General features: G+C 36.4%; 1 protein-coding gene, 1 long non-coding RNA gene and 1 other non-coding gene across 7 annotated transcripts; all 3 read right to left on the reverse strand.

The window, feature by feature from the left end:
• Nucleotides 1-29,837: 29,837 nt before the first annotated feature.
• Nucleotides 29,838-33,085, reverse strand: LOC127092950 (uncharacterized). Its single transcript, XR_007792352.1, has 2 exons — nt 30,709-33,085; nt 29,838-30,600 (listed from the first exon to the last, which is right to left on the reverse strand). It is a non-coding gene; the product is annotated as an uncharacterized LOC127092950 (long non-coding RNA).
• Nucleotides 32,810-32,895, reverse strand: LOC127099476 (small nucleolar RNA Z161/Z228). Its single transcript, XR_007793972.1, has one exon. It is a non-coding gene; the product is annotated as a small nucleolar RNA Z161/Z228 (small nucleolar RNA).
• Nucleotides 33,086-47,399: 14,314 nt separating the features above from the next.
• LOC127091093 (phosphatidylinositol 4-phosphate 5-kinase 9) lies at nt 47,400-54,300 on the reverse strand. Of its 5 annotated transcripts, none has more exons than XM_051029635.1 (9): nt 53,957-54,300; nt 51,711-53,080; nt 50,899-51,066; nt 50,140-50,305; nt 48,982-49,092; nt 48,588-48,775; nt 48,188-48,345; nt 47,871-48,036; nt 47,400-47,789 (listed from the first exon to the last, which is right to left on the reverse strand). In XM_051029635.1, exons 2-9 carry the CDS (start codon nt 52,952-52,954, stop codon nt 47,510-47,512), a joined length of 2,481 nt encoding a protein of 826 aa, XP_050885592.1. In that variant the 5' UTR covers nt 52,955-53,080; nt 53,957-54,300; the 3' UTR covers nt 47,400-47,509. The 5 variants fall into 5 exon arrangements, with proteins under 5 accessions (XP_050885592.1, XP_050885589.1, XP_050885591.1 ...); XM_051029632.1 differs by having other exon boundaries at nt 51,711-53,084; XM_051029634.1 differs by lacking the exon at nt 53,957-54,300 and adding an exon at nt 53,695-53,888 and having other exon boundaries at nt 51,711-53,084.
• Nucleotides 54,301-72,089: the final 17,789 nt, after the last annotated feature.

A 72,089-nucleotide genomic window follows, 5' to 3' on the forward strand; every position in this document is an offset into this window, starting at 1 on the left:
TTGGGTGCTGGTGAAAATCCTCTTGCTGAGGTAACTGACTCTCACCAAATAGAAGGTTATGAGTTTAAAAATGCTTTGAACGCTATGCTGAAACGACCATACCCAGACAACATTGTGAACAGTGACGCGTTCCCACGAACTGTCACTGCCGGTAAGTTGAAGACAAGTGAGCGCATTCTCCAGTGGATTGTGTCACGCATCCTGCGGCCTAAGAAGGGTGGTCTTTCCCGAGTTGAACAAGCTGAGGTTCATCTCATATACATTCTGAAGAATCAACACAAAATAAACTGGCCCTACTACATTGCTAGTAGAATGTTCGGTTTACGAGACTCCGGACGAGGAACGGCTCTTGCCTACAGATCTTTTATTCAAGACGTTCTTACTGCAGCCGACGTGGATTATCCGTCCTTTCCGTATACTTCCATTTCCTCAGACAAAGAATTCAGCCCAAAAACTTTGTCTATGATGGGATATTTTTGGTGTGATGAGCGGAGAATATACAAATTTGTTCGCAAAGGGTATGTTCCTACGACTGTTGAAGAAGATGATGAAAGTGATGAAAGTGAAGAAGAAGACCAAGAGGAAAATGAAGAAGAGGGAGCAGGACAAGCATTTGAGCAGCATGGTGGAGATGATAGTCCTCCACAAGTTGTCACTCACGACTACACAAACTCAGCTTGGGTTCAGAACACCTATTCAACTGCAGAAGATGCCCCCAACCAGGGTGGCTGGGGTGAATGGCAACATACAGGCTGGTCAACACAACGCCAATTCTATCAGCCGTATCAATATGGTGATGAAGAATCTCCTCCGTCTCCTCCGCAGCACGCAAACTCTTCTGAACTCTTGGATATGATGTGAAATATGCAGCTGGCTCAACAATCCTTCATGCAAACTCAGGATGAGCGCTATGCTCATATTAGCAGCCAACTTCAAGCACAAAATGATAGGCTCGATAACCTCTCTACAAGCATGAATGAACGGTATGCAGCATTTACCGAAACATTTGAACGCCAGGAGCGGTCGGTCGACGTGGGTCTCAAGTATCTAGGTGGTGTTGCTGACCAAATATCGTCTTTGGCAGACCCCTACAGAAACCCGAATATCTATTACCATCGAGGACGAGACCATTAGGACATAAAACTGCATATGCATCTGTACTTTTTTGTTGTTTGACTGAATTAATTTTCTGTTGTGCTCGTTTGTGCAAATCCAATTTAATGTTATCTTCCTTTTAATTTGTTCAGTAATAATATTTGGTGTGATATTGTTATATGATTCCCTATCTCCTGTTGAACATTATGTTACGTTGAATAATCGTTCCTTTTCTCTTTTTGATGTTGTCAAAGGGGGAGAAGAGCATGTACCAAAGCCAAGCCAAAATATTCACAACAATTAACAGTTGGTTTTGCAGATAACCTTAGATTACAAAAGAAAGGGGGAGTGTGCATAATGTGTGTAAATATTACATGTTGTTTTTCTCTTTGGTTTTACACAGGTTGTCATCATCAAAAAAGGGGAGTATGTAAGGGCAAATTGTCATACAACATACGATCATAGGTTTCGATGATGACAAATGACCACCATGGATGAATCGGCATTGTCGATTCCACCTCTATAAAACAAATGCAACATATCACCTATCATATCCTTTCCTATGCTCATCTAAACTGCTATATTTCATACAACATATGTGGATAAAATATGGTCATGACAAAATGCATGAAAACCACAAAAATATGAATTTTTGCAGATTTGTAGGGTTTGAGTCGACCGCAAGGGTCAGCGCATGAACCACGGGTCAGCGCATAACATAGTGCAGTTGGTCACGGGTCAGCGCATGGAGGCTTGAGTCGACCACAGGTCGGTGCATAACATAGTGCAGTTGGTCACGGGTCAGCGCATGGAGACTTGAGTCGACCACAGGGTCGGCGCATGAAGCTTTCACTTTCCCACGGGTCAGCGCACGCCGACCTATGGTCGATGCATACTGATGCATTCTTCAGTCTGTCCAAAACTGCAGGCCATGCATCGACGCATAGACCTGCTATGGTCGACCGCTCGTGCGCAAATTCAGTTTTTGAGCACTTCCCACTCCTTTTGAAAAGCTGTTAAGTTTGGTTGGTAGGTTGGTTACTATATATAGAAGTTTAGTTACTTGTATCAACCAAAATTTGTCAAATTGATTCAAGTGTTCAAAGAAACAAGAAAAAGTGAAATAGGTGTCCAAGATTCATCATCTTCATCTTCAACATCTCACAACACATCAACTACACACAACCATTTTTGAAGTGCTTTGTGATTGGTTAAAGGTGATAAGGTTCGAAGCCGAGATTGGGGAATCCGGTTCGGGTTGAAGCTTGTGACAAGTTTTTCTTGAATAAAACCGTTAGGGTTTAGTCCTCCAAGACTGGTTTGTGTTTGGGGGTTTTTGGACGAATTCTTCATCAATTTTCAGCTGAGCGAAGGTGATTGAGAAGAGGAAGTCTTCATCAATCTAGTAGCGGATTCAGTGATATTGAAGGGAAGATTTCGGGTTCGATTTGTTGTAGTTGAGATCAGCCGGGCCGAGGGTTTGAATAACAGAGGGTTATTCAACAAAGGGGCTGGAATCGGAGGTCTATCAACAACAATCGAAGGACTTGATTCATCTTGAATCAAGGAACAAGGAGTGGAAGCAACATTCAACGTCTTGAAAGTTCTATTGTATATTTGCTTTGCAATCCTTGTATAAACGGTTAAATTCAACAAGTCATATCTATTAAATCATCTCAATTCTAGTTTTAGAATTGAGGGCAGACGTACCCCGAAGCGAGGACGACGGGGGAACTGCCTCATCAAATCTTTGCCTTCTCTAATTTTCTGCATATTTGTTTTTAGCTTAAAAATTAAGTGATTTTTGTATAAGCACTTTTATCAAACCTTGATATTAATTGAGTAAGAAATTAAAACTCTATTTTTGAATCCAAAGTACAATAGGATATTGTGCTAGATTAATTGGAATCACTTACTCAACATAAATATCACTTGGAGTGTTTTTACACACCAAGTGTTTGATAATTTGCCTAAACCAAAATTATCTTAGTTGTGTATCTTGTTTGGTTTGCTCTTTGAATCATTGGAACTAGGAATCCTAGCTAGTGAAACAAATCTTTGATTGTGTGACGAGTGTAGTGATTCGTATTTTACATTATCAGTAATCCATAGGCTTGACGCATATCCGGTTTTCTAATAACAGTTTGTTTTAGACTATATTTTCCTCGGCCGCTTCCGCACTTAAAACAAATTTTCAAAACCAATTTTTAAATTGGTAGCTCCGACTCAAACTTTAATTGGGATCTATTCAACCCCCCCCCCCCCTCTTCTAGATCAGTGCCATAGTCTAACAGTGCCAAGATGTCACACAACATGTGTTGAACGTCTTGTTCGGCAAGTTTCTTGTGGAAATTAGCCAATTACTTGGAACAACAAAACACAATATGAGTAGTATGAACAATGTCTAGGACATGATGTCATAAAGCATGTCAAGACATCTCGCTCAACACATTGCATACAAAAATAAGCCAATCAAAGGAACAAAAATCTCCATATTTGGCTATTTTTTAGGCAAAGCACAAATAACACGTATTACTGAAGTGTGCCCTTTTCTTTTTCTCCCCCTATTTGACTTAAAAGAGACAAAGAACATAGGACCACCATCAAACAATAAGCAACAACTTATAAAATCCAAAGTCATATATAACATTAAAAAAATCTGAAGACACCAACAAACCAACAGTAGATCCCACAATCAGGCAAGATATTATGCAAATTCTTCCAAACATTCTTCAGCACAGTGAAACCAAAAGTAGTCTATAAGCATGAGCTTAGAGATAACATCACCCCACAACTTATGAAAACCAGATAGAAACAACATCCTTTATTGAATTCCATCATATCCTCATCTCCCCCACAAAAATGCAGTAGCGACAACAACATGTTGAAGTGAAAAAGCACCAAAAATTCTCCATCAAAAACAGGTGCACATATGTGTATCATAATATCAGTCACATTTTTCCCAACATTCAGTATGTAAATCAAAGTCAAAACACTTGGGGTAGTACCAATCTCATCATCACAAATAACACTGTATTTCTTTTGAATACTCAAAATATCATAGATTAGATAGGGAACACCAATAAATGGTTGGATGTCATGAGACTTAACATGTTTAACCAATTTACAAAGATAATAGTAGATTGCTTATCCATATTCCAATGTAGCATGAGTTCCTACCTGGTACAAAAAACCAATGATGCAATAGTAGATTTCTTCTGATTGCAGACTTAACATATTACTAAAACCATATTCATCAATAACAAGAACATTGGGAAGATTAATGTGTAAGACATATTTCCCAACAAATAGCTTGTAATTGAAATTCATCAACCCATGAGGAATACCATTATTCTTAACCACAAATTCTTTTACCAACTCAGGATAACAAGCTCCAGCATTCAATATTGTCTTCAACAACTGAGCATCACTAGGAAGCTCCACAATATCATTGTACTTAAGTGCTTTAACATAAAGTTTATCAAAAGACATTCTCCTATAGTAACCAAAATTCCATTTGATTGTACTTTCTTCAAAATGAAAAGGAACAGATGAAGAGTTCTTGGGAAGCTTATTTCCTTTTTTAGGGAGTTTCTTAATAATAAGAATCTCATCAGTAAGGTCATTAATTTTGTTACTCACCTTATTCATAATATCATTCACTTCAAAATCATTAGGGGCAACTTGCTCATCCTTCTTCTAAGTTAGAAACTCACTCACTAACATGTCATACAGGTTGTCTGGCACATCCTGGTTGACATCTTCATTACCATCTTTGTCATTGACGTAATTACTAACATCTTGTTTGACTTCCACATTCAAGTACCTATTGAGGAAAACATTTTTCACATTCGTATGATAAAGTGTCAACATAATGCTACAAGACAAACATAGAAACATTCTGATGGCCTCAATATGAGCAATAGGAGTAGAAGCTTCATCAAAGTCAATCCTTTGATTTAAGCATATTATTATGATATAAGTTATGCCTTCTTTCTAAAAACAATCTTATTACTTTTCTTATTCAGAGGCACTTCTATGTCATTCGAGTTGTCATTAACATATTCCTCCACATCTCCATGAGCATGATCATCATCACTCACAAAAGTATTCTTAGTGGTTACATCACCATTCTCCCATGAATTTGAGACTATGTCTCCAACATGTCGGACAAGATGTCCAACATATCTTTATCAACATCTTTATTTCCTAGATTGGTTTCTTGGGTCTTATTAGCAATAATCTTTTGAATGAGGGGATGGATTTTTACAGGCTCATGCATGAGTAGGACATCAAAAATGTTTTCACCAGTAGCCAGATCAGACTTTTCAAAATGTGGAAAATTATGGGGAACAATGTCTGGGACATGTTTCTTGTCATACATCTTATAATTTAACACACTAAGAGGAACACTGATTTCAGCTTCACCAAACATAATATCATGTTTTTGAATGGTGAAATTCCAAAAATATGAGAAGGATCCCCAATAGTAACAATTATGCCATAATCACTAATCTTATTTAGATTCTTCTTCCGAACCACTGTTGGTTGTTCAATGTAGGGAGGACCTCCGGTCAAACCTTTAACCTTCCCTTCAATGATAACTCCTTGCGTGAATCTCATAAAGTCCATAAGTGGTAATTCATAAACATGAGTAATATATTGAAACATCTTATATGACATCTTGGGTTGCTTCCCAACTTGACACATGTCATAAATTTTATATTCTTCGATTTTGAGATCAGACATACATAAGACAATTTTCTTTACAATGAATTTATTCGTACTCTCATGTTTTTTGTGCCATTGCTTAGTTTATGTATCTAAAATGCCATTGATGAAGATACTTCATTGCATATATTTAGTCAAAGAATCAGAGCAAAACAAGTGAAAGTCGAGCAAATATGAAAAGGAGTGACCAAAGAATAAGGGGAAAATAGCTAAGTGTGCAAATTATGAACTTAGTGAAAATTTGAGTGAAAAGGGAGTAAAAAAGAGTGAAGCTTCGAAAATAATCACATCCATCATCACGCAGCATGGGGCACGCGATAAGGCATTAAAAGTTGCATCACGCGCAATGCAGGGTATCACACGCACGATGGTCACTTTTCTGGGCATTTTCTAACGTGTTTTGGGAACATTTTGACACCTTTAAGAGGGGAAAATTTTCACTTTCATAGGGGTTACAAAATTTGGCACTAGGAGCACAATTTTATAGCATCAAAGGTTGATTTTGAGAGCACTTGAAGCTATTGAAGGCCAATCCTTCAAGGGAAATCATATGTTATTATTCTTTATTCAATTGGTATTGTAATTTTGACTATGAGTAGCTAAGCTTCTCTAAGTTATGTTGTGTGATGATGAACCTTATTCGATATTGTTGGCATTATATTTTGGTTTGACTTTGTATGAATCCTTTGAATTATAATCTTATTTAGTTGTTTCTTAATCTTAATGCTTTTTATTTGAGATACTATGTTAATCTGATATTAGACACATATGCATTACTGACCCTTAGCCTATGTGTTAGACCTATGGCAATTGTTCTACTTATGTTGGTTGAATAGGGATAGGACACCTCGAGTAATGGCCTAGGTAATTAACATTCATGTACATCGCCTAACCCTGCTTGCGTTAGCAGACTAGAGATAGAAAGCTCCGACTAGTGATTAGTGAGCTATTTCGTGAGGGATCGGCTATAATGGTTTTGTTAGTTCATCATGAGATTATAAGGATTAAACCATTCATACAAGGCATCATTTATACACAAGAGAGGATAAGGGGATTCTAATACACAACCTAACTGTCTTAAAACTTAGGTTTTAAACTCGTAATTTATTTTTCATTATAAAACCTGACCCCCCCCCCCCCCCTCATTTACTATTTTTCCTTTATATTGCACAATTGTTGGCTTGTTCGAACAGTCCTTGTGGATTCCATATTTTATTACTGCGACACTATCGGTACACTTATCGAGATGTCATCAAGTTTTTGGCATCGTTGTCGGATACTGTTGATTGCAAGATGGCAAGCTTTGTGTAACGTTTTTTTCTTCTTCTTAGTTTTCATTGCCTTTTATTTATTTTCTTATTTATCATAATGCTATTGAGGTATTTTCTATTTGTGTATATGCAGTTCAGGATCATCATTACTACCATTTAATCCAAAATTTGAAAGAACTGCACGTGCTCTAAGAAAAGTAGTTAGATAAGTGAGTCTGGCTGAAGGGGGGACAAACTAGAAGTAAACCCACCAATACTTTCTTCAGATTCTGAAGAGGAAGATAGCATGGCAGCACCAACACCTCTCACTATGAGGGATTATTGTAAACACAATGATGAATGATAGGTTTCTAGAGGATTTGTACTGGCAGACCCTACTAACTTTGAAATTAAGAATTATGTGTTTTCAGGTCTAAGAGACAATCCGTTTGACGGGAAAGCTATTAGAGATCCATGGGATCATCTTGCACGCTTCTACGAAACCACTTCGATGTACAAACTTGATGATGTCACAGATGACCAGGTAAAGTTATGATTGTTTGGTTTCTCACTCATTGGAAGGGAAAAATATTGGTTACTATGTCTTCCAAATGGAACCATTTGAACATGGAGGGAGCTAGAGGATAAGTTCTTGGAAATATTTTTCATCACCAGCCAGTTTACTGAGAGGAGAGCTGAGATTGTCAATTTCGAACAATAAGACACAGAGTCAATGTATAATTATTGGGAGATATTCAAGTTACTATTACACATATGCCACAATCATAATATGAACAATATGGAGCAAATGCAAGAATTCACTAAAGGCTTTAAGAGTCAGAGACATGTGTTGCTAGATCCTTCTACGGGAGGCACGATTAGACAAATGACCGAACCACAGGTAAAGTACCTCATTGAGAAGATGTGTATGAATGATTATCTTTCTAAAAGTGAAAGGTTTGCCAAGCTTGAAAGTAATGGCATGCCTACAGGAATTTTACCTCTTGACACTCATACTGCATTATTAGCTCAAATTGAATTGTTAAATAAGCAGCTAGCTAAAAAAGCTAACGTGAGACAAGTACAATCACTTAAGTGTGAATTTTGTGGAGGGGGAATTGAATATGGAAGGTGTTCTTTGGAAGGGGTAAGTGAACAGGCCCAATTTTCAAATTTATAGAAGAACAACCCCAATCCCAATACCTACAATTCGGGATGGAAGGATCATCCAAATTTTCGTTGGAGCAACAACCAAAATCAAAGTAGTACCCAAGCTATGCAACAAAACCAACAAGTTTCTAACTTTTAAACAAAGAAATCATAGTTGGAAGAAACATTGCAAAATTTCATTAAAGTCACTCAAAGTAGTTTTGACCAGATAAATAAGAACCATGAGGAAATGGGTAGAAACCAGAACGAGTCTATAAAAAATATGGAGATGGAGATTGGTCAGATATCTAGACAAATAACAGTTTTGCCTAACACGAGTGGAGGATTAACAAGTAACATTGTAGACAATCCTAAGAATGAAACATGAAAAGTTGTTGATGCAAGTTCAAGGATAATTATTGAACAAGATAACAAAAAAAACAGTTCAAGAAGGTGTGATTGAAAGAGAAGAGAATGGGAAGCAAGGTGATGAAAAAGAAAGAGGAGTCACCCTTGATCACTTTATTGGTAAAAATTCTCCTTGCACAAGAACGAAGAAGCAAATCTTGACTAAACCAAATCCTCATCTTTTGGATTACATTAAACCACCATTCCCTATAATTAAAAAGAAACCGGTTCAAGAGGATGAAGCAGTGATGTTTGCAAAGTTCAAGGAAATGCTAGCTAATTTCCAGGTAAGTATTTTGTTCCATGAAATTTTAGAACCGATACCTAAATTTGTTAAATTTAAGAAGGTATTATTAAAAGGGACGAATGGGAAAATAGGCAAGGAACACGTAAACATGACTGAAAAGGAGGAAGTGGTAAGATCTCAAGTGTTGCCACCAAAATTATAAGATCCAAGTAAGTTTACTATTCCTTGCAATATCGGTGAGGTGAATATTATGCACGCTCTGTGTGATATTGGATCTAACATAAATGTCATGCCAGTGAAAACGGTAAGAGAATTGAATGTGGGTGTGATAGCACCAAGTAATATGACTCTCACTCTAGCTGACTTATTTGTTAATTAACCGATTGGTCTTTTACGTAACATGTTAGTGCATGTTGACAAACTGGTATTTCCTATAGATTTTATAGAGTTGGATACAAAGGGAACTTTAGGAGGATCTGTTATTCTCGAACGACCATTCCTAGAAATCGGGAAAGCCAAGATTGATGTAGAAACGAGTAAACTTATATTAAAGGTCAATAAAAAGAAAGTAGTTTTTAAGGTGTAAGACTGGGCACCGAGTAAAGAAAAGTTAGATACTTTTTACCATATGGAGGAAAGAGGTAGTAGGATAGACATAGGACAAAGAAAAAGTGAATTGACCGGCGTGAGGGTATCCTTTGTGCCTAACGTAACTTAGAACTAAGCATCAAGCTATTGACGTAAAAGAAGTGTTGGATGGGAGGCAACCCATCAATTTTTAATCAGTTTTTGTTTTGCATAATTTATTTTATTTCTATTCAAGACCGTCCTAAAGAGAAACTAGCTACTCAAGAATAATCTTGTCATGAAGATCTATATTGTTCTTAATAAATTTGTTTGTAATTGTTTAAGTTTTTTTTTTCAGATTGCAAGTTCTAACTTTAGCATGGAGCAAATGATCCAAAAGAGACTTGATCATCAAAATAGCAACTAGCAACTTGAAGGCAAAGGATGAGAAAAGAATCAACGAACTTGTACTCAACCTACAGATACCTCATCTCGTAAGGTTTGAGAAAAATATGTTTGTTGTTCACTTTTCTTTTTGTATGAGTGCATCTATGCATTATTCTTTTATTTTGTTTAATTTATTTCCGATTAAGTTATCAAGTTTGATCAACACGCGCTGAGGCAATTTTTTTTTTGTTTATAACTTTGAGCCTTTGTAAACCACCCTTTAGTAGTAGGATTATCCTTTTTTAAACACTTTGAGCCTAAGTCTTTATTTCGGTGACATAGCCTTAAATTCTTAGCCATATTACTTGAAAGATCTTTTATTTTCACCCTCTCTTTGGAGTTAGGTAGAAAGATTGTTCTTAGAATTTATGAAAAAGATTAAGTTTAAGGTTGCTCTTGGATGTGAGAAACGTTTTAAGTTTTGGGGTACTAGAGAATATGATCCAAAATTTTAAAAAATTATTGTGAAAAAGAAGTGAAAAAAGTCATTTTAAAAAAAGAATGGATAAGAAAAGAAAAGGAATGACATTGGAAGAAGGATCACAAATCTCTAGTACTAACAAAAAGGTATGATGAATGAAAGAGAACTAGGAACCTTACTCCAAAGGTTTTACCCAACTTTCATAAATATATCATACCCTAACATAAGACAAGTTACAACATGGAAATCCCTCTAATGTGTGTGTTGTGATCTTTTTGATGAACTTTTTAAAAAAGTAATCAAGCTAAGTTTAATTGATTTTGCATGTTGATTGAGTGATCACCTTATCCATTTAGTGAGTTATAGTGAGCAAAGAGAAAAGTTGAGTACTCATTAATGTTGAGGATGTTTTCCGAATTTGTCGGATAGTAGTTGGAAGCTAGAACTTGGTCAGGTAAAAGAAAATTTTAATTTGGTGATGTTCGATTGTTATTCTGCGACTTGTTGTCTATTGAAATATGCAGTTACATATGAGTTACTTGAGGACAAGCAACGATTCAAGTTTGGGATTATGATAACAATCCGTCATTAAATATATTTGGTCGAAGAATCAGAGCAAAATAAGTGAAAGTCAAGCAAATATGAGAAATAATGACCAAAGAATGAGGGGAAATAACTAAGTGTGAAAATTGTGGATTGGAGAAAATTTGAGTGAAAAAGGAGCAAAAAAGAGTGAAGCTTTGGAAATAATCACATCCACTATCGCGCAGTATCGCGCACACGATAGAGCATTAAAAGTTGTATCGCGTGCGCGATGCAGGGTATCACGCGCTCGATGTTCATTTTTTGGATCCCTTTTTCTGACGCATTCTGGTCCATTATGACACCTTTAAGAGGGGAAATTATGCACTTTCACAAGGGTTACGAAATTTGGCCCTGGGAGCATGATTTTACAACACCCAATGGTGATTTTGAGAGCATTGGAAGCCATTGGAGGCCAATCCTTCAAGGGAACTTATATGATATTATTCTTTATTCAATTGGTATTATAATTTTGACTATGAGTAGTTAAGCTTCTCTAGGTTAGGTTGTGTGATGATGAACCTTATTCAATCTTGTCGACATTATATGTTGGTTTGACTTTGTATGAATCCTTTGAATTACAATCTTATTAAGTTATTTCTTAATCTTAATGCTTTTTATTTGAGACACTTTGTTAATATGATATTAGACACATAGGGATTACTGATCCTTAGCCTATGTGTTAGACCTAGGGCAACTGTTCTACTTACGCTGGTTGAATCGGGATAGGAGATCCTGAGTAGTGGCATAGGGAATTAACGTTATATACATCGCCTAACACTACTTACATGGAGGACTTGGGGTAGAAATTTATGAGTAATGGTTAGTGAGTTATTTCGTGAGTAATTGGCTATAACAAATTTGTTAGTTCACCGTCAAATTATAAGGATTAAACCATTCATACAAGGCATTATACACCAATAAGAGAGGATAAGGTGATTCTAATACACTACCTAACTGAGTTAATAATTCTGTTTTAAACTCGTAATTTGTTTTCCGTTCTAAAACACAACCTAACCTGAGGGGGTCGGGTTTTAAAGCGAAAAACCAATTATGAGTTTAAAACATAATTATTAACTCAATTAGGTTGTGTGTAAAGGAAAATAATAAATGAGGGAATTGGTTTAAACAAGCCAACAATTATGCATTCTAATACATAACCTAACCTGAGTTAATAATTCTGTTTTAAACTCGTAATTTGTTACCTGACATTGTGCATTCTGTTTTATGATAGGCGTAACACACATTCTTTGAATTTGATGGATCACCAGTATATATAACACATTTTATATCTTTGATGTGTGTAGTGAAAGTCACACCACTATTTGCTTGATTAAATTAACTTTCCTTATCATAAGTGACGTTGTAGTATTTTCTTTGTTTCCTTGGAAAACTTCAACATTCGGTTTGAATATGTCCAAAATATTTGCATTTAAGACATTGGATCCAGTTGAGATTCTCACCACCAATTCCTTTATGCTGAAAGTTACACCTCTTAAAATTGTGTTGTCGATTATCTTGAACATTTCTAGAGACATTATTCTCAGATCTCATATCTAAATTTTTCATGACTTTACTAAAGATCTTAGCAAGCCAGAGATTTTCTTCAGTATCATAATCTATTTGGTCTTTACAATATTCATAATTTTCTTCAGTTATATTCTTTGGAGGATTCTTGAAATCATAAAGAATTTTCGATCGACGAACTTCTCCTCCTTTTTTTGAAATTCTCCATCTTGAATAGAATAAAAAGCATGCACACACCTAAACAGAATAGGGTGTCTGCTCTAATGCCAATTGAAATTATATTCTATGTTGGATAGATGTTAGACACATTGTTTAAGATAATGTGTATTTTCTTACAATATATTAACATATTACATGAACTAAATCATAAAGTAGTAAAGAACACACAAGAATGGTAACCCAATTCGGTGCAACGCCACCTACGTCTAGGAGGCTTCTAACCCAAGAAAGGAAATATACTCTCAATAATATTAATACAAATATTCTTAGATGAAAAAAACTTGTTAAATGTCTCCCTTCCTAATACCACTCGTGAATTTCTATTCAGAACTTCCTATAGAATGACCCCACTCTCAATAATCAGAAGAACAAAAGAGCTTACTCTGAGCTCTCCCAATTCAAGGCCAATTTCCTAATACTACCCCTGAAGATTTAGTCAGGCTCCCCCTGAATATGAGATCCCTCTCACTTTTACTCAAACACTCTCTAGGTATTTGGACAATTATAACAATAAAATGGATGGTATAACAACTTTTAAAACTCAATATTATATTTGGCTAAATTAGATTTGATGTACATGAATAGAGTGTACAAAACACAAACACAAACAAAGACTAACTAAAACAAAATTCTCATAAAGAGTATATATTTTCTCTTGAGGTCCTAGTCTTCATAAAGAGATGAACTCCTTATATAGACAGAAAAGTCCAGCTCCAAAAGCCCATAAGGATTTAGGTCATGAATTCAGTTGGACTTCTAAAAAAACACATGAGATTAATATTCAATAATGATGATTGTCAATCTTGATTGATCTCCTAGATTAAATCTTAATCTCTTGATTATTCTTGTTGTATTCGATTCAAATCACATCCTATAAAAACTCACAGAATCAATCAAATCTTTATTAGAAAGAATGAGATCCTTGATTAATACAAATTAAGCATTCTACATGCAATCTTGATAAAATAAGATATTTTCCAAATTCCAACTCAAGCTAGCACACTTATATATTTGATGTATCAGAAAAGGAAACAAATCATAAAAGGACAAGATACTTCAATTTATCTTACTCAGCAAATAATAATCCAAGACAAATGTCTCACAAATTGTGGAACATTTTGCCTAACATCTGTCCACGTAACTGTATACGTGCGTTTTCGACGCCATGAGATTTGGTGTACAGAGTGACTGTTTCGACAAATGATGGCATGGGATAAAAAAGATTTGGTTGATAAGTGTGGCTCGACACTTCGATAAAATGGAAGCTTTGATATTTCGACATGATATTTGCAGCTAGAAAAGTACTGTTGACAGACATGGAAAACATTGCAGTATATTGATAATTCGACAAAAAGCCTGAAGGAAGACGTCATTTCGACTTAAAGTATAAATTTGAATTTAAAAAGTTGTGACGTTTGACAGAAGACGCGTGGAAGCATCTGGCGAAAAGATGAAAGCCGTTCGTCACAGTTTTAGGATTTAACCGTTAGTGACAGTTATGTTATTTGTATATAAATAGGGTAGTTGTTATCAGAAAAAGGGTGAAGAATTACTTATACAAATTTCCTGAAGACACTCAAAGTACCCGTGTGAGAGAAAAGAGTCATATTTGGAAAATGTATGTGTAAACAAACACCAATTCCTTCAAAGTTTATTTTATAAAGTTTAAAGTTCTTTACGAATCTCTTTTATGTTTTCCAGTCATTTATCTTTCTGCACTTTCTCTTTTTCGACACTTTACATTTCGTCAGTTATTTTCCGCCATTTACTTTGTCTTGTTAAATTTACATCTACTTAACGTTTTAATCAACATATTTCGACGTAAAACACTTAGAGAACAAAAATGAAATATATGAAAGTGATTCTAGACATCTTCAAGACCATCTAGATCTGCACATGTCCTAGGATTTGTGTGGTTGATCCTGCAAGTAACCCAATTCTACAAGTTTTGGTAAACCAGAGGTTGTTCGCCAAAATTCACAGCGAACAAATTGGCACGCCCAGTGGGACAGTGCAAGAAATCTAGAAATTTAGATAATCACTAATCAAAATTTGTTCTTCATTGTATGAGACTGAGAAGCGGTAAATTAGCCGTATCTGAAGTAGAAATACCTAAAAGAACAAGAGTAAGGAAAATGGCGAACCAGCCAAATAATCCAAACGAATCCATCCCAGTATCCAACCCTGCCCCTTCGACAGAAGGCAATATAGGATCGGTCCCTGTGTCAGAGGCTGTACCTTCGTCAACAGTGTCGATACCAGCGGTTTCGATGTCGCAAAACGCGCCTAGTTCGTCCTTCAGGGCACAACAAATCCCCGTTGGGACACCCCCTCCTGTGGGAAACACTCCTAGGCCTTTTGTAACAAATTTCACCTTGCCTCCACCTGGTAGGGAACAACCCTTTGGAATGCCAACTTCGGTGATGGCAAATTTACACAACTCCCCGTTAATATATTCAGATTCGATGGCCAACGTGTCTTCACCCTTACAAGGGTCAGGATATGGTGGAAACATGAGTAGACTAAATCAACAACCACTTTACGTGCCGCCGATAACGAATAATTCGGCGCAAGTAATTAGACAGCAGATGGACGAGAGTAATCATGATATGGTCCAAATGTTGACGCAACAAATGGGAGCGGTGTTTAACCCACTAATACAAAACACCACTCAAACAAACCAAGTGTTGGCAGCGCAGATGACGCGCATTGCTGATTTCTTTGGGGTCCCTCAAACTCGACACAGAGAACAAGTGATTCATAACCCAGTGGTAGCGGTCCAGGAAGAGCCTACGATAAACCAGATACCATTGGACAATCCTCAAACAAATGTCAGAAACCAAGAGGATGTAGTCGAACAGCCTCGTGTCGAAATCCCCATTCCACAAGAGCCTAGAAGGATAGTAATCCAGAGAGGCCAGGACGCGGATGCTGTATTACAACAACGGATACGGTATAATAATCCTCCTGTCGAAAACAATTTGGCAGCCATGGTCGAAACGATAATGGCACAAAATGGGATGAACATGGGTTTACAAAGGCCTAGTTACGCATCCCCACTATCGGAATATATTCTGCGAGAAGAACTGCCACCAAGGTGGAAAGTCCCTAAGTTCACAAAGTTCTCAGGGGACACTAGTGAATCCACTATAGAACATGTGGCACGTTATCTGATCGAGGCAGGGGAGATAGCCCGAAATGAAAATTTGAAAATAAAATATTTCCCTAGTTCCTTAACAAAAAACGCGTTTACTTGGTTTACATCTTTGCCTGCAAACTCAGTATACACGTGGACCCAATTAGAAAGGCTGTTCCATGAACAATTCTACATGGGACAAACAAAAATAAGTCTGAAAGAATTAGCCAGTGTCAAGAGAAAACACTCCGAACCGATAGATGATTATTTAAATAGGTTCAGATTGCTAAAAGCTAGATGTTTCACCCCAGTGCCAGAACATGAGTTGGTCGAAATGGCCGCAGGGGGACTAGACTATTCTATAAGGAAGAAACTAGATACCCAGTATTTGAGGGATATGGCACAATTAGCGGATAGAGTGAGACAGGTCGAAAGGTTAAGGGACGAAAAATTCAGGGCAAATAAGAATAAAAAAGAAAGGGTAGCCTACGTAGGGGTTCGCCAAGATGATGAGTTCGACGAAAACGAACCAAGTAGCTTCGACGAACAAGAGATTGACCTAGCAGAACTAAAGCAAGGGCCACCTTATTCGTGCAAAGTACTAACTCCGTCGAACGGAAACCCAGTCGAAACCAACGATAAGTTCCCCAAAAGGACTTATACGTTTGACATCACCAAATGTGACGAAATCTTCGATCTGTTGGTTAAAGATGGTCAATTAATAAAACCACCAGGCGCTAAAGAACCGCCTATGGAACAACAGAAAAAGAGAGGTTTTTGTAAATACCATAATTTTCTGGGCCATAAGACGTCTCGTTGTTTCCTTTTCAGGGATCTCGTTCAAAATGCTATCCGTGACGGAAGGCTGAAGTTTGGTGACAAACCAAAACAACAAATGAAGATCGATTCGAATCCTATGCAAGCAGTCGAAGCCCACTACGTTGAACCATCCATCGTGAACATGGTGGAGGCCGAAGTTGCTCCTGATGGCAATTTGGAAATGGTGGAAGCCCCTGGAAGTTTCGACGCAAATGTCAACATGGTCGAGATTGCTGATGATCTCGCAAGCCAGAAAAGGATAGAAACTACTGAAGGTTTCGATAAGAAGGACGGTGACGACGCTGTCGAGAATGTGGAGTTTCGACAAGAGGAGAATTGGGACCGCTTGGGTCAGCCAAGTGGGAAATACGATTATCTTGTGAAGTACGACGCGCCGGCAAGCTCCCAGATCGACATCAACACAATCCGACCAAGCGGTTGGGGAGATGCTTCTTCAGACAACGATGAAGAAACAGTCGACGAAATTAACCATTCCCCTAATACGAAAGAGAGGGTCACTGAAGACCTCGTGATTGAAAACAAGGCTGCTGAAGGCCTTGATTCTAACAAAAAAGGTGATATCGCCACCTGCGTTAACACTATGGGGCCTTTCAGTAAAGAAGTCACAAAAATCAAAGCGGAAGCCGCTAACGGTCCTTCGAAGCCCGTGATCAGTGGGATTCTGCGTAGGACAATGGAAGACCCCAGAAGAAATTGGAACAAATGCTGTTGCAAACATGGTCCCAGGACCATATCTTGGTGCTGCTGCCCAGAGAAAGAGTTCGACCAGACACCAAAAGGCGTCGAAGGCGAAGAAGAGAGGCTCATTAGAAAGATGAACGAATTAAGCATCGCCGACGAACGAAATGTTGGGGTAAATATGGTGGAAATATCTCAGAAGGACCAGGTCGAAGAGGGCGAAGATCGTCGTAGGAAAGAACACCAAAGGCTGGCGTATCCTGGAGAGGAGGAAAACTTAATGGAATTCATCAAGAGATGCCAAAGGATGAAAACCGAAGTGATGTTGTGCCCACGCTGCAGCGCAGTCTTCGACAGGAAGGCAGCAACCAACCTGGAAGCGGTGGATAAGACCAAGAGGAAAGAGAATTGGGGAACAGTGAGATATGACCCAAGGAGAAGTGATCACCACCAGTGAAGGCACGGAGAGAGACGCCAGAACACCTATAAACCATCTGACAAAGCAACGGACGACAAATGGGTTCAACCCATTAGGGACGCCCAGGGGCAAAAGAAATGGGGAAGGTTTGAGGTTCAGAGAGGCGCGTCGATGGAGGGCAAGAAGGAAATGGAAAAACACAGGCCAAGACCATACCCTTCAGAGAATTACAAAGGCAAAAATCCCATGTCCAGATCCCAATGGAGGAGGTTCCAAAGGCAGAAGAGGGCAAAAATAGAGATGGCAAAAAAGAACATGAACGGTCCAGACGAAGCAGAATCTAGCAACAATCGTCAGACAAGGAGCAGGAAAGAGACTCCCCTCCAGATCAATCCTAGCAGAGTTGTCGAGTCGGTGGCGTCGAAGGAGAAGATGCAGGAAGATGATGAAGTAACCGACAGTTTTAACTCTGACTCAGAAGCATCCTTCAACGTAATTTGCAATGTGGTCTCTGTGCTCCCTAGAGACTATGATAGAGTCATGGAGATCGAGGATGAAGGAGACGAAATGGAAGAAGAAACAATGGCACACAAGCCCGTCTGCTACTACGTGATGAACAACGGATGCGTCGAAGAGCAGAACGCTTTCTTCGAAAGACCAGACGACTCCATGAAAGCGCATTTGAAACCTCTGTTTATAAAAGGAAAGGTGGAAAATATCGGTGTGAATAAGATACTGGTGGATGGGGGAGCGGCAGTGAACTTGATGCCCCACTACATGCTGAAGAGGATTAGAAAAGACGATTCGGATGCGAAGCCTCACAACATGGTGCTGTCGAATTACGAAGGGAAGATAGGAACAACTATGGGAGTCATCCAAGTGAACTTGACTGTAGGAACCATAACAAGGCCTACAATGTTCATAGTCATCGCTTCAAAAGCCAACTACAACCTACTGCTTGGTAGGGAGTGGATTCACGGTGTGGGAGCCGTACCCTCTTCGATGCACCAGCGGATAGCAATATGGAGGCCAGATGGAATCGTCGAAAACATCGAGGCTGACCAAAGCTACTTCATGACTGAGGTGAACACTGTCAACAGCCAAAGCTTCGACAAAAACCTGGCTCATATACCTCCCTGCAGCCCGGCAGAATTCGACTTGAAGACGACAGACAATGCCTATTGCTCCATGTACCTGCATCCAACGCATGGTTTCCAGTGGGATAAAGAAGTGATTGGCGAAACTTACATATGGGGAACCACTCATATAGCGCCGACGGGATGGGGTAGTGAATTTGACGATGACGAGTGAACAATCAGCGATCGAAAAGATTACGGCTTACATAGCCGAAAACAAAGTAAAAGAGGCCCTTGAGGCTGAAGCAAAAAATATGGCTGTCGAAGCCAACCAAGAGAACTCCAACAAGCAATGTCCCCAAGAAGACGTTGCGGAAGATCATGTCACCAACCAAATGGGCGATTGGCAACACCAAAAGCTTGACGCCATTTACGACGACGAACCTCTGGGGTTCGAAAGAGATCCAGTGTCAACTAACGAGAAGATGGTGGCGCAGGATCCTTTAGAAGAAATAAACTTGGGGGTGGGGATAGAGAATAGACCAACCTACATAAGTGCGAAAATGGACCCCCAGTTTAAGGTCGAAATAGTCCAGTTGCTGAAAGAGTTCAAAGACTGCTTTGCATGGGATTATGACGAAATGCCTGGTCTTGACAGAAGTCTGGTCGAAATGCAGTTGCCAATAGTGGAAGGAAAGAAGCCAGTGAAGCAGACTCCGAGACGCTTCGCACCAGAAATCCTGTCGAAAATAAAAGAAGAGGTCGAAAGACTTCTAAGATGCAAGTTCATCCGCACAACCAGGTATGTCGAATGGATTGCAAATATTGTTCCAGTAATTAAGAAAAATGGCAAACTTAGGGTATGTATTGATTTTCGAGACTTAAACTCGGCTACCCCAAAGGATGAATATCCTATGCCAGTGGCAGAAATGCTCATAGATTCTGCAGCCGACCATGAGTACTTAAGTATGCTAGACGGATACTCTGGTTATAACCAAATTTTTATCACGGAAGAAGATGTTCCTAAAACGGCTTTCCGTTGTCCTGGAGCCATAGGAACGTACGAATGGGTAGTAATGCCTTTTGGTTTAAAGAACGCTGGAGCGACTTACCAACGTGCCATGAATTCCATCTTTCATGACTTTATCGAAACTTTCATGCAAGTGTATATTGACGACATTGTGATTAAGTCTGTTTTAGGGAGAAGTCATATAGATCATCTTCGACAATCCTTTGAAAGGATGAGGAAGTTTGGTTTGAAAATGAACCCACTTAAATGTGCTTTTGGTGTGCAGGCGGGTGATTTCTTAGGCTTTGTGGTCCATAAGAAGGGGATCGAAATAAACGAAAATAAAGCCAAGGCCATAATGGAAGCGAAAGCGCCATCAACCAAAAAGGGGTTGCAGTCTCTGTTAGGGAAAATCAACTTTCTCAGAAGATTCATCTCCAACCTCAGTGGGAAGACACAAGCTTTCTCTCCGCTACTTCGACTAAAGAAGGAAGACTTCGCATGGGGGCAAGAACAGCAAGCGGCTTTCGACAAAATCAAGGAGTACCTGGCTAGTCCCCCAATCCTGATGTCTCCTTGTAGAAAAAGAAATATGAGATTGTATATCTCGGCGTCAGACAAAACATTAGGAAGCATGTTGTGTCAAGAAGACGAGAATGGCGTCGAAAGAGCCATCTATTATCTCAGTAGAGTCCTAAATGATGCCGAAACTAGATATAGCATTATAGAAAAGCTATGCCTATGTGTATATTTCTCTTGTATGAAATTGAAGCATTATATAAAACCTGTCGATGTATATATTTCTTCCCATTTCGACGTAATAAAGTATATGTTATCTAAATCTATTTTACATAGTCGAATTGGAAAGTGGGCTTTAGCTTTAACAGAATACTCTTTGAAATATCTGCCGTTAAAAGCGGTGAAAGGACAAGTGGTCGCTGATTTCATAGCCGACCATTCTATAAACGAAGATGTGGAGTACGTCGAATTAGAACCTTGGAAACTGTACTTCGACGGTTCCAGTCATAAAAATGGAACTGGCGTTGGGATGTTGATTATTTCTCCCGACAGAATTCCAACAAAATTCAAGTACAAAGTGGAAAGTCTGTGTTCAAACAATGAAGCAGAATATGAAGCTTTGATCGCTGGACTTGAAATCTTGTTGAAATTGGGGGCAACGAGAGTCGAAATAATGGGTGATTCCGAACTGGTGATAAAGCAGTTGACGAAAGAGTATAAGTGCGTGAAAGAAAATTTAATCATGTACTTTGTAATAGCCAATAGACTTCTCAAAGAGTTCGACAATGTCGTCTTCAGGCACATTCCCAGGTCGGAGAATCAAGAAGCAAACGATCTTGCTCAACTAGCATCCGGATACAAAGTGTCGAAGGAAAAGTTAGAAGAAGCCATTGAAGTCAGAAGGAGAGTCGTATCTACCAAGTTGTCTCCATCAGATCTAGAGTCAATAAGATTAGGATACGGTGACGAAGAAAACTTTGAGATATTCAACATAGATGATTCAGGAATAACAGACTGGAGAAAGCCTGTCAAGGATTATCTACAAGACCCAAATCAGAAAGCAGAAAGAAAGATAAAATACAGAGCTTTGAGTTACGTACTTTTGGGAAATGAATTATTCAAAAAGACTGCAGAAGGAGTTTTGTTGAAATGCCTGAGTGAAGACGAAGCCTACATAGCCTTGTCGAATGTACACAGTGGAGCGTGTGGCGCACACCAAGCAGGTCACAAAATGAAGTGGTTATTATTTCGACAAGGAATGTATTGGCCAACAATGCTGAAAGATTGTGTCGAATTCGCAAAAGGTTGTCAGGAATGTCAAGTACATGCAGGCATACCCCACGTCCCTGCAAGTGAGTTGCACTCAATTATAAAACCTTGGCCATTCAGAGGATGGGCGTTGGACTTAATCGGGGAGATTCGACCAGCTTCCTCAAAAGGACAAAGGTACATTTTGGTTGGGATAGACTATTTCACAAAATGGACTGAAGCTATACCATTGGCGAATGTGGATCAAGAAGCAGTCATAGACTTTATCCAAAAATACATAATTTACAGATTTGGGATACCTGAGACAATAACAACAGATCAAGGATCTGTGTTCACCGGTAAAAACATGCAGAAATTTGCACAAGAAACAGGTTTTAAGCTCCTTACTTCGACACCTTACTACGCTCAAGCAAATGGGCAAGTTGAAGCAGCCAACAAGGTAGTGATAAACTTGATTAAGAAGCATGTGGGGAAAAAACCTAGGAATTGGCATAAGACTTTGGACCAAGCCTTGTGGGCTTGTCGAACGTCCCCCAAAGAGGCAACGAATTCGACTCCATTCAAGTTGACTTACGGACATGATGCAGTTTTGCCGGTCGAAATATATCTGCAGTCAGTGAGAGTGCAAAGGCATCATGAAATCCCATCAGAGACATATTGGAGTATGATGATGGATGAACTAGTTGATTTGGACGAGGAAAGGCTGCGCGCGCTAGAACTAATAAGAAGACAAAAGAAGAGGGTCGAAAGATTTTACAACAAGAAAGTGAGATTCAAGACTTTCTTAATAGGTGACCTTGTGTGGAAAGTAATCCTTCCTATGGATCGAAAGGATAAATTAATGGGAAAGTGGTCTCCTAAATGGGAGGGACCTTTCCAGGTTTTGAGAACATTTTCAAACGGCGCGTACGAAATAGAAGAAATAGAGAAGGATAAGAGAATCCTAAGAATAAATGGCAAGTATTTGAAAAAGTATAAGCCTATATTGCAGGAAGTAAAAGTAGTAACAGAATAAGTGCAAACATAATTGTGATAAGATGGGCCAAATAAAAATGGCATTCAAAAGTTATTACAAAGAAAGCCTCAAAGGGCTGAGAGTCGCTAAATAAATTCGACTATAAATTAAAATGGGCAAAAGTATCCTTCAAAGTGGCGAATTTCTGCCTCTGAAACTGGAGTCGATGATCACAAAGACTCTTGTGAGTGGAGAGGGTCTCAATCTCCTGACTAAGTTGCTGGGCTTTCTCTGCATGTCGAATACCCACCCTCAATTCTTCGTCAATCTCGCTCTGCTTGGGTTGCTGTATGGATGCCTTACGTTTCTCCTCTTGAGAGATCTTTTCTTGAAGTGCTGCCATCTGTGTTTTCCATTTTTGGATATTGTCATCACAAGCAGCAACTTCTTTGACATAAGTTTCAGAGAGCTTTTGCAATTTTGAAACTTTGTCAGTCGAAGTCGAAACGGCATCCCATTCAGCAGTTTGAGTTTCAGACTTGGAGGAGATCTGATTGGTGAGATCTCTTTGACGATGGAGATCTGCAGTGGCCAAGTCAATGAGAGTCATCAGCTCCATCACAAAACTTCCAATCTCAGAAGAAGCTTCCAGGACATTCACTTGCTTCAAAATTTTCTTAAGATCAATTTGAGCAAGGGAATTTTCTTCCAAGACTTTAAACAAATCGACATCAAGGATTTTCGTTTTGATTTTGGTCAAAATGTTGCCAAGTGATGGTGCTTCAGAAGTTGCCCCAGAAGTGGTCGAACTACTCTGCGAAGAATCCTGGAAATTAAAACGGGTGCTAAGCATGGCTTTCAGATACTCCAAAGGTCTTTGCACCTTGAGATTTTCAAGTTCCTCGCGAGAGAAACTGGTCGAACCAGTTGATTTGCTACTCCCTTGGGCCCGGTCAGGAGCAGGTGGAGTGTTTCGCGTCGAAGCATGCTCAACCTCTGTTTGTTTCAACTGGTTGTCCCCATCTCTGGCAGCTCCATTTTCAGGATCATCTTCGACCACAACCTCCATATCAATGTCATCACCCTGAGGTGCAACATTTAATCCTGGATGAGGAGGAGATTCATCTTCAGAAGCTTCACCCACTGTAGTGTCGAATTCTGCTACAGTTTGCATGTCATGGTCACTTGTGGGGATATCTTCCTCTGGGGCTGTTTCCTCCAGAATTTTCTCAAGTGTTCTTTCGACAACCACTTGTTCCTGAAAATAATTCTAAGATTTAGAAGAAAAAGATGCAGAAAAGGCGAATGTATGTTGTCGAAATAAAAAATTACCTCAGGAATCTCAGTATTAAAGCTGGATTTCCCACTCTCCGTATCTTTCGACTGATGTTTAGCAGGGGGAGTACTGGCAGAATCCTTCCTAGTTGATTTAATGATAGATCTTTGGGAAGAGACCTTCGTGAGTTTCTTCTTCTTCTGAGGGGGAGGGATTAACTCTGGAGATTCGTCACCAGACTCTTCACTGGGGACTTTAGCCTCTTCTTTCTCCTCTTCACTTTTTCTCTTTTGGATTGTTGGGGGCTTTCGACTTACCTAGTCATGCAGGCCAAAGCCAGTTAGTTTTGAAAAAAGGAAGAAAAAATAATAAGAAGAAAAAAAAAGTTTTGTACTTTTGTCGAAGGCTTCTTAGCAGTACTGGGCGACGCTTCGACAGCAGCTTTCTTAGCAGGGATCTTCACGGCTAAGGAAAGAAAGAAAATTCAGAAACAAATATAAGAGAGACATGATAAGACAGTTAGAATAACAGAAGGAAAAATCATGTTTTTCTGTGAACACCTTCAAGAATGGGATCTTCCACGCGAACGTGTTCTATTCCAATATGAAGGTGTCCTGGATATTCGCCCAGATGATACTTAGTCGGAACCACACGCTCAGCAGGTTTTTGATACTTTTGACGAAGAATTTTCATAAAATCCCCACAAAGGAACCAGTCTGGAAGTGGAAAACTAAACGCCACCCCAAAGTCAGCAGTTGGCAAAGGAGGAAACTTTGGTGGATGACAACTGAAAGCCAGGTCATAGCGCGCCTCTGGTGAAAGATGGGAAGGCAATGACAGTTTTTTAAACTTCTCTGTCAATTTGCGCTTTAATTCAGCCGCTGCTTCGCATATGGTTCGACTAAGATCATCAGGTCTATACGCAGTTTCAAAATATTTTTGAAGTTTCTGTATTTCCTTAATATGTCGTTGAATACCTTTTTTGGTCCGATCCTGCACAAAAGCGAAAGCATTTGTCAAATGTGTAGCGAAAGCAGCTACGTCGAAAAATTTGTTGGAATAATAATCCTTCCACCATTCATCAAACTCAGGAGTGCATAAGAATGATGGTCGGAAAATAACTGGTCGAATGTCGAGAGAATCATCAGCTAGTTTCTTCGACAGCTATTTGCCTTCGTCTTCAGTGTGAAGGGAATTATAAAAGATGATGGATCCTTTCTTGGGAAATATAGGTTGAGGTTTGATTTGGATTAGACCAAACTGTCTAGAAACAAGGTTGGGTTGATAAACTATCAAAGCAATTTGATTTTTAGTGGTGTTACGGTAAGAAAAAAGAAGCCTAGGGGTTAAGAATGATTCCCAAACATTCAGAAATGTATTTTCATCCTTTTGCATCTCCAAAGGCAGTTGTTGGGTAAACCACTTAGGTCCAATCTTTCTATCAGCGAAAGGTGCCATGGTCGAAGTAAATTGATAACTCTTAGCAAACATCATAACATAGCTTTTAAAAGCTTGTCGAAGGCTGATTCCTTCATCAGATGGCGTTATTAGCACTAATCTTGGCCATTCGACAGTCCTATTTTTTACTTCTTCTTCATCTATTTCTGGTGCTACAGGAAGATTGGCTTCAAAGGTGGCATTGAGCCATAATTGCAAGAGCCAGAAAGGTCCTGATAAGTTGATTTTCCCTTGGGTTTTGGTGTTTTTTAAAAAATGTACGCTCTCACTCAGAGATTCATAAAGGTTCGCCAGAATCATTTCGCTCAAACATAGTTTTGTGCCGGCATGAAGCTGATTGGCTATGGTAATGAATCTCTTAGCAACTTGGAGAGAGCGAGAACAAAACACATATTTGGATAGCCATAGTGTTAAAAAAGCTATATGTTCGACATCTAAAACTTCAGTAGTACTCTTATCATGGTAATAGGACATGAATAAGGAGTAGGATGCAAGGCTAGTCTCGAAAGCAATGGTATCTTCATTTAAGACAGTAGGGTCGAAATCTATACCATTGGGATGAAGACCAACAATGGCTGCTGCGTCAAAAAGGGTAGGCGTAACCATCCCACAAGGAAGGTGAAAGGTGTTGTAAGTACTATCCCAAAAGTAGAGAGAAGCCAAAAGCATATTTGGGCAGATATTGGGTCCTACTCTCGACAACTGGATAAGGTCGAAAATGCCTACCTCTTTCCAAAAAGCCCCTTTAACTTTTTCGATTTTATCTAACCAAGATACGTAATCAGAAGGATCTTTCGACCATGGACAAGTTCTAAAAATCCTGGGATAATTCAAATAGGTTAAGTCCAACTCTCCAATATCCGTCGAACTCGATGAATCTTTTTGTTCTACAACTTTCTCTTTAGGCTGAGGTTTTCTTCCAGCGCCTATGGGTTTTGTGTGAAAGTAAGAGGGAAAAAATTCTCTTAAGCGCTCTGGTTTAATCTCTGGATTTGGAAGGGGACCTAACATAGCATGACAATTTCCAGAAATAAGAACAGGGATTAGTACCTGAGATTTATAGATGCAGTCTTTCTCTTTCTCATTTGGAGGTTCTGGAACATACTGTTGATTTCCAATGGTCATTGGCACCTTCAGATCATGTACAGGAGGGAAAGCTGGATTCTGTTTCTTCTTGGAATGTTGGCTGCTTGAAGGTTTGTTAGTAGCCATTGTTAAGAAGAGCTTGGGAGTTTTTCTCAGAAAAATGTGAAAGCTTAAGAAATGGGTATGAGGAAAGGAAACCTAAAACGGAAAAGGGTTTAAAGAAAAGGTTTATGGGTATTTATAGGAAGAAGATGCTGAAACGTTTTAGGATGGTAATGATGTTAGTGGGACACGTGGCCATTTCTGATGGGAATGATAAAGAGGTGGAAGTTGAAAAGAGACCATGATGTGAGGAAATGATGGAAGTAGGCTGTGAACGTGGGCTAGACGTGACATTGTGAAGAAAGTGTAATGATGAACCTGCATTGAAAATTGAGATTATCAGACTTACATTTAATGAATATTAAATGACATGGCATCAAAACACTGGTTGACAACAAATGACTGTTTCTCCAGAACAACGGTCGAAACGTCTTTGCTGGGGGGCAATTTGTATACGTGCGTTTTCGACGCCATGAAATTTGGTGTACAGAGTGACTGTTTCGACAAATGATGGCATGGGATAAAAAAGATTTGGTTGATAAGTGTGGCTCGACACTTCGATAAAATGGAAGCTTTGATATTTCGACATGATATTTGCAGCTAGAAAAGTACTGTTGACAGACATGGAAAACATTGCAGTATATTGATAATTCGACAAAAAGCCTGAAGGAAGACGTCATTTCGACTTAAAGTATAAATTTGAATTTAAAAAGTTGTGACGTTTGACAGAAGACGCGTGGAAGCATCTGGCGAAAAGATGAAAGTCGTTCGTCACAGTTTTAGGATTTAACCGTTAGTGACAGTTATGTTATTTGTATATAAATAGGGTAGTTGTTATCAGAAAAAGGGTGAAGAATTACTTATACAAATTTCCTGAAGACACTCAAAGTACCCGTGTGAGAGAAAAGAGTCATATTTGGAAAATGTATGTGTAAACAAACACCAATTCCTTCAAAGTTTATTTTATAAAGTTTAAAGTTCTTTACGAATCTCTTTTATGTTTTCCAGTCATTTATCTTTCTGCACTTTCTCTTTTTCGACACTTTACATTTCGTCAGTTATTTTCCGCCATTTACTTTGTCTTGTTAAATTTACATCTACTTAACGTTTTAATCAACATATTTCGACGTAAAACACTTAGAGAACAAAAATGAAATATATGAAAGTGATTCTAGACATCTTCAAGACCATCTAGATCTGCACATGTCCTAGGATTTGTGTGGTTGATCCTGCAAGTAACCCAATTCTACAAGTTTTGGTAAACCAGAGGTTGTTCGCCAAAATTCACAGTGAACAGTAACAAAATTTAGAATCTTGAACAAATCAAATAAATTTCTTCTAGAAACTGAATCACACTTTAAATCATCTTTAATAGAGATGTGAGGTTTTCTCTTTAAGTGCAAATCCAAATATTACAATTAAAATATATCTAATTAAATCTCTTTATGGAATGAATCTTCAATCAATATCTATGTCCAATTTTACCACAATCTTGAATAAACTAATTATGATATAAATCTCCCTTTGAAGCATATTGAAATAATGCAAATCCAATCAAATAAAATATTTATCCTTTCTTCAATACAAATACAATAGAATCAAATATTGTTATTTGAATAAAATCTTTTCCAAATTGATTTGGATTAACAAGCTTCTTCCAAAAGTAAACCTCTCATCATACTAGATATAGTACAAGTTTCCTAACCAAATGTTGAAGCGAACATATAGTGTAGTATGAGCAATCTGGCCCACCAAGATGCATAAATGTCACATAACATGTTCCAGACATCTTGCTCAAGCAACTTATCAAAAACTTGGACTGAACAAATCTGAAGTGCGTGAGAATTCAATCAGTGTAGCACTCATGTCAAAATGTCACACAACATGTGCTAAAAATCTTGCTTGACAAATTTCCTATAGAAATTAGCCTAATACTTAGAACAATAAAACACGGTCTGAGCAGTATGAATAATGTTTGGGCCAGAATGTCATACAAACATCTTGCTCAACACGTTGCTTACAAAAATAAGTCAATAAAAGGAACAATATAGTATAGAGGATCTCCCCGATGAGATAAAAGAAAGCAAGACTAAGACACCAGAGATTGAGATCACCTTCTCCGAAAAGGATGCAACAAGTATCTACCCCCACAACAACGATCACATGGTTATCACTGTGAGGCGCAATGATTGGAAAATCAGAAGAGTCATAGTAGATCAAAGGAGCTATACATAAATCCTTTATTGGGATTCATTTAAGAGGATTCACCTTAACTCAGACGATCTCAAAGCTTTCAAGGCATCAATATTTAGGTTCTCATGTGAGCAAGTATAAGTGAAATGCTACATAACAATGAAAACAACCTTTTGTAGTAAGAGAATAAGCCAAAGAGATCAAGGTCAAGTATCATGTCATAAACGGTCCCTCTTTTTTATAGTATGATATATGGCAACCAACTTTCAATCAACTGAGCGCTACCTTGACTACATTATATTTGTGCGTGAAATACTCACTCCCTAATGAGCAAGTTGGAGTTATCAAAGGAGACTAGGAGATCACCAAGAAGTGTTACGTGGTGAGTCTCAAGCATAAGATAGTTTGGATCTTATGCGTGAATACCAAGAATGTTGGTTCGGGAGTAAATTTTTCGAAAGAAGCTTGCCAAGGTAAAGAAACTCCCCATCATGAGAGCAAAACGACAAGAGACTGAGGCCTCAACGGGTAGTAAGAGAATATCACGAATTTTTGCTTTATTATTATTTATTTTGTTGATATTATTTTTATAAGGCGGATACTATATCTTTGTGATCTGTAAGAACAAGGTGTTTCCTGAGAAAACACTAAAACACTATTTTCCCTTGCGGCTTGTGAGGGAACAATGGTTTTTAATGAGGCTCCAACTTTATTATTTTTTGGATATTTGCATTATTGTCTCTCATCTTATCCATTAAAAGAAACTTAAGGAAACTACCATGTAAGGCAATCGCTAATACTGAACCTTCATAGAAGGATCCTAACTGCCTCTTGAGGCAATTAAAACACAGGATCCCCATGACAGATCCTTGCTGTCCCTTGAAGCGATTAAAATGCTGGATCACAACGACTGATCCTTATCGCCCTTTGAGGAGATTAAAATGCAAGAGCCCTATGAGGGATCCTTGCCGCAATTAAAATGATGAATCCTTGTAGAGGGATTGTCGCCTCCCTTTGAGGCGATAAAACATATTAGACTCACAAAAGAATCCATTATTGCCCCTTATTTTAAGTTAAGAGATACACGAAACTTATTCAAAAGATTCATGTGGCTTTAGGGGATAAAATCAACAAAAGGCCAAAAGAGGTGTCCAAAGCGATTATACAAAAACAACCAAGTGAACAAAAAAAACTATATAAATTATAATAAGGCAATTAATACAAAAACACTTTGAAAGGGTATTAGTTTAAGTTTTTACACAAATCCCCTAGGAACAAGAAGACAATAAAAGGCCAGAAAGGGCCTGAAGAAACAAAGAACACAAAAACATTTTTTCATTGGGGGATACATCAGCACTAGGACCATCCTGAGAATCATATCATATGGGGGATCTTTTGTGTTCTGGTGAGGACCTCTCCTTCTCATCCACCAAATTACCTTCCTAGATAACTTTAAAAATATTTAAAATGTCTAGGTCCAATGTGGGAGAAGAAGGACAAATGTTCCTTCGTATGCCTAAAAGAAGTACTAGAGTTTACCACCAAGTCATCCTTGAGGCATGACACTTGCCCTCAAATTGCTTTTTGAAATGGAAGGCATCCACTAAGGATAATATCAACGGTTTCTCTTTGGGCATCAATTTCTTTGGCCTTGGACGCTACAACGGGCCACCATGTTTCTAAGGACTCCTTCTCCAACTTCTTGCTTTTGCAATAACCCTCATCATATTTCTTAAGCTTCCCACTCAACAATTTTTAGACCTGGGTTCACCTATCTCGGTCAACACATTCCAATATTACAAATGTTCTAGTAGTCATTAGGGAACTTTGAAGATAAACAAAGATAACGATCAATAAACTAAATAACATCAAAACTAGAGGCACTCCACAAAGAATAATGAGGTGGTAGAGCCTCGCCATTAGGTGGCCTTTGAGCACCCACCTCCTTCGAGGTAGGTGGTGGCCTTTGAGCGCCCACCTCCTTCAAGGTAGGTGGTGGCCTTAGAGCGCCCACCTCCTTCAAGGTAAGTGGTGGCCTTTGAGCGCCCACCTCCTTCGAGGTAGGCAGAACAACTTTGTCCCAAGCAACCAATGAAAACCCCCCTTTATGTTTGGGATCTTAGCATTGGGCAAGTAAGTTATTCTTCATCCCACCTCTTCTTTCCCTTGATAATAAAGCCCTCAAGATGACTGTGGGCTATTTGTCTCCCCACACCTGGTCTGGATTTCATCTCAACTTTTCCTCTAAGAAAACCTTAGCCATCTGACCTGCAAAACAATACATAAAAGCACCAAAGTATTTAATCATACTCAAGTAATTATCAAGGGGGTCACTATTCCCCTACCACAAATTCTCTAAAAGACGAGCTACCTTGGACTCGTTGGATGTCAAGTACTTATATAGTCATATCCAATAATAGCTGCAAGTTTTTCCTTCTAAGGTAGAGGGCATAGGTGGCATCATTCTCCTCCATCACAATACAAGAATCCACTCACAGTCTCACTTATACAAATTTGTCCTTCTAATTCTTAGAATCGTTGGAATGGGCTTTGAATATCTCATTCCCTAAAATGCCACCTTGGGTTATCTAACCCTTTTATAAAAGTTGGATCCCCTTTCAACCCAATACTGGAGTAAACTTCTAGCCCTTGGCACACCAATTTGAACGACCTAACAAAGCCTTAATTAACTAAGAAGGGGCAATGTTAAAAGACTTTCCAAAACAACAATCTCTTCATCCTCTACATGAAAGATTTCCACAGGGATATGAAAGACTCCAATATCTTTGAACTCTTTTGACACAGCAGAGGGTAAACTATCATCACTTTGTTCCCTAGAACACAAGAACAAAAAGATATTGACACCACCATAGCTAACGAGATTACTAAAACCCTCGATCTAAGAAAAATAAAACTTAGCACCAGGCTAAAGGCCGAAGAATAAACTATCTAAAATCTCCAACCATAACAATTAGAAGGAATAAAGATAAAAAGAATCAATAACTAAATGTGTTGCAAATAGAGAAAAAGTTAGAATAAACTTGTATAAAATTGTGCAAGCAGAAAAATGAGTAAAGAAAAAAATCAAGAGAAAAGATAAAAAGAATCAATACCTAAATGGGTTGCAAATAGAGAAAAAGTTAGAATAAACTTGTATAAATTTGTTCAAGCAGAAAAAGGAGTAAAGAAAAAAACAGGAGAATGAGGAATCTTTTATAGGGAAATTATATAGCTACAAACATTCAAAAAAACCTTTTCGGCTCCGAAAGAAACTTTTAAAAAGCTTGGCATGTTTTGAACAAGTGTGAAGTCCAAGTCTATCTAACATCTCAAGGAAACTACAATTGTTGTAATTGCTCACACTAAACTAAATCGAGTCTATCTCATTTGAATGATAGATGTTATACATCACCAACTACCACGCAAGTTACTTAGTAGACATTTAGTAGACATTTGGTAAGGGGATGATGACTCATTCCCAAACAAAAGACTTAACCAAGGGACTCACCCTTACGTCTATTTGATGAACTCACCCTGATTAAGGGACATATCCTTAAATAACACACTCACATTGCAGGGGACTCACCCAAAGGTTAACCCAAAGTAAAATAGGAGAAGGAAAACACATTCATTTAAAAGAGCACATACATACAAACCAAAAACGTTTTCCTCACGGAAATAAATCCTGAATATCCACGAAAATCCTGAAAGCATGTTATTCCAATCGTGCCCATTATGAAGTATAGACACCCCAAATTTAACAAACTGACACAACAACAATCCTAATCATTTTTCATAATCACAAATGTATGAGCAGGTGTCCGTAATCGGTTTTACCCAATTAGCTTGCATTTTCGACATCAATATATTAATGTGATCACTTTATGGTGGCACCTTCAACCAGATTTCAAACCTGCAAAAAATTTATAAATATGAATTCAAATCTACCTATTTGGAAGTAACATCAAGAGAGGCCACCATGCCAGAATAGTTAAAATTGAACCAAAATCAAATTGCTACAAACAAATCACGGCAACTTCTCAACAAGAGGTAAATTATCAAGAACAATCCGTACAATACTCATTCCAGGGTGATATTCGGAAACTTATAAAACCTAATCCCTAGAAACCTAACCAGATAAGTGCGTACTTAACCATCAGAAATATTGGATCAATTCATCAACGTTAAACTCAGACGACCGTCGTGAGATTGAGAATCCAAATTCATCATATGGTTTAGATTTTTCATAAAAAATAAATAAATAAACGAAGAGTAGATTATTTGAAGGTAGAATGAGAATGAAGAAGAAGGATTGAGATAACGAAAGTATTTAAAGGAAAGGGATTAGGGTTTTCTACGGTCGAAAGGCGATTAGGGTTTGGAATTATGCATCTTGTTTTGTTTTCAATAGGGCCGGCCCAGGATGCAAATAAGCCACCGGGTATTGGGTCAAGTTTTTTTTAACGTGAATTATTAATTGTGTTATGAAAAAGTTTTTTTTAACATTACATTAGGAAATTATTTAAAGTTGTTTGTTAGATGAGTTGGTAAAGTGTAAAATATTTTACGACTTTTATAATGTATCCTGTAATAATTTAATAAAATGATAATAAGAAAATGCAAGTCAATGATATTTATTTGGATGAAAATTGGAATTTTAATTTATTATATATTATTTATGACCGTCTAAAAGGATTTTTATTTGTTTGAATTCTTTAATTCCTAATAAGTTAACATGGGAAGGCAATCAAGACAATATCTATACTATTCAGGGTGGTCATGAACACTCGGGTTCATCTCGCTCCTGATCCCCACTATAGGATCAGAATACACTAAATCTTTACCATCACCACAGGTAACTCTTTACTGATTCTCACCTGAAATCGGCTACTCGCTCCTAATTTCCACCATAGGACTAGAGCACACCAAAACAGGACTGAAGCCCGTGCCATGATGCATGACTCTCAACAACATGCATTATCAACAAAAGGTTCACCAAAAGGATCCTCAAACGCATCTCACCATTTATGTATCACATCACTCATCATACACAAAAATCAATGTTATGACATCTATAAATACAACATCCACAAAATATTAGCAGCTCAACAAATACAAATTCATAGACATTTATTCATGTTAACTCACTAATAACAACATTACGAGTCCTCATAAACATTGCTACAGTAGGCGTAAGATTATAACTCAATTAACTAACCAATTCATACCATGAGCTATGCGTGTTAGCTTTCCAACGCTTCAAACAGAATCTTATTTGAACTTACAAAACAAAAGTTACAGCCAAAATCGTAGGATATTTCAACAGAAGACAAAACAGGAATTTTGTCAGTTTGGAGTCAACTCCTAGCATGTATGTATCGACACATACTGTTATTTTTCCTTAAAAAACGCTATTATATTGGTTTGGAGTCGACTCCAAACACGTATGGGTCGACTCCAACTGTTGTTGTTTTTTTCTTCTAAAAACACGTTTTTCACGCCCATGGAAGGCCTTTTACTGTTATGAAATTATCCAAATATTTCTTAACACAAAATAACTTATTTCGAACATCCCTTTTCTCTGAATCAAACCCCACTCTTATTAATCCCTAATTTTATTAGTCAACACACCAATTGACCACCAATTCACCAAATAATCATATCTCTAAAACCTTATACATTCAACAATGGTGGAAATTTATACATGTACAATCATGATGATTCAAGTATAATTTTAGTCACAAAATCACATGCATAAATCCAACAAATCATCATTTTCCAAATCATTAACAAAATAATAATTCATAGAACAAAATCATGAAACCTCAATGAGAATAAGGACCTTAAATCTCCACCATTCATGCAATACACCTAGATTGGTAGCTCTTTCTCTCCTCTTACCTTGGATTTTCCAGCAAGATGCAACTTTAAGCTCTAACTGTGGAATCTTCCTTTAGCCATAGCCTTTGTCTCTTCTCACCATAAAATTCTATTTTTACGTAAAACTATACAAACTCTCTTACTTCAAATATATCTTAGAATTTTTTACATATTTCTTTCTAATTACCTCATTAACCCTTAATTTTCATAATTCACACTATTTCCCCAACTCCCTCACTCCCTGCTCCCCTCTATTTCTCAAAATTCTTGATATTAGCCCAATTATATCATTTTACTATTTTATTTAACTAATTCAAATAAAATACTATTTATTCTAATAATTAATTAAAATTCTAATTAATTATAAATAATTATACCAAAGTCTTACTCTCTCTATACATCTACCTCTATGACACTTACCCACACCATCATACAACAAATAATTAAAATATAAATTAATCAAATAAAATTATAAATAACTAAATTAAATTAATTAATTGAATTTTGGGTGTTACAACCCCCCACCGCTTAGAAAATTTGTTGCCCTTGAAAATTACCCGAAGGAAACATAGTTGGATATGACCTTCTCATATGACTCTCAATCTCCCAAGTTATGCTTCTACCAGCTGGTCCTCCCCACACTACCTTCACCAAAGAAATATCCTTTGTAGGAGAAGAGCGATCCAAAATGCAGCGAAATTTAAAAAATTTCTCCTTTAGTGATCCTTACGAATGGCCATGATCAGTGATAGAATCGTTACCTCTTGTGGCGATTGAAACCTCTGATGCGGATCTATGGAACGATCACGAACATTGAATGGTGACAACACCTCTACTCAGTCCACACGAACGGATTCCTTCAATCTCAGTGCTAGCTGCTATGAATGAAGGCTATGAGTGGGTGAGAGAGAGAGAGAGAGAGAGAAAAAAACGAAATTACAATTGCACAAATGCTTCTGCACAAGGGTTCTATTTATAGAACCACTTGTGTGGGTTGCAAGCTAAAAAGTCCACTTAAGTGTATGTGGCTCATATCTTATAATATGTCAAAATCACTTAAGCGCATGGTACCTTACCATATTTCATATTCTACTTAAGTACATTGTACCTTACGATATTCTTCAATTCACTTAAGTGCACTGTACCTTACGGTGTTCCTTAGTTACTCTATCTCTCATCAATTCGTCCTTTTGTGTGTGACCCTGTAGGTTTTCATGGCATTGACAATTATATTAAATCACGTATTTAACATAATAAACAGTGAGCGGTATCTAGCAACACATCACTGCTACCCAAGACACGAAAATGTCATGTGATCTGACAAATCCTTTTGTGATAATACTTACGTGTACATTTACCCTTTTGCTCTTATGTCTATATTGAGCACAAGGCATAGACCGTGTCATCTTTGTCCAGTTCAATATTGGGCCCGTAGACATTTATCCTGTTACACAGGATGGGCAAGTTCCATCTAGGTCACTCATGTCGCTCAATATGCTTTGTGGAGTATCCATCAACTGTCTTTATGGTCATCCAGTTACGGACAACGTTTGATCAACAATAAGGCACTCGACTTTACATCTAGGGTCCATAGTGGTTTCAGGTCGAAGGGTGGTATACACCAATATCACCATGAGAATAACTTATGACACTTTGCATAACATTCTATATAGTATTCTCATAGCGGGTCAATCCAGTATAAATATTACTCTTAATATTCGTACCTATGTTTAAGACTTGATAACTCCTCCTTATCCATGATCCATGAGATGTGATCATCAGTCTATATACATAATAGTCTTAATGCTTTAATGTTATCCCATTTCACAATAAAGCTCGACTACGGATACTTTAAGAATATTGTCCTTATGTTTAATGGGATCTCATGATTAAGTCACACTTGATACATTAAACGGACTAACTATTCTAGGGACTTTATTAAACAAACATAATAAAGAAAAAGTCTTTTATTATTAATAAATAATTCGATACAAGTACCAAAAGTATTGATCTCTAGGGCTTACACCAACATCCTTACCACACAACTAATTTACCTCTTGATCCTCTATCTGCATGGGCGATGCCTCAACAATCAGGTTCTCTCTCACCCGTATATCATCCACTTGGATCACATGAGATGGATCCAAAATGTATCTCCTCAACCGAGACACATGAAACACCTCATGAAGATTAGCAAGTGACGGTGGCTAGGCGATCCGATAGGGCACCTCTTTTATCCTCTTCAAGATCTGGTATAGACCAACAAAACATGGCGTGAGTTTTCGAGACTTTAAAACTCTACCAACACCGGTTATTGGAGTAACTCTCAAAAACACATGGTCTCCCTCTTAAAACTCAAGTGATTTCCTCCTCTTATCATGGTAACTCTTCTAATGACTCTGCGGAGCTTTCATCTTCTCTTTGATCATCTTGATCTTCTTCGAAGTTTGTCGTACAATCTCCGGTCCAATCATCGCACCCTCTCCAGATTCATACCAACACAAAGGTGTCCTACACCTCTTATCATACAACGCCTCAAACGGGCTGATCCTAATACCCGAATGGAAAAAGTTATTGTAAGTAAACTCATTCAGCGTCAAGTAGTTATCTCAAGCGCCTCCTTGTTCTAGCACACAAGCCCTCAACAAATCCTCTAAGGATTGGATAGTCCTCTCCATTTTCCTATCATTCTGCGGGTGATAAGCGGAACTCAAGTTCAGCTTAGTACCCAAAGCTTCTTTCAATCTCTTCCAAAATCATGACGTGAACCTCAAATCTCTATTTGACACAATGCTCAATGGAATAACATGTAGACTACAAATTTTCTCAACATATAGCTCAACTAACCTTTAGATAACTTATCATAATTAGTATGAAACAAGTCGATTTTGTCAGCCTATCAGTAATAACCCAAATAGAATCACACCCTTTCATCGTCTTCGACAAACTTGTCACGAAATCCACGGAAATGTTATCCCACTTCCACTCCGGAATACTCAACGGTTACATCAGACCCAACAACTTCTGATATTCAATCTTCGATTTTTGATAAGTCAAAGAAGCATAGACAAACCCAGCTACTTCCTCATTCATTATTGGCCACCAAAACAATTTCTTCAAGTCTTGATACATCTTAGTGGCACCAGGATGAATACTCAGCCCACTTTTGTGACCCTCCTAAAAAAAATCTTCTTAAGCTCATGTGTGTCTGGTACACAAACCCTGTCTCTGAACCTCATCCTACCATTCTCATCGATTATGAAGTCACCACTCTTACCTTGATTGATTAACACCACTTGGTCAACCAATCCCACATCAGCCTTTTGGCCATCTCTGATCTCTTCAAGAATACCACTTGTTAGTTTCAACATACCCAACTTCACACTCATAGGAGTCTCTTCACATACCAAGCTCATGTCTCTGAATTGCTCGATCAACTCTAACTCTCGAACCATCAACATTGACATATGCAAAGACTTCTTGCGCAATGTGTCAGCTATAACATTAGCCTTACTCTGATGGTAACTCAAGCCAAAATTATAGTCTTTCAGAAACTCGAGCCATCTCATTTGCCTCATATTCAATTCCTTCTAATCAAATAAATATTTTAAACTCTTGTGGTCACTGAACACCTCAAATATGGAGCCAAATAAATAGTGCCAAAAAATCTTCAACATGATTACCACTACTGCCAACTCAAGATCATGCGTAGGATAATTCCTCTCATGAACTCTCAGCTGTCTAGAAGCGTAGGCCATAACCTGACCATTCTGCATCAACACACCACCTAGACCCATCTCCTAAGCATCACAATGCATAACAAAGGATTCACTTGAATTCAGCAAAATCAAAACTAGAGCAGACATCAACTTCTTCTTGAGTTCTTAAATACTCTATTCACAATGCACATCCCAAACATAGGCTTGACCATTTCGAGTCAACTGAGTCAAAGGTAACACTAACTTTGAAAAACCTTCAATGAATTTCTTGCAGTAACCAACCAACCCAAGAAAACTCCTAATTTTAGTAACAAACTTCAGAGTCTCCCATTGTAACACAACGTTTATCTTATACGGATCCACAACCATACCACCATTCAAAATTACATGGCAAATGAACTCACTTCTCTTAACCAGAACTTGCACATGGACAACTTCGTGTATAGCTTGTTCTCTTTCAATTTCTGCAACGCAACTCTCAGATGTTCTACATTCTCTTCATCAGACTTCGAATACATCAAGATGTCATCGATGAATACAACCACAAACTGATCTAAGCACTGATGGAATATTCTATTCATGTACTCCACGAACACTTCAGGTGTATTAGACACACCAAACGAATTATTGAATACTCGTAATGACCACGCCTCGTTCTGAATGCAGTCTTTGGAATATCTTCAGGCTTCACACAAATCTGATGATAACCCAAACACAAGTCTATCTTGCTAAACATACAAGCACCTACCAACTGATCCATAAAATCATAAATTCTCAGAAGTGTATATTTATTCTCGATGGTCACCTTATTCAACTGTCGATATTCAACGCAAAACCTCATACTATCATCTTTCTTCTTCACTAATAATACTGGCACAACCAGGGCGAAACACTTGGACAACAAACTTCTTCTCAAGAAAATATTCTAATTGCTTCTTCGGCTCACTCAACTCTAAACCAAAATTTCGACAAGGAACCATTGACATCGGACTCGTACCTGGTACCAAATCTATAGCAAATTCAACCCCGCACTCTAGTCGAAAGTCATTGGTGTCTTCAAGAAACACTTATGCAAAATCATAAACAATCGGAAGATCACCAACTACTCAATTGCCTTTGGCTTTTAACAAGTCTAACATCACCAACATTTGCACACTATCCCTTAAAGACTCTCTTACTTGCTTAGCCGATACAAGCAACTCATCACTAACATCAAACTCTGGAAATGACACAGACTTTTTGAAACAGTTAACATGAACTTCGAATCTTCATCTTAAACAAACTCAAAAAAACATTATTTTACCGAACAACATGCACTCTTGCAATCGGCGACACACTGAACCAATCCTCCACACCTGAAACATCTTAGAGAAGCAGAAACTTCTCCCCTACATGTTTCAAACCCCCTGCAAAATAGTGGTTAGAAAAACAAATGAGTACCAATAATGTTTCACACATATGTTGCTTACAAAGAAACAAACAACATTACAGCAACCTGTCCGGACGGACTGACCTGCTCTGGTACCACTTTGTAACACCCTAAATCCAGAAACTTATATATTAAGCTTTACACAACAATCTAAGTTATCACCTCCAACACAACCTTTAATAAATCAAACATTTAACAAACACGCAACAAAAAATATTAACGCCATACAACACCTGTCATCGCACGCTCACCTTCACTTAGAGTATCATTGCGGCAATTTCGATTTATTTCAAATAAAAAATCATTGCAACTTAGACTTTTAGTCTTAATTTCCAAATCATAATTAATTGTGTTCAAAGTAAAGAGTTATCATATTCAACTCTTGAATAAATCCAACATAAACTGAATAACCAATTAAACTCCAATAAACATAACAAGCAAACAAACATTCCCAACCCCGATGTTACAGGATCAGAGCAAGACTTCTAAACAACAATGAAGCTAAATGAAGTAACTCTAGGAGATAACTTCCACTTACAGCAGAAAGCTATACTCCTGAGTATCTGCAAGATGTCCATGGTAGACAATATTAAAGCAAGGGGGTGAGAAACAACAAACCAATATAAATAGTGTAAATAATACTAAGGTAGAGAATATACATCAAGTACATATCCATCACACAACCATCAACAACATATTCTCACTCCCAATTCATGACAACAATTACATAATCATATCCAATCATCAACATCATGAAAAATCAACAACATATGCAATCATATATGCAAATGTACTCCATAATTGACTCATTATGCATGCAATACCATTCATGAACACTCAGGTTCATCTCGCTCCCGATCCCCACTATAGAATAAGAGCACACCAAATTGTTACCATCACCATAGGTAGCGCTTCACCGATTCCAACCTGAAACTGGATATTTGCTCCCGATTCCCACCATAGGACCAGACACCAAAACTAAACCGAAGTCCGTACACCATGATGCATGACTCTCAATAACATGCATTATCGGAAAAAGTTTCACCAAAAGGATCCTCATACACATCTCACCATTTATGCATCACATCATTCATCATACACAATAATCAATATTATGACATCTATAAATAGAACATCCACAAAATATTAGCATCTCAAAAATGCAAATTCATATGCATTTATTCATGTTAATTCACCAGAACAATAATTCATCATTGGATAAACACAACGGTTCGCTAACCGATCATACAAGTCATCGTAAACATTGCTACCGTAGGCGCAAGATTATAACTCAATTAATTCACCAAGCACCACTATGTTCTTTTATTATTCTTTTATTTTCTATTTATTATTATTTATTGTTTGGTATAAACTATTAACTAATTAATTGATTATTTGTTTAATTGATTAGCTAATTAGATATTAATTATTTTAATTACTCTTTTAAATTGTTAAATGGATTATTTAATGGTTACCTTGATTTCACTGCATTGTGATCTCGAATTTAAAATTCAATTTAACTTTCGAAAATTGTTCGAATGCATAAATTATGTCGACCGGTTTCTTATAGAGTGATTCTTACATGAATCCCCTATAAGTTAGCATAGAGCCAAATTTAGTTGCTTTCGATTTTGGTTGGCTTCCGGTCCCGTGGCTTACTCTTAGGCCTTCTTACAATGAGATCCTTGTGTTTACATTCGCCTGTTTGTAGTTTTTATGTTTATCGTTTTATCTTATTTCTCATTTGACAAAATATACCCTCATCCCTTGTTTGTAATTTATATTCATTTTCTTGCTTTTATTTCCTTTAGATAGATCGATAATCAAAAACCAAAAAGAATAAAATCAACCATTTTCAAAAAGAACAAAAATAAACACTCGATCCAACGTCAAGCATTTTTCTCAAGTCAAACCATCAACTATTTCCACTATCTCAACTTCTCAAACGCTTCACCATTCAAATCATTTTCAAACTCTCTTATAATTTCGAACCTTTTTTTTGTAAATACAAAACAAACCTCGATCAACATCGAATGCATTTTCTCAAATAAACTTTCAAAACACTTGTAAATATTCAAACTATTTTCATAACAAAATTCGAAGAAAAAGACTACTTGGGTGAAAGGTCAAGTCATAGTACCGAATATTAGACCCACGTAGTAATTATTTGCAAGTCATGAATATTCGTCTTGCGACCCAAAAAGATATCCAACCAATCAATCTCTTTTTCTCGCCAAACCTTTTCACAAATGAAAGGTATTTTGTCTTAATACGATGCAAACACAATGCTTCGTCCACACATGTGTGAGTTGGGATAAGTGACGTTTTCACGTGAATGTTGATATCTAAAAATCCATTCAATGCGATGCAAACGTCTGCTCCTTACTTGTTTTAGGTAGCAAGCAATGTTTTTCCATTGATTGAGACAAAATAGCTTTCGCTAAAATCGACCAATAAACAAACATTTTTCTATCCAAAACTACGTAAGCCTTGAGTTCTCCATCGCACCCGGAGATACATAGGAGCTTGATTCAAAATCTCGTGAGGCACCCTAATAAAAGATAATAATAAACCTTTTAGTCTCATTACTTTCCTGTTTAAACTCGTGAAGCCTAACAATTCTATGCTAACATTAACATGTACAACTAACAAAACGGTTCCTTGTTAAGTATAACGAACGTGAGGGGTGCTAATACCTTCCCCTTGCGTAATCGATTTTCAAACCCTAATTTGGTTGTGACGACCATAATCATTGTCGTTCTTTTAAAGGTTTATCAACATTTTCCCTTTCACTCTTTGGAAATAAATAAAGTTCGGTGGCGACTCTGTTAAGTCCATCCCGTGAGCGTGCGATTGCATTGCGCTTCTCTCATTTCTCTTTCCCAAGATTGTGAATATGTTGACTTAACAACTTTCTATATAATCTCTTTCAACTTCTTTCAAAGAAATCTCTTCCTAAAATTATTGTACAAATGGCGTATGTAAAACCTCTATTCCGCACCCGGTAAAAGCTCATCCATAGTTGGCAAGAGACCATAACAAATAAATACAAGAGATTCATGACCACAAATTCAAAACATTATAGTCATGCACAAAATAAATACAAAAGATTAATTATCACAAATTCAATATCTTATGTTGGTCTGATATGAAGGTATATGTACAACATTGGATTCTACCTCCAAGATCCTCAATCAATAGTTCTAGAAACCATGCCCACATGTCCTTTGTTTCATCTTCAACAATTGCAAAGGTTATTGGCATCATTTGGTCTTTCGATCCCTTCCTATGGCTGCCAATATTTGTCCTCCACATAGGCCCTTCAAAAAATAACCATCAAGCCCAATTATAGGTCTACATGATTTGAAACTCTCTTTGCAAGTTGCATAACAAATGTAGATCCTTTGGAAGCGAGGCCTATTGTCACTTGCATTGTCTGGAACAAGTTGGACAATAATCTTGACAATTTAACCATAATCTGTTTTAAGGATATCATATGCATAGTCATAAATTCTTGTATACTGTTATAGAAAGGAGCAATCAACCAATCCTCTTGCTGCACACCTATCCCTAACAACCTTAGTCTTGCTTACACCAATATTCCATTTCCTTTGGGTTTTTTCCTTGATGTCCCTGATTTTCATATTTGGATTATCTTTCAAAGAGTTTTGAATTCTTTTACTTAACCACTTTGTAGTCACAAGCTTCACATTATATGATATACTATAGTTATGCTTATCCACCAATTTCCTCAATTGCCAAGAATATTCATATGGTAACTTGCCACAATATGCATTCCAATCGCACCTTTATTTACATATCACTCTTACCCTTTGTTTATCATTTTTAGAGAACCTCAAATCCCTTCCTGGCTGGACTGCATATGAAGTAACTAGCTCCTTAAAATCACTCTTATGTACCTTACATAAATCAAATCTCTTGGACACCTTTATCATCATTCAGAGTAAACAAACCAGTTGTTGGGTCCTTGTATATTACTATTCCAGATTCCTCATATCCTAGTTCTTTAACAATGCCTAACACCTCAAAATAACTCCACTTATCAGCATCATACTTCACCTTAGCAACTGAACCTCCATAACTTGACTCATCATCACCTTCGGAAAAAATCATGGTGTATAACTACATGCACATATTCATCCATAATATACCTAAAAATTACAACATTTTGAATCAGGAACACAAAACCCTAAATCCATGACAAACCCTAAAATGCAAACCCAAATGAACCCTAAAATAGAATTGGGCGAAGATTAAAAAGAAGAAAAATAACATTACCAGTATTCTCTTCAGAGATCCCTTTTCTTCGTGCTTTCTTCGTTCTTTCTTCATTTTTCAATTGTTCACTTCCTTCGTCAAAGAATGTGTTTGTCGTTCTACAGAGTGAGGTTTGAGAGAACTTTAGAAAAATATGACAGATATGAGAAATATGGGTATACCCTTTTTATGTATTACACTGTTAGGTCATCATAAACTAATATACGTGTGTGGCACATTTGCATCTCAATTAACTTTGAATAACGTTTTGGATGGTAAGGATAAATGTAAACTGCTTTGAATAATCTAGGGATAAAAATGATCCTTTTTAAAATTAAGGGACCAAAATGAACCCTGCACAAAACAAAAGGGACGAAAAAAGGTTTTAAGCTAAAAAAATAATAAACCACTAAACTTAAATTTCTTGATAGAGTAAATAAATATCACTTTTTTTAAGAGTTTAAGAGTAAAGAGAATATGAAATCTAAAAATAAGTAAATCAAAATTTATTTAATTTTTTAAATTAATGGTGCAAGGTCCTTTTTATGAGTGGATTCAGAAAGCAAATAATATAGGAATGTTGGAGAAAACGATCAAGATGAGAAGGTTGGGAAGAGCGACTAAAACCCTAAAAATTGAGACAAACATTTGAGAAGATAATTTCTTATGGCACCCTAGATGTTTCTAATGCACCATATGAATTTTCACAAATTTCCCGTGATTCCGGAGATACATCTCCGAACGCACTCCAGCACACACTCAACAAAGGTCATTCTGAGTTTTTGGTTTACTTTATTTTGGAGATGCATCTCCAGAATGATTCTGCAGTTATATCTCCAGAGAGACACATCAGTATCAGAATCAACATAAAAGTAATTTTACAAAATGAAATTGACATTCATAACATAAAATAAGCATTACAATGATGATTTCAACATAAACTACAATATTACATTTCAAAATCCCAGTGGACGCTTGCACATCTTCAGAATATCTTCGACCAATCTTTGTAGCGTTACTTCTAACTCGAGCATAATTTTTGTTTCGAAACGTAAATATGTGTTTCACATAACCCTAACATCCGTTTGCGTCTTGAAGATTAACGTGAGCAATGCAGAGGAAAAAGAAGAATTTTTACCTAAAATTCTATCTTTGTTCGCTCCCTATGATGTGATGAACCAAAAGGATGGAGATTTAGAGTGAAAAAGTGGATTGAGAATGAAGGGTTTTTCGGGTGAAAGATTTGGTTGAAAATCAACTATGTTAACAATGGATGTGTGATCATGCAACTGGTTCTTTTATCAGATATTTCCGGAGATGCATCTCCGAAAATATCTGACATGCAAAGGTGATGTAAATTTCAAAATGCCGCCCATGATTCCGGAGATACATCTCCAGAATATCTATTGAACTGTTACATAATTAAGGTCTTTCTTAAAATATTTCGGAGATGCATCTCCATAATAAAAATTAGTCAACATATAGGGTACCTCTCAGAATGACCTTACTTGAGTGTGTAATAGGTGTGTCCGAAAATGTATTTTCGAAAATAAAGAACATTTGTAAAAATTTACGTAATACAGTAAAAAGATCTAGAGTGTTTTAAGAAATTCTCTTTTGAGAATATGAACTCTAAAAGTTTAAAGAAGAAAAAATGGAGGAAGGATCCATACTTGACTATGATACCATATGAAAATGATTGAATTTAAGATGATTCATTTAAAAACATGGAACAAAATCATAATGCACAACAAGAGAGAGGTTTAGAATATGATACTAAAAGTCCTCTTATTTTATTGAAATTCAATCTCTTAATTAATACAATTTGAGAGAAAGGACTTTCTTAAATATTAAGAAGGTACTTATCTAAATTGGTTTCTAAAAGGATTCATATTTAACTATAGATAATGTTAATTTATGTCCTAGAAGCACATGTTAAGAATTAATTATAGAAATATTTTATTGAAATTTGTATATTGTTTTTATCAAAAATTTATAATTATTGTTTTTATTATTTTTTTCGATATAAATTTTTTATTTATAAATTATTTAACCTATATTCTTGAGACACAAATTAACATTATCATTTAACTATTTTATAGATTAAAAAAATTATATAAATAAACGAGATTAAGATTTTCATTGATATACTTTATTATGTATATTCTCTATTTTAAGAGATTAATTGTTATGTACTCTCAGTGTAAAAAAATTTACACTGTCAATGCATCACAATCATCCGTTTGTATTACTTTTTAAATGATTAAAACAAAAGACATTTTAAATAAATCAATGATTGTGATTAACTGACAGTGTAAAAAATCTTTACACTGAGTATATCAATTAAATTCCTATTTTAAAATAACTTTTCCTTTAATTAATAAATTTTAGATTAAAGTTACTCTATTTTATCTGATTTACGAAATTAATATCTATTTTTAATTTAAATAGTTTTGATTATCCTATTTTATATTTAAACAGTTTTAATCCACCTTTTTTATTTTTGTATTTAAAATTAATGATGTTTTATTTTTTAAATAACAAATTATTTATTAACATCATAAATAATGGTATATATCTATTATTGAATGTTATAGATGAACATGTAAACTAAAACACGAGAAAAAAGATGAGAGGATAACCAAAACTGTTTGAATTTAAAATAAGTGTCCAAAACTATTTGAATTTAAACTAAGGGAACAAAACTGTTTGAATTTAAAATAGAGGAGATTAATTTCGTGAACCAGAAAAAATACGGGAGATTAAAATTTATTTTAAAATGATTTAATTTTTAACATAATAATTATTTTTTCATTTATATATTCTAATTATTACAATATAAACTATTCTAAAAAACACACAAATAATTAATAAAATATATATTTTTTCTTTTTTTTACTTATTACATTTCTTAATAAATATATAAAAAATTTAAAAGGCCTTCATTTTAAAATAGAAAATATTCATATATTTATTTTTATAATCAATTTAAAGTGATAATAATTATAAAAAAATATTAATATTATTAAAAAATCAGATCATTTAATTTAGGACAAAAGAATAGTATTGTAATAGACAGACAGCTCTAACAAACACTAGCTTTAAACAGAAACAAACAAGCAAGTAATAATTTATTTCATACATTGCCACTTAAAAAATCACCTTGAAAACTATTTTCTTTAGAGTAAATTAAAATTAAAGCGAAAAAAAAAATTAGCATTACTTTAGACATGCGAACATAGTGAAGCTATACACATAATCTATATGTTTGGATGGGTATGCATTAGATAAGGTTTTTTCACATCCTAACGTCACATTAACGTGATATAACACAGAAGTAACAAAATTGTAGAGTTGTCTAAACTGTTGTGTCTAAATTGTTTATTTTTATTTTTTGCTTTAACATAAATATAAATAAAAATAGAATAAGAAAGATAATCAAAATTTAACATATTTATTAACATAAAAAATACACATTTAAACAATTACAAAGCATGCACAAAAGGAACAATACATTGTGAATAAAGTATCTGGATGAAGTAACTCTAACTTCTTCCTGGTACATTTGATGGAAACACTTTCTGGATAAAATCCAGAAAGCGGCGCGAGTAGAATGTAGGATCCACGGCGGAGATAGATAATGAATCAAACTGAATAGATTTATATGCATGTTCAATCTTCTTAGTCATGTTGTAATCTTGCAGTATATCGATGATACCCAAGTAAAGTACAACATCATAAGCTTCATGGAACATTTGCGTATCCTCTTTTCCTGGAATTTGTTCTGCCCTTGCTGGCATGTTCACACCTAGCTGGATTTGAAGTCTGCATAACGAGGGGTGCACTTAAGAACAGTTTTTCCTTAATCAATATGATCATCCCAAGTGAAATGGTTAAAATTCTTACCTTGCAGTACCGGGTAGAAGTAGATCCACCTCCTCATCACCAGCAGCTGATGCTCGCAATCGGCTACCTCTAATGTGTGACCCGACAACAACACTACCGTCGTCTGCTCCCCGGGGAACCAGAACAAGACCTTGTGGATAGTTATATACTTCATCCTCTAGAGGGTCTGTAGTTGATTACCAAAATTTTGACAATTAATGAGTTCCATGAAATAGTGTTAGAAGAAAATGCAAGAATATAAATAATTGCTGAAACTTGAAAAATAATGATAGACCAAATTATAGATAAACATTTTCTAGATTGGATCTGATACCCACCTTCCTCTGCAAGCCTTGCCAAACCATCTAAACTTGTACTATGGTTGTAGGACGCGGGAGGACGCAGCTGCTGAGGAGCTCGATAATGAACACCTAGAAGAAGGCTATAATCCATTATGTGCTGTTCCTCTAAGAACATGCTGTCAGTCTCAATCTGCCTGCAAAAGAGAACGAGTAAGAGAATTGAGCGTTGCAGGACCATACATCTTGAAACTTTCTAAAGACTCGTCAGGAAAACGTTTGAAGTTCAAACAAACACTAATGGACCATTAGTAATGTTGAACGAGAGTAATTTGTCTTCCTCTTCTTTATGATCCTAGGAATAAAATCTTTTCTTATAACATCAAAAACAAAAATTGAAACACTAGACTAAAGAAAATATTTTGTAAATGCCACTTACTTTAATAAAGACTCCCGCCAAGACGGTTCCAAATAAAAGCAGTAGTTCAAATCCAAATCTTTAAGAGTGGTATTCTCATCAATTTCTATCTTGTCGGAAGAACGTCCAAGAGACGAACCTTTTAAATCGAATCTCCTATGGATCCTCAGTTCTGTGCAGAACATATTTCCCATTACAACAAAGCGAAACTGCAAGATAGAAAGTCATATATAAATGTTGGCCTCCAAATTAAAGAAAATATAATTTAAGCAGTTTGGCATGAAAGATGCAAGTCATGATAGGTTCAAATATTTGTCGTAGTACATTTTCTTTATAAATTTTTTCATTTTTTATATCTTTCTGATTTGTAAGAATTAAGGTGCAATTCACATTAGTGATTGATAAACAAGCTTACCTTTTGACCACTTGAAGGTATGATCCTGTGGAGACCAAAAAATTTGGTAATGAGTGTATTCTCATATGACTTCACATGATGATGATAATCTGGAAGCATTCTTAGAAGAACCTACATTACAGATTACAGTCACTACATTTTCTATTTCACATCGAAAAAATGAAAAGTAGACAAGAACATGTGAATACTAAAGTATCATTACTAAACATATGCACCAACACCACAAGCTGATTCAACATATATGAGCTAAAAGCTCAATTTTCTATTAAGCTTTTGGATTGAAAAAGTAGTTTTTATCAGAGAGAAAAGAGATATAGAAAATGGGAAACATAAAATATCATTCAAGTTAATGAGGCAGGCAATATCACACTGCCAACTTTTCTATCTGTGAAGACCTCTCAACATACATGTGTATGTACCTACATATCTATGTGCATATGAAAAACTGCATTTCAGTTAACAAGGCAGACACATAAGTTATGTAAAAATGATTGAAATTTTCAATTTAAGGTTATGCTTAATATATGTATGTAGTTTATGTAGCACTTGATGACATTCTGAGCACAATGATGTCGTCAGCCCTTTTTGCAAGTATGTCGTTGATAACCATGGACACCTGTGGAATTATGCATTTCACTGCTTCCGACACGCTTTGGTGTGTGAAACCCATACGACACGTCTCTGTCAACTCACACAAGTGTCTCAAGAAACTTGTTTTCCTTTGCATCGACATGCCTTAGATGCTCCTTGGGCACTTTTCAGACACATCTATGGGGGTTAAAGATATTACATCATTTTTTACTTTTCACTAGTAGATGGATGAGCGAAGGTGAAAGACTATAATATCTTGTTTAAGAATTTGTTTTATATAGATTAATTCTTAATTTGGATATTTTATAAATAATGTTCATGCTTTATTTAGTTAGAATAAATAAATAATTGGTGTCAGGGTCCTATATGTTTTACATAAGCGGCAATGACTTGTGTGGTGTCTATATCAAAGTCCGTGCTTCACAGCTTCACACATAATCATGAAGAAAACACCTAGGTATAGTGAAATATGAAAGAGAACCAGTTGAAAACAATTCTCCAAGGAAGTTTATATATCTATATCTGCAACAAGAGTTGATAAACAAGATCCACATGAAATTAACACACCTTCACTTCTGATCTTCTCAGTGTCTTGATCATGAAACGATCATCCTGAGACAGGAAAAAGACGCTACCACTTTTCCCTGGAGAAGATAGTTCTCTTAAAGCATCATTTCCACAAATAGACATCATATAGTCTGCAGCATCAATCTTGAACAATTCTCTCAAATTTCTGCAACAGGTCACAAGGTCATAATATATAAGAAGCATACGAAAGGTGAAAGAAATAAAGAAATAAAGAAAGATAGCAAAACAGAGGCCGCAATAGTGTTTCCTTACCATGTGTACAAACACAATTGTAAAAAATGATTTTTTTTTGCAATATTATGAAGTTCACATCAACATCATACGCTAGAGGTATTTGAGTAGTTGAAGCAAGGATTCAACATGAAATCGACATGGCTTAATAAACAATTACACAATTACGAATCAGTTTTGAATAATTATTTCATGCTTGTATTCACCTTAAGTTATCAGTAGGCATTGTACTTTGAAATGAATATTCAAAATCAGATGTACAAATTTAGTGTGGACATCTGTTTTTCCTTTTACTAATATCGAAAAACATAGGAAAATTATACAAACAATATGGTAGATTAAAATTCAGTACAGTTACTTTAAGAGGAAAGAACTATATTCGGATGAAAATAGAACTAGTAATACTAATATAGCTTGATGCTGTCAACCAATCCATAAGAGTGGCAAGGAGTTGATGAAACAGTGGTCACATAAAAAAATAATATGCCTAAAAAAGTTTCAACTAACCTGAACACCATAGGGCAGTAATCTTTCCATTTAAAATCATCTGACTGATGAGGAGGTGTCAATTGAGAACCTTCTTTAGGAAAATTCATCCAAAAGCTTGCTTTGGCACCAAAATCTGATGCCCGAACTTCTCGTCTTTGTATTGGGGTAATCTTTCCCACAGTATACCTAGCCATTTGAAGCCGGTTTTTAAGTTACAAAAAACCATGCAAAAGAAAATATTGATATTCCCGTATTTTATTCTGATGATTAATTACCCACTTGAATTGTTAATGGTTAATTGCTTCAAAACTGTTATTTTTAATTTGAGCTGCCTTGTTTGTGATTTTTCCCATTTTCAATAACCACATTTCTTTTTTGTGGATAAAAAACAAAGACATGGGTAACCCATATGCTTTTTTCTTGAAACCCATGAGTGACAATTTAGTGATTTCAAAGAAATATATAGCTTAAAGGACAATAATCTGAAAATTGAAAACCCAAAATCTCGATCTCTTTTAGAGACATCACATTACATCCCTTCTATTCTTTACCATTGGTAATAGGGAAGAATTCAAAAGTATTTTCGTGAACATAAAAAGGAGATGACCGATAATGTGATCAGTGAAAAGATGTGTTCGACCCTATTCTCATGAAAAGTATGACTTAATGACCTCCTTCCAACATGGTTTCATCTTGAAAATTTTATGTCCATTAAAATAAATTGAAAAAATAAACTTGAAGGAAGCAAAATCATGTAGATGTAGCAATGTTATAAATGAAAACAACTAAAATAGCTTAACTGTACAAAATGTCAAGATAGCGTCTTTTACCTTATCCCAAGCTGCAAACTAAGCATCAGATCGTAACTCCTGTGACCTTTAATAATTTGTTCCCCTGGTCTTTTGATTTCTTTAGCAATCTTTTTTTTAAGCTGCTTTGCTCGTCTAGTTAGTGATGAAAAACTATTATTTAAAACTACCTCACTTATTAAAACCCCTTGCATATACTCACGTTCCAAAATTGGGATCTTTTCATTAACCTCTTTATTTCCATTTTGGAAGACTGAATCTGTTGAAGCTAATTGTGAATCATGGCCAATCACTTTCTCAATAGCTACCTCTAGACTCCACCGCCTTTCAAGAGAAACATTTTTGCTGCGAGATTGGTCCAGATTTAATAGGTTTCTTGTGGGAAGCTTATCAGATGAAACACCACTTGATCTCTGGCTCTCACCGGCTTTGCCGTCCCCCATATCAACTGAAGCAGTATGATGAATATGCACCTGGTTCTGTTTTCTCAAATCGGGTAATAGCCCTCTTTTCCTTAATGCATTGAGGTATACTTCTTGTGCAGATGGAAGACAGCTTCCTTTTGGATAAAAGGTTCCTTTGCCATCTTTTAAACCCCGTGTCCAGGTCCCGACATAGCAGCCCCCATCACTCCAAGTATATGCCCCAAGACCATGCATCATGCCATTTAACCAGCTTCCTTCAAATGAGTCTCCACTTACCCAAGTAAGAGTTCCTTTTCCCGACATTGTCCCACCTTTCATATTTCCCAAATATACATTTCCATTAGCCCAGGTATACTTGCCTGGCCCCTCTGGAGTTCCTTGGATCCAAGAGCCTTCAAATATATCTCCATTTGGATAAACTTGATAACCCAGGCCATGTTTAAGATTGAATCGCCATCGACCTTTGTAGGTCAGATTTTCCGGACCAATGTATGTTCCAGTACCATGGATATACCCACCAGAGAATTCACCTTCATACAATACACCAGAAGGCCATTGTATTTTCCCAAATCCATTTCTCATCCCCAATCTCCACTCACCGTCATATGCACAACCATCCAACCACACATACTTACCCTGACCCTCTGGAACGTTGCCAAGAAGGGAGCCGGAATAAGACTCACCATTAAGAAGAGAGATTTCCCCAACTCTAAAACCAACAATTTCAGTAGACTGAACAGCTTCACAGTTTGTCAATATAGATATATGGTCTATGTTAGAAAAGACATCAAGAGATTGTGTTCGATCCAAACTATCAGCTGTAGCCACAGAGACAGACATGCATAATGATCAAAAGGAATTTTCCTTACAGAATTAACTACCCCGAATTCTCAACCGCTACAAGACAATAACGGTTGCAGATAGGAAATCTTACCAAGAGATTGACCTTCGAAACTCTTCGTCCTTCTGGCTACAAAAGAGAAGTCAAAAAAATGAAACAAATCAGAAACCTACCGCTACACAAGCCTTAAGATATCCACAATCACGCCGTAGAAATGAAAAAATAAACAAAGATGTTCGAGAAACCAAGTTTGCTTCATAGCATAGAGAAAGAAACAAATTTAAATTTAAAGATCTTTAACAATTGCTAAATATGGTAAACTACCACAACTACAAGAAATTGAAATTTCAATAGAAATCACCAAAGTGATTAAAATAATAAGAACCAAAAAAAGAAAAACAATAAAATCATACACAAAATGGAAGAACAGAAGCTTGACTAGACTTCCATACAGCCAAAAAAGTCTTTATATTGAACAACTTGCAATATTTATTTCAATTAAGAAAAATCACTTTCCTTAATAAAAAAATCACAAACAGTATAAAAAAAAACAGAGTAGTCGGTTGATAAATCTTTAAAAAATACAGAAACTATCAACCAAGGCAAAAATAATTGCGAAATTAAACTATTTCCGTCAGGATTGAAACAAACAAAACATCCACATTATTGCACACAGTGTAACAATAATTGCTATTCCTATTTCAACTAATCAGTTTCTCAAAAATTCCATACACATTACCTTTCAATTTTCAAATCACACAAAAAGGTAAGAAACTACAGAAAAATTCATCTAAGATACAACTTCGGTGCGTTGATTCTGTTATGAAGAAAACCTTCGATTACAAACTTTTAACCTAAAATCAAACACGCAACGAACAAATTGGATATACTAACAAAATCTCAATTATCATGATGGTAACCGATTGCACATTATTCAAGATGAGAATATGAATATGAACAATTTAGTTACAAAGAGCGATGAGAGAGAAAGAGGAGAGTACCTTGAAAGTGAAAGAACGAGATAGTAGAGTCAAGTCAAGTGCATAGGTGATAAATAGTAAATCAAACTCTGAACACTCTGTGCTTTGCTGGCTGAAGCTTATTTTCAACTTTTCAAAATTTGGCTACTCGTTTTCCGATGAGATTCGTTTTGTTTTGGACTGTAATACTAACAGTGTGGTGATGGGATCTTAAACTCTTAAAATCTGAAACTTGTTCTTTGTCTTTTATTTTGCCCAACCATTGAAGATGATGATTGTGAGATGATCTTTATTCCGATTTCAAGCAACTGTTTTTTTCTATGAATTAATTATTGTGTTTTGGAAAACAAGATATTGTTATTAATATTTGCCCCCGGAAATAAAATACAAAAATGGACTATGAATTGATACGGGGATCTACTGTGGAGTGGGCCTGTCAAATAGATCGTACGTGATAGATTAATAAAAGAAAAAGTAAATTTTATTCTACCTAAATTATGAGGATATATTTGGTAAAAATAATTCATAGCGGATAAATTATTTTTAGTTCCTTCAGTTATTTTTTAAATGTGATTTTTGGATTTTTTACACTTTCAAGAAAATTAATTACTATTATTATTTTTTAAATAATAATTTTCTTTTTATCTATAATATTCTTAATTATTTATTACATTCATTTTATTATAATAATTATTTAAGGTTGATTTTAACAAAAATACAATTAATATTACATTAAATTTTGTAAATGACAATTAAAAAGGAATAATTTTTTTTTTCAAGAAAATAAGACATAAAAAGAAATGGAGGAAGTAATTGATTATTGATTATAAACTAAACTAATTTATCGATCCTCATTCTTACACTCATTGTATTTTTATTAAGTATAATTGACATTTATTGCGAGACTCCGATAAAATTGATAGGGTCACACATACATTATATTACTATGAATTATTCTCACTATCTTTCGACGAAGATGCTCAAGTAAAGTTTCAAGAAAAATTATCGCATAAGGTTTTTATCGGAGGAGGAGAATCCAATTTCTCCCGGAGAAGATATTATTGATCGGTGTTAGAAGTAAATAATATGTAACACCTGACTTTTAAATCGAATTTTATTTAGTTATTTGTATCTTTTATTCATTATACTTGAATTTTGGTGATTTTTGATGGATATTGGTATTTTAGTAATTTAATAGTTAGCGAGGATTATAGAATTAGAGAGAGAAAAATAGAGTTATTGAGGTTATTATAAATAGTTTGATAAATTTAATTATTTTATGATGGGTTGAGAAAGTAGAAAAAGTAAGAAATTTTGATTAAATAATTATTTAAATTAAATATTTATTTAATTCAAATAATAGATTATGAAAAATTGAGAGTAGGTAGAGAAATTAGAGTTTCTAATAAAGTTGAAGGGCCAAATTTTATTAGAAACTTTTTCTATTTCTCCCGTATATGTTTCCCTAATATTTTTCATAACCGTAATTAGTTTTCCAAAAACTTTCCAAATCTTAATTTTTTTTTAGAAAAAATTGAGACCTTTTTCATGAAAAGACAATAAAAAATCGGAAAAATTCGCAGAAATAAAAAATTGAGACTTTTTCGAAAAAAAAAGATCTTCGGAGGGGCCCACATCGTGAGTCGGCTGTCGAAATAAAAAAGGTCGTGTGACAGAGTCGTGGCGGTGGGCAGCGGGGCTGCCAGACCGAACCGTGTGGCGGCAGAAAAAAAGGGGGGACTGTACTGCGACAATGGGTGGGTCGCGCCACGGCGGTCGGCAGATTTCCGATGGCACGCGACGATTTTTAACGGTTTCAGCTATTTATGGCCTTTCAGCAGTTTTTCGAGTTCAGGAGTTTTTCGGTGATTTTGAACAACTTTTGATGTCAGAACCCTTTTGGTAACCTTATGGCCGCTTTTGAGAAAATTGAGTCAAATTGTCCGCCTTTATACTTAATAGAATTATCACCTGTAAACCTTTACTTTATAGCATTTTAAATGCTTTAGAGTACTTTTGGGATACTATAAAATTAATTTTGAGAACTGAGAGGTGTGGAGATGTTTTGAGTTTCTCGTGAATTTTTGATGAGTTGAAGGTTTGGGTAATAAAATAATTTTTCCCTTCTTGATGAAAAATAAATAATTTTGTTTAAACCATAACTTTTTAGTATAATCCAGAGAGATTACAGTGACGACCTTAATTGGCGGTTTTTGATGATTAGTAATTCAAAAGGATTATAGTGATAGCCTGTGATTGACAACCTATAAGTTCAAGAGTAGAACCTTCTGATGATGTTTATGATGTTATGATGTTTATGATGTTTATGATGATGTTATGATGTTTATGATGTTATGATGTTGATGATATTGCATGCTTACATTGTACATGACCATGCATGCATTTATTTCGGAGTTAAGTAGGACTTCAGTCCAGCGATGACTTGGTTCAGATAAGGACTTTGGCAGTCTCACATTCATAAAGGGACACAGTTCAAGAGGAACCAGAGACATCTGTAAATCAGTAACATTCCTCTAATACCAAAAACCTGGTATCACATGCATTTTTATGAGAAATTGGTGGAATTAGCATTTACATCATTATATAACTTGATTGTGTTTTAGTGTGAATGATGTGAGTGCCCTTCCTATTAGAATTGTTTTGTATGATGTCAAAACTAGGGTACTTTAGCATTTATGTATATTGGATGATATCCTTTGAGTCTTAATGTGCATCTTAGCATTAGGAAACATAACAACATTTTGGAAATAATTTAAAAAAGGTTTAGAAAAAGTTTCATGCATTAAAGAATGATTTTTATATGAAAAACAGGTTTATGTGTCGACACATACATGTAATGAGTCAACACATATAAGAAAACATTTTCCTATGTGTCGACACATATGAGTTACAGATCGGCACATATAAGTCATTTTAAAAACCTGTAGCTTATGTTTGATGTGACGCCTTTACAGGTCGACACATGCATCGTATGTGCCAACACATGACTTACATAGGTTGACACATGCATCAAAAATCTTGAAAATTTGCATTATTTTCTAAATATATTGTGTTCCTTTTGCTTCTAACTTATATATATATATATATATATATATATATATATATATATATATATATATATATATATATATATATATATATATATATATATATATATATATATATATATATATTCTACATTCATGCATCATTTCTTAAAATGATTTTGAGAAAATCACATACGAAATCGGGATTTTAAATAGTGCTCATCATCTTCAACATACATTCTATGCATACATACAAACAAACTACACATAATCGTTTTTTGTTTGGGTGCCATCTAGAATCAGTATTGATACTATCCAATTTAGATTGTTAAATTATAAATTGGGTTGAGATCTCTGAGGGTTTCAAATAATAAAATCAAGTTGGTGTTTTCCTTCAAGATCAATTAGGGAATTGAAGGTTTTAGACAATATTACACAATTTGGATCTAATAGAGTGAAAGCTTTGAAGAACGGGGGTTTTTGGCAAATAAGTAGCGTGAGATGGTTGATCAACTTGGTAAATCTTGGGTTACAACAATTCGCAAGTTGGATTCAATCGAGTGAAAACTTTGTAGAACAGAGGGTTCTTGCAAAGGAGTAACGTGAGACAGTGGATCAAATTGGTATTGTTGGGTGACTTGATCAAGCTCAGATCAAGGGAAGAGAAAGTGTTAGAATCAACTTAGTCTATATACGGATATCCGAGCTTTTCGATAGCGGTTCAATTTAGACGGTTCGATCTGGGTCACTTCTGTTAGCCGTTAAATTTTTCAAAGCAATTTTTGTTAAGTTTTTTAACTTGGGATCTATTCCCCCCCCCCCCCCCCCCTCCCTCCTCTAGATCGTTGCCTATTGTCTAACAAGTGGTATCACGAGCTCCGATTGATTATGTGCTTCAATATTCGCTTATTAGAAAATGGCCATCGAACCTAAGGGGGCGTACAATAAAGCGTCCATTTTTATCACAATCAAAGAAGCGAATGATCTTAAAACACTTGATCTCACAACTTTATTTGGCAAGCTAGAAGAACATGAGCAAGAACACACTTACTTGGAAAAACATGAAAAAGAGCATGAGAAGAAGATAAAGAAGGAGAAAGATAAAGACAATGAGGTATAAAAGAAGTTTATTGCTCTAAAGGTTTCAAGTTCAAAGTCTTTAACCAATTAGCAAAGTGATTGTGAAACAAGTGATGACAAGAATTACGATGATGAAGAGATATGGTTGTTTGTCAAAAGGTACAATAGGTACATAAGGAAAAATGGAGTCAAGCACTCCGACAAGAACCTAATCAACTTTAGAAGGCTATCAAATTTCTCAAAGGAAGATGATAATAAGAAGGGTAAACTTAAAAGTTCATGTTACAATTGTGGAAAAGTAGGTCATTATAGGCCGGATTGTCCGTTCATCAAGAAAGACAAAGAGAAAGGCCACCACAAGAAATATAGCAAGTCTAGAAGAGCCTATATTGCTTGGGAGAGTGGAAGTGATTCTTCAAGTGATGAAAGCTCAAGTTCAAGTGTCGAATCATCCAAGCTTTGCTTAATGGCCAACAAAAAGAAGAGGAGGAATTTAAGTCATTCTAAACCTGAATCTATTAATGAATTATCTTATTCTCAATTACAAAAGCTTTTTTAAATCTACATAGAGAAGCTGTAGACGCTTTTAAAAGATTAGTTTCAAACAAAATAATCTTTTCACATTTAGAAGCTAAAGTTTTAGAAACTGAAAAGAATATGGAATCTCTTAAGCAATCTATGGTAGATATTCAAAAATACAAGAATGAGGATGAAGAACCTTCATGGTTTGGGTGTGAAACTTGTCACATTTGGCAAAAAGAGGTAAATACTCTTCAAGCAAAATTGAACATGGAACTACAACCAAAGATTATTTTTTTCTATTGATACTATCAAATATAAAATTCCTTATTAAAATCCTTATAAAAGGTATAGCTTTGTTGAAAAGGATCAAAATAGCAAAAGTCACTCTCCTCACAATTTAACTTGTCATTATTGTTGTAAGAAATGTTACGCTATTGAAAAATGAAAGTTTATGAGACTCTTTGTTTCTAAAGGTGTTTTTCAATGGTTGCCTAAATGCAACCAATGTTTAACTCACCCTGAAGGACCCGATGAAGATTGGGTACCTATAATTTTTTGTTGATGTTGTAGGATAAATGTCTTGGCTATATGAAGAGAGTATGGGATCTCGTTTGTGGATGCTCAAGATATATGACGGGTGTCATCTCCCGACTTCACTGACTTTGTGGCAAGGAAGAAGGGTTGTGTGACCAAGGAAGACAACAATTATTATTCTTTAATTGGTAAAAGATGTGCAAATTACTTTTAATGTTTCTTATTCGAGAAATGTCAAAAAAGGAATTTCGTTTTATGATGCAGGTGTATCTTCAAAAGACATACTCAAGTACATAGAATAAGGGATTGATCAACCTAAGAATATGAAACCTGAGGAGGATCAAGATAACTATCATGAAAAGGACAAGAATGAAAGTCCAACCAAAAAGGATGATCATCAAATTAATAACTTTTTTGGATACATTACAAATCACACTATTGGGTACTTTGTCAAAATGAAAAGTGGTAAGAGCGTTGATGTCAAAAAAGGTTTGTGACACGTTTTGCATTTATTCAAAATTTTGATCGAGAGTTCTTTGTAGAATGCATGTGCATCCTCCGACATTCATACGGTGATGTAATATCATTTCAATTTCCGCTATGCAAGTAAGTTCTTTCTTTTACCTATTTATTTTTAAAAGGTATATGATATACTTTGTGTATGATATATGTTATGAGTGTTCATTTCCAAAAATTTCAATTGATAACCATTGTGTGTTTCATTTAATATGTTTATAGTGACCTCATCTAAATATCTTCACATGCTTTCTATATTTTTATTATTGTATGCTTACATGTGTGTGTTTGCATGTTAATGGCTATCAAATCATGAAAAATGATCATTTGCATGTGTCTCTTAAAAACTCTTCATGCATGTTTCAAATCCAGTCTTTCAAGGTCGACCCCAAAACCTTATGTTTCATATTTTTCACTTTTTGCACCTCATGTGTCGACCCATGTTTGTATAGGTCGGATCATTGAATCTATTTTTAGAAATTTTAAAATTTTGGTTCAGTGTGTGTCGATACATGTGTCGAATGTGTCGACTCATGACCTGTTCAGGTCGGCACATGCTTCCAACATGTCGGCTCGTAACTCACTTTTGGGTCATTTCTCTTAATTTCTCGTTATCTTCTCATACATGCATTCATCTTTAAACCTTTTCAATTTATTCTTGAGTCTTGTAACACTTCAATTGTAATTAACTCCTCTTAGATTCATTCACCATATCTCATTCAATATTCCATTCTCCAACATATCATTAAGCTCACTCATTCATTACCCTCATTTTCTCTTCTAAAACCTTCATCCATTCAAATTCTCCCAAACTCCGGTTTTTCTTTCATTGTTAGTTTTCATTGTCATATTTGTGTGTTTTTGCATCTTTCTATGATTTAGGTTTATGGGTACTCATATTTTCATCAAACAACTTCACTTCTCTTTCACACATTCTGTCAAACACTTGGTGTGCGAACTCTGTTTGAGTTTTTTTTTCATGACACCAAAGATTGCAAGAACCTAAGGTGATTCAAAGGGTAAGGGAAAGGTTACCACATCCTCTATCATTCCATAAACTCCATTTTCGTTGGTTTTGTCTATGTGTGTTAAGGAATTTGAAGAGAAACACCAACACCGCCTTGTTGTGAAGCAATATGTTTGGGAACCTGTTGTTGTTGGCTGCTTGGACATTCCATATGTTGTTCGTCTTGTCGAGCATTGTCGCTACCGGGACTTCATGATAACGAAGCCGGGACTAAAGAGATACCAAAGAGAGGCAAAACCAGAAGAGTCAGCACCAAATTTTATTTGTGTGCCTATATCGGAGAGGCGATGGGAAATAGTTGATAAAACCCTTGGAAAAAAGACGTGAATGGGAAGCGCTAAAAGAGAATAAGGAATCGGTCTCGCAACCGAGATTTGGGTTCGGAAGTCGGTCACGCAAGGGGAAATTATTAGCACCCCTTACGTCCATGGTACTCCATGGGAACCATTTGAGTTGTTTTACATACACGGGATTTATCTATCATTGTTTTATTTTCAAAAGAAAATGTGTGAAAAATGGGGTGTTTTGTTATTATAGTTTCGCCAAGGATTGGGGCCCTTGTGCCTATGTATCACTCATTTGGGGATGAGGAATCAGAGCTCCGAAGTTCGGAGTAAAAAACGTTTGTGTGTTGGTTGATTTTACCTTTGAGAAAAGGGTTTTCAGGATGATGCCTTAAGGTACAAAAAATTAGTTTGATGAGTTGTATTGTTTTTACCTTGAATAAGGGTTTTATGAAAGAATGTTTGTGATTACATTGTACTAAAGTCTATGGGCGAAGGTGATTATTCTAGACAACAAGTCAAGTGTCTTGCATCCAAAATAATCAGAGTAAGGGTAGGAATGCTCCATTCTTACTCATTCTCCACCACTTAAGGCTCGTGGCGTACAATAATAATCATAATTTTATTGTATTTTGAATTTGATTATGAAAATTCCACATGACGTTGAATCGAGGGTTTGGTTTATTTGATTATGAAATTTGGCTTATGCAACTGGGATGCAAAGTAACCAACAAGAAAATAAAGGGTCTTATTGTAAGGTAGCCCAAGAGAAAGCATTGTGTGTGCAAAAGTGACCTATGCTAAACAAAGGATAATGGTCTTACAAACATGTCCCCCTAAGGTGGTGCCATGATACCATTCTTACAACATGAATGTAAGTTACGGATGAATATCCAACGTTTACAAAGTATCACAAAGAATAATGAAAAGGCCTCCAAGCAAAGGTCCCAAGATGAAATCATCTAAGTCCAAGTTGATTAAGAGTGAAGTGAACATTTTTGGTTTTATCATTTTATCATACTTTTGTTGTTTTTAATGTATGATGATAATAAAATAAATAACAAGTAAATAAACATGCATGATGAGTTTGTAAAATGATGATGGTGTGAATACTTGAATGTAAGTTACAAGGTAATGACATAAAAGTAAATTACAAGATAAAGAATGACAATATCACAATAATAATGGTTAATGGATATAAATGATGTTTGAATAAATAACAAGTTAGTAGTACCAAAATCACAATAACAAAGGTTAATGATAAACAAAGTTAGTGAAGTATAATTAATTAGTGGTTAGTAATATGTACAAAATGAACATCTTAAGGACTATTTTTCATAGGTCAAAAGACTCAAAATATTACACATTAAGGGATAACTTATTATTGATGCAAAGTATTGAAGATGATTAAAAAATCAACTAACAATAGATTTGTAACAAAGAAAGTTATGCAACCCTAAGTCCATTTATCAATATTTTAATAAATTATGATTTTTTCTCTTTCTTTTGTTTTTACTTCTCTTTTATTTAGAAAGATAGTAAGAGAGTAAATAAATTAGCATAATGTAAATGATATGGTTAAATAACAATAAACATAAACATAAAGTTTTTGAAATAAAGTGAACAATAAAATAAATTGCAAGGAAATAAAGTGCAATGATATAAATGTTAGGAGTTAGTAGTTAGTGGTTAGTAGAATAATGATAAGCAAAAACATAAAGTACTTGAAAATAAAATGAGCAATAAAATAAATTGCAAGGAAATAAAGTGCAATAATATAAATGTTAGGAGTTGTTAGCAAATGGATTAGCAAGATAATATAAAGAATATGGTTTCATCTATGCATCAAATGACTCAAATATGGTTGAAATAGAGGCAATCTATCAATCCCTCAAAGTATCATGAAGGATCTATTGATCAATCATTAATAGGTTTGAAACATTGAAAATTTAATCAACTCTAAATAACCATGGTCATGATCTAATAGACATCATCAACCAAATAAATGTAACAAGAAGTCAACAATAAATAGTAAATGATAACAAGAAATAAAGTTTGATTAAAGATGGTGGATAAAAGTAGTAAGGGCAAAAAATCCCCAAAAAAGAGTGTAAACTCAACAAAACCCACATGACTCAAATCCCTCTCAAAACACAACCCAAGAGTAAAACCCAATTTCCAAACACAAAACAAAACCAAAAAAATTCAAGGAGTTTGAGTCCAAAATATTACCAAGATTGTGGTGTCAAAACTAGGTTGTTGTTGTGTTTGGATTTGAGTGAACAAAAAGCTTGGAAGAGGGTGGCTATGGTTGTTGTGGTAGAAAAATGGAAGAGAAGGAAGTTGTATATTTATATGGTGATGGTGAATGATTATGTAAGTGAAGGTTACAAGTTTGCTATTGTTTTTGTTGTGTGGAGATGGTGGATATTTACATGGTGGTTAGGTGGTTCAAAGAAGAAAAGAGGGTTTGGGTGAGTTAGGGTTTAGGTTGAAAAGAGGGATCTTGAATGTGATTTTGGCATAGGTTTAGTGGCTTTCAAGCTTGAAAAATGAGGGGGTATAATGCTATATTTATAGAGGAAGCAAATGGGTTGAAATGGGTGAAAGAAAATCACTCTGTGTAAAAAACAGAGTTACTACTGTTGTCCTCGCAGGTGTAATCGATTACCATGATTGGGGTAATTGATTACACGCACCAAAAATGGTCTGGGAGCCTGATTTTTTGCTAGGTAATCGATTACACAGTCCAAAAATGGCTCGGGAGCCTGATTTTTTGCTAGGTAATCGATTACCATGATTAGGGTAATCGATTACACAGTCCAAAAATTGAATTTTTCTTGTTTTGTTGGTGTTTTGTCAGGTATGAACACCATGCCTTGAGCCCATACAACATGCCTTTGGTTATGGATGTTAATGCAATTATGGTGATCGAACGATGAATTTATGTATGAGTAATAGGGAAATGGATCAGATGAAAGTTGTATGGGGGTAAGGTGAATTTTGGGGTATGACAGTTGCCCCTATTTAATCTTCTCGAGCCTGAATGGTTAGATAACAACGACTTCCACACATCCAACGTAAGAGAGGATTAAATATAAAATTTATCCAAAAAAATTCCCTACTGGGAATGGATGAATGTGATATGAAGTGATGGGTATTTATGAAGGTTGTTCATGGGATGGAAAATAAATTTTATATGAAATCATCTGTTGAGTATTGCTTATGGTATTATGTGGGGAGAACATGGGTCAGCTGTATGATGGTTTTGTCATGATGTGTATGATATGCAATGCATGTTATGGTGTGTAAAATAAGTATCTCTTCAAATGGAAAACAAAGAGAAAATCTTCATGACAAAAGGTCAAGAAGAAAGATGAGAGGGAATATTACTTTGTTGGGGATACGTTTCTTATGTAAAAGATAGTGAAAATCCCTAGCAACGACTGAGAAGATTTTAGTTCAGTGGTGATTCCTAGCAATGGTTTAGAAGGTTTTAGTTCAGTGACGCTTCCTAGCAACAACTGGAAATACCTGAAATCTAAAGATGTAAATCCCTAGCAACGACTGAGGAGGTTTTAGTTCAGTGACGCTTCCTAGAAACAACTGGGAATACCTAAAATTTAAAGATGTAAATCCCTAGAAACGATTGGGGAGGTTTTAGTTCAGTGACGCTTCCTAGCAATAGCTGGGAATACCTGAAATCTAAATATGTAGATCCCTAGCAACGACTAGGGAGGTTTTAGTTCAGTGACGCTTCCTAGCAACGACTGGAATACCTGAAATCTAAATATGTAAATCCCTAGCAATGGCTAGGGAGGTTTTAGTTCAGTGACGTTTCCTAAAAACAGCTAGGAATACCTAAAATCTAAAGATGTAAATCCTTAGCAACAACTGAAGAGGTTTTAGTTCAGTGACGCTTCCTAGCAACAGCTGGAATACTTGAAATCTAAAGATGTAGATCCCTAGCAACGGCTAGGGAGGTTTTATTTCAGTGACGCTTTCTAGGAACAATTGGGAATACCTAAAATATAAAGATGTAGATCCCTAGCAAAGACTGGGGAGGTTTTAGTTCAGTGACGCTTCCTAGCAATAGCTAGGAATACCTGAAATCTAAAGATGCAAATTCCTAGCAACGACTAGGGAGGTTTTAATTGAGTGACGCATCCTAGAAATAGTTGGGAATACCTGAAATCTAAAGATGTAAATCCCTAGCAACGGATGGGGAGGTTTGAATTTTGAAATTGTCAATCCCTAGAAACGACTGGGAAGGTTTGAATTTTTAAAGTGTCAATCCCTAACAACGGATGGGAAGGTTTGAATTTTGAAATTGTCAATCCCTAGCAACGACTGGGAAGGTTTGAATTTTTAAAGTATCAATCCCTAGAAACGACTGGAAAGGTTTGAATTTTTAAAGTGTCAATCCCTAGCAACGGCTGGAAAGGTTTGAATTTTTCTGACCTGCACAAGACAAAGGGGTACTTGCAAGAGGAAGATGTAAGATGACTTGATGATCCTCGTATCAAAGGTAGAGGGAACTTTGCAGTAGGTATGAAAACCTCATTATATCCCTCAGGCATAACGACGGGGATGAAGTTTCAGAAATATGACTACCACTCGGGACTTGCCAAACCTACGTAAGGTGTTTTAAGACAAATGATAAGAGAATAGGTCAATCCTCCAATCTCTCATTTTTGCTTAACATGCAAAGTTGACAAAGGTGACCTCTCTCGTGAAAAAGGCAACGAGGAGACTTGCAAAAGGCAAGAGGGGTTTTCCCATGCAAAGAGTAGAGGGGACTTGCGAAACGCAAGTTACTGACAAAGGGCCAATAATATTTTCAAAAGGCAAATAAAAAGAGATACTTTGAGGAATCCTGTTGGGGTTGTTCATGGGGATCCTTGTGCTTTTGAGAAAGGCTTGAATCCAGCTTGTGCCAAACATACTTGCCCCATTATGAAGAGCATACTATGACGCAATATTATGTATGCAGAGTGCTGATGTATGCGGAATGCCGATGTATGTAGAATGTTATTGTATGCAGAATGCCGATGTATGCTCGAGCTACTGGGGTATGCAAATGTGTGGTATATTGATTGTGCCAAGTATGGTTGGGCTTAGGAACTTCCCGTTTCGGCGGAAAAATTATGCATAAAGTGATGCGTGCAATGCATGTGGGATTGCGACTGGGTATTTGGATTTTTGTAGGGATTTATTTTTGTTTCCAATGAGAGATTGTTGGTGAATATCATCATCAAAGGGGTGATGGAAAATGTTTTGGAACATCGTCATCAAAGGGTTGATGGAAAAGGGTGTCGTCCTCAAAGGGTTGATGGAAAAAGGGTGTCATCATCAAAGGGTTGATGGAAAAGGGTTTGGAACATCATCATCATAGGGTTAATGGAAAGAAGTGTCATATATGGATTGTTCCAAATATGGTTGGGCTTTATGGTTAATGATAGAGATATGTTTTGGGAGGTGCCAATAATGAATGGGCTTTTGAAATTTGGTTTGGAAGGATTAAGTTGGATCTGATGGTGATTGGATTTTGGGGTTTGCCAAGTAGGCTTAGGTTTTAGAAGGTATCAAGTGAGGCTTGGTTTCATTATTCTTGTCGAGGAAGGACTTAATGTTATGCATGTTGCATGATATGCATGAGCGAAGTGACAAAGTTGGTGCATAATGATTGATGCAATTGTTTTGGATAGTTCAACAAATGTCCTTGAGGCGGGTCAAGAATGGTTGGAACTGGGAAATATTTTTGCTTGGCTTCAAGGCTCATTGTTGACAAGTTATGGGATGATGTGTTTAGCATGACTTCTCAATATTTGCTTTGAACTTGGCTGACGTAGTGAGCTTGGTCTAGATTTTATGATGCCTCATGCTTGACCTGAGCAAGAAAATCGAAGATAGTAAGAAAAGTCTCCTCTTTGTGGGCAGTCTTGCCCTAGTTTGTTAGGTATTTGCATGGATTTCCCCAGTTACAAGCTATGAAGCAAGCCTTGTGATGGTGTGATCTTGGCTTGATATGCCCTAGCATCTTGGGTCTGCCTACCCCTATTTATCCATCTCTTGGAGTGTTTTGACTTTCTCATGCTTTTGAGATGGTCTTCCCTGGTACGAACCTTGAATGGATTTTTCCCCTGACTGGTTGATCTTTGAGGGAATGCCCATGGCCAACTGCCTTTAGAGAGATTTGCCTAATCTCAATGTGGTTGTCCCAGACTGACTAGATCTTGAAGTGGCTTGCTCAACAGAGTTCTCAGATGCCTTGCCCCCTGGTGAGATCAATCTAAAGGGATGGCCTTTTCTCATCGGAGTCCTCATGAAATTTGCCCCTTTTGGGTGACCAAAACTTCTCAAGTCATGTTCATTGTGAAAACTCTCTTGATGTCAATGCTCATTCACAAGTAAAACTATTTATGTTAATGTTATGTTTATGGTAGTTTTAGAAATCCAAGTCTGTCCACTGAAAAGATGACATATAGTAAATGGGTCACTAGTTACAAAAGTCCTACTGATACTTAGCAAAACAAATAGGAGTCAGTTTCGACACAAGCTCTAATGCAATATGCTTTCGAAATAGACCTTGCTTCAATTAAGTCTTTTGAGGGTTGTAACGTGGGTTGTTCACGGTTTAAGAAACAAAGGAGTTATGGCTCAAAAATGTATTTAGCCCATCCATTCTCCTTGATACACTTCAGTCCTATGTTCAACTAGTTTGACATGGATGTTCGTCTCTTAGAGCGATGAGAGTGGTAGTAAAAGAATCCACAAGGTTTCGGGAGTGACAGTCACTTGCCTTCCTGTTTTTTGTGTTTGCAGTCACACGACTTTGTTCTTGATGAAGATTTTTATTTTCGATTCCTCTTCTGCTTTTTTTTGTTTTTTTAACTTCCCTAATTTTGCCTGGACTGATTTTTTGCTTACAGTCCATTGGGATACCCTGATTTTTGCCTAAGCCACTTGTTTTCAAGTTTCGACTTAGCGGGCTTTTTTTTTATGGAACAAATCATGTGACATTTGTTCATTTGGTTTGAAAGATTTGTGACTGTCTCACTTTTTTTTTGGCGAGGGACAACCATTGGGTTTGTGATTTCGACCATTCTTTAGGGAAATGATGCGGTTGTCCTTTAGACAAGACACTCCCTAGGATGTGGTTGATCCTTAAATGGGATACTCCCTACTTTTTCCTCTTAAGAATTGAACGCATGGTCAAATTAGCTGAAGACTACCCTGCCCCGAGTTTAAGATGTGGGGGTTTCTCTGCTTGGAAGAAAACTCCTACTTCTAGGCTCAAAGGGGCTAACTAGGGATTACCATCCTTATACCTCCAGTGTTTGGGGATTTGAAGCAATGCCTTACATCATCAGCAAGGTTTTTATTTAAAAGCATACATGTAGTGAGCTGATGTACCTTATTTCCATTATTCTCCGTCTAAGTTTCATTTTTAAACAAAAGTAAAATAAGAGTGAACACGATTGGATTGACTTAAAACATGTATATTCATTTCATTATGCAAAAACAAGTTTCTAAATGTGAATATTACAATAACAAGCAAGAAAATTACACATGAAAATAAATGAATGACAACATGATTGTTGGCGTGATTAGCCTTGTTTCAACTGTAGACTGGTGTCATCATGCTTGTAGAAACTGATATGTGATAGTCCCTAAGGAGGCTCTTATTAAGCTTTTTGGTCCTCATCTATTGGCATTGAATGTGGCATTGCAGAAGTGCCTTCATGCAACATCATGAGGTTGCTCAGTATATCCAGGCCGTTTGGTGTGAACGCGATAGCCTTTGAATCAATCAGTCCATGAACCTTGTATTTGAAGCCCTTACAACTCTCGATCGAGTGTTCGGGTTCTCTTGAGTGGAACTCACACCTAGCATTTATGTCGTAGTTCAAGGGTAGAGGTGTTGGAGGAGGTCCTAGTACCCTTAACTGCACCAATGATCTGTTGAGCAAAAGAGGGAGAATTCGACCATACGACATGGGAATCAAGTCGAACTGTTTCTCCGACCTCTTTGATTTTTTCTAGCCTTTTTGAGCATAAGAGTTTTGCCTCTGACTTGAGTACCAATTCTGATTCCGCATTTGGTTCCTCGGAGCTAGCTGAGGAACGGACAATGGCTGTTGATTAAGAAACCTCAGCACTTCAGGTTGGGGACGGTATCCCTAAGGCAACTCATGACGTGTGGTGGAGCCAGACAGATATGCAGGGGAAACCATTTCCATCATGGTGATTGGTATGGATTGCCTTCCTTTTTCAACAGTGTTTGTAAGATTTCCATAACCAAGCTCATTTGAGTCTTCAATTGGATGATTTCCTCCTTCAATGCAACTTGGCCTTGCTGAAGTTCTTCCACAATGGCTTGAGATATGCTTCTAGTTCTGAGCGTACGTCGAGAAATCAGTTAGTGGGGTAGAAACAGAAGGTGGTATAAGGTTTTGTTTGTGAGATACAAATGATGCATGAATGCGGTGTTTGTTTATGAGTGAATGAGTGAGCAGATTAATGGTTTAATGGAACTCATGCATGAGTTCATAATCTGAGATCATCGTGACGAAGCTTGAGGTTCAATAATGACTGCTTTTCAAACCAGGGTTCTCGCTTTGTATGATCTAGGGCTTTTGAAAAATTGGATGTAAGACACTGCCCTTAGAGTCATGGACTCCCTTGACTGTCAGTCGCTTATGTCAATTTACTTGCCACACGACTGCTTCATCAAGGTCATCTACTCTAAGTGAGATCTTCGTATCGACCCTCACGAGGAAGGCACCTCGGGGGCCTATACTACGTGACCATCGGTCTAGGCAGGCCATGGTTAAAGGTTCTACAAAAGGGGTCTTAGGGTCACGGACTTTAGTAAAGGAAAGGATGCTTACGCCGAAAGCATGACGATCATCAATCCCCTTAAGAGAATCTACCACTAAGTGACGTTCTCGTATGAACCTAAGGAGGAATGCACCTTGCAGACCAATACTACTCAACCTCTCCTATCTCAAGTAAGCTCCCAGACTCAGGTGGAGAGTCTTTTACACAAGGTTTTTCTTTGCAATCATTATTGCCTCCAAAATTCTTCATCATAGAGCCATAGTTTCGGACCAACAGACACACAAAGAAAATATATACAGGTTAACGCTATACTTGCTTAGGGAAAACCCCATCCCCAGCAGAGTCGCCAGTTGTCGCTATCGGTATTTCACGATAATGAAACCGTTGTAACACCCCGATGAAATTAAGATAATTGTTTAAATTAAGTTAATATTTTATTTATTAATTTAATTAAATAATTAGAAAAATTATTGGATTATTAATATTATTATTGGGATAATATTATTGGGTTTTATTATTGGAGTATATAAGTTGGAATAATAAAAAGTCCTAATTTTTTGGAAAAGGGTTTTCACGTGAAAAAGGAAAAGAGAAGCGGCTGAAAGAGAAAGGGCAAAGAGGCAGAGCAAGAGAAGAGGAAAAGCTTGAAGCTAACGGAATTGTCGGATTTACTCAGGTAAGGGGGGTTTATCATCGTTTGATGGGTCTTATGGGATAGCATGTAATGGGTAGTGATGAACCTCTGAATTTGACTCTGATTGAAATGATATGTGAGGAATTTGTGAAATATTGATGAACGAAATTGGATGATAATTGATGAAATTCGTAGGAATTAGATGTAGTAAGGTTAGCGATTTGAGAAGTTGAATGTATCTGAGTTGTAATTGATAAAACGAACGAACGTGTATGAAAAATTGGACTGTGAGAGGTTGGATCGGAAGGATCTCGTAGCAGAGAAAACCCATAGCAGATCTGGAACACTGGATTCTGGTCATACGCGCATGGCACTAGGCAATACGCGTATGGGATGGCTTGAAAATGGGGGTTTTGGCGCTGGTACGCGCCATACGCGTGTGATACGCGTATCCCTGGAGTGGTACGCGTATGGTGTATGCTATACGCGTATGAGTGGAAGAGATGATGTTTTGAACGTGAAAGCGTCTCTGTTGGTACGCGTATGAGGATGTGGTACGCGTAGCATACGCGTATGGGCGTGGGCATTACGCGTATGGACTTGGTCAGGTTTGGGCAATACGCGTATGGGTATAGGCATTACGCGTATGGGCAGACTTGTGGTTTTCTGCACTGTGGTTGTGCAGTTTTTGGTTGTTTAGGCTGAGTGATGTAACTTAGCTGATGTATGATGTTGTAGGGATCATTTCCCGTTGTTTTGAATAGTATAGGTATTAGTAGAGTGTGCTAATACTATGATTGATTATGTGGCATGATATTATATGCTTTTGTTGATGATATGTGATGGTATACATGATGATGTGAATGTATGCATTTGCGAATAGACTGTTTTATGGCTTAGAGTGTGAGCATACGTCTATTCTTGAGTTGTTGTTGTTGTTGCATTGCTAGGTGATTAGCATGCATATTGTGGCCCATTTGGGGTGGTAGCTAATTCCCATGGTGTGGAATTAGTGAGTAAATCATTTTGATTGTTGTTGATGTTTGCATGCTAGGTGATTAGCGTGCATAGCATGGCCCATTTGGGGTGGTAGCTAATTCCCATGGTGAGGAATTAGTGAGTGAGTCACTATGTCTCAAATGAGTGGGACTAGTGAGCTTGGTAGCCGTGCCTGGATTTGGACGGTGAGGTTGAACTATATGTTCACAAAATAGTCGGTACCGCATGCATGGAGTCTCATTGCATATTATATGTATGGCGTGTAATATGAATGGATGTATTCCAATATTACACGTGTATTTGTGTTGGTATTGTTGTGTTGTTATTGGGTATGATGTTGAATTAATATGCTGTTCCTGAATGTGTGTTTTGATTAGAGTGATGAAGTGTGTTGAATCACTTAACATAACATGATATTTTATAATACTCATTATATTGATTGAGGAACTCACCCTTACAATTATTTTTCAGGTAACGAGAAATGAGTTGAGTAGAAGCAAATTATTGGAGTCTAGTGTAGTCTCCGTAGTGGGTCGTGCTCTGATAGATGTAACATCGGGATGGGTTGTCTTAACTTGTTTTGAATGTTTTATTGTTGGTTGAGAACCACTTTCCATGTAATGTTGTACATGATTGATGAAATTATATCCGCTGTGTTTTATGCAAT

The sequence above is a fragment of the Lathyrus oleraceus genome, chromosome 6 (assembly GCF_024323335.1).
Source record: "Lathyrus oleraceus cultivar Zhongwan6 chromosome 6, CAAS_Psat_ZW6_1.0, whole genome shotgun sequence".
Lineage (NCBI taxonomy): Eukaryota > Viridiplantae > Streptophyta > Magnoliopsida > Fabales > Fabaceae > Lathyrus > Lathyrus oleraceus.

Excerpts from the sequence above, each read along its gene's own strand:
- LOC127091093 (XM_051029635.1), bottom strand. The coding sequence starts at position 52,954 with ATGTCTGTCTCTGTGGCTACAGCTGATAGTTTGGATCGAACACAATCT. Across the intron at positions 50,306-50,898 it reads TACTGCCCTATGGTGTTCAG|AAATTTGAGAGAATTGTTCA; the intron begins GTTAGTTGAAAC and ends GACCTGTTGCAG. Across the intron at positions 48,037-48,187 it reads GGCAAGGCTTGCAGAGGAAG|ACCCTCTAGAGGATGAAGTA; the intron begins GTGGGTATCAGA and ends AATCAACTACAG.